This window comes from Electrophorus electricus, chromosome 16 (assembly GCF_013358815.1).
Source record: "Electrophorus electricus isolate fEleEle1 chromosome 16, fEleEle1.pri, whole genome shotgun sequence".
Taxonomy (NCBI): Eukaryota; Metazoa; Chordata; class Actinopteri; order Gymnotiformes; family Gymnotidae; genus Electrophorus; species Electrophorus electricus.
In genome coordinates, this window is record NC_049550.1 from 16,831,377 (window position 1) to 16,902,700 (window position 71,324).

Below are 71,324 nucleotides of genomic sequence, written 5' to 3' on the forward strand. Positions count from 1 at the left end.
CCATAGTGACACTCACTGCTAGCTCCGTTATCTTTTTGGGATAGGTTAGTCTTACCTGAGGTAGCACCATAGCTAAACAGTTCTCTGGCTTGATCAGATGTTCTTCCCTCTGATCCCAGTTCTTTTCTTTGTTGTTGGCTTATTATTATTATTTGATTTCCTTTATCTCTTCAGCCCCCTTTATTTTCTCCTTCAGTTGTCACTCATTAGGTATTCTGTATGCCTGAGCCAAGTCTGTAGTCTATAAGACCTGTTTCACAATGTCAATAATTTGCTTATTCATTAATCAATAAACTTCCCATTTATTCAACAAGCTGGTTGTCAAGGCAAATATATTTGAAAGAATGGTATTCAGTCACTGCATAAAATATGAACTAATTTAGGAATGAGACTCATCTAACATTAATAAACCTTTGGTATTCCACCGTCATTAGTTCACAAATGTTCCCTATATTTTAGGGTGGTGCCCCTTTTCAATAATTCATAAAATTGTGTTTTTGCTACACTCTGCTGTTAATAAACTAGCGCTTCTCTGACTATACTAACTCTGGTAACTGATTAAGTAACTGTAAATACACTGTATACAAACGAGTTATTCATTTACTTTTAATCATATACCACTAGTCTAAACCTTCAACAGTCTCTGATGCAAATGTTTTAACTATGATAATATGCAAATATTTACTTGAAAGCTTATTTCTTTATTGTTGCTACAGTAATTTTAATCAGTGTTGTGTTCTTGTAATTGACAAAAAACCTTTAATAGACCTTTATGAACAAGTTTGAGAAATAACCAATAAATCTATTCTAGATTGATATTTGAGGCTTTTGTTCTTTCTTCATTTTCTAATCATGTACATTCTTTACATTCTTTATCTGGTCACGAGGTGGTGATGTGCCAAACTCTTATTTGAGTTTCCTAAAACCATCCTAGTGGGCTGAGTTATTAGATAGTAGTTTGTTCACATTGTGAAAAGTTTTGCCAAAAATGAGAATAAAAAAAAAAACAGCATTATGAGTCCATGAGTCTATTACTTTTCTACCAGGCCTAATGCAGCCTGCCTGAAGTGCTCCAGCTGACTCCAATTGTGTCCCTGTCATGTAACTGTTATGATAACGCATTCATGTCTACCAATGACTATGTGTCATGTGTCTGCATAAATACTGTCATTCTGTGTTTTGCTATGTCTGTTATGAAAATCACACTTCTTTAGTCTGAGGTTTTCCCAGAGACCATTTATTAGCATTAATCTAGAGTAAGCCTAACCCGTGTTAGGTTTCAAATGTCATTTATTTCATTACCTGTTTGGTCCCCTGTTGTGGGAGTGTGATTTGATCACTATTATTAAAAAGAGAAACTCTGGGGTAGGAGGAGTTATGCTTTCACACAGGATGCACAGGCAAGTGTTGCAGACAAAAACTATTAAAAGTGTCCTGACAGACGTATTTACACACAACATTAATTTAATTATGTATGCATGGCAAGAACAGTTTATAAGTGAATGTCACGGGGCGCTCCCCCCCCACGAGTTACATGGTACGGCTTGCGGCGTGCAGGAGGGTTCACTCCTGTTTGTAGCCACACCCCCATGAAGGTACACACCTGTACAGGGTTAAGTGTTAGTGTGTGTCTGTCTATTAAACCCCCATCAGTGTGTGCCTCCCTGTCATTGTTTGTCTGTTAGCGTCTGAATGTAATATCAGTAATCAAGTGAGAAAGCAAGAAAATTTGGAGGTATTTAAAAAATAAATAAAAGTAAAATAAAAATAAAAAATACAATTTTTTTATTGAGCTATGGACAGGATAATCCATCAAATGGGTCTAATTCTATACCATTTATACATCATACATTTATTTCAGCAGTTATAATGTGTGTTGGATGTACATGAGACACAGAGTAAGACGTGTTTACTTAGAGTCTATGTCCACATTTATAAGTGAATTGATTATGTTTTTGTTCATTCTCAGGTTCTCCACCATTCTGGCTCACAAATTGCTGGACCTTTGAGGTCATGACCACCCACTAACAGTCCTGATAGACATCTCCACTTTACAGTACAACCACCTAAAGATCACAGCGCTACTTACACCACCCTAATTTTCCAGAAGAATCCAGATTCTCCCCAGTAATCCTCATATTCATAACTAAAACTGAACTCAATTTAAAGAACTAAAGCAAAAAAATAATGAAAGGTACATTAACAGAAAGGGGCAAATTGAAAAAACAGATATTGCACAGCATATAATATTAATGTTAGTCAATGTTAGTGATTCTAATTATATGTTGTTTTTACAGTTGCTGCCTGCTCTCAGCCTGTATTCCTTCTTTTTGTCACAAACACAGTCTGGCTATAAATAACTCATGTCACTCCACAGTAAACTGGAGCACTTTTGACTGCATACTGACTCCATGTCCTCTGTGCTGCTCAGAATTTCTACCCAGGCACCTGAGGGTAACAACGTGGACACATCCAAGCATCCTAATTCAGAAATATCTCCCAAACATTTAACCATACTACTGTAACTCTCACACATGCACTGAAATACAGATACAGGTACAATTTTACAGATTACTTCTAGGTCTATGTTATGCTACAGTTTTCGACTGTCGACTGTTCCCTCTAGTGGAAATTAATCTGAAATAGTATCACTTAATAGACCTGTATTATGGGTGTTTCCTCTTTTTTCAGACTCTGCCTTCATCAGTAAACAGTCAGGTACAAATAAAACAGTAAGTAAATTAAACTCGAGTGATGAAATAAACATTAATGTCTATAACAGTGCAGCTCCTACTGTTTAAAAAAAAGCAAAAATAAACAAACAAGAATACAATTGTTTTCTTCAAATCTGTCCACGTGTCAAACTACATTTGAAAAAGACAACAGTGTCCATTGGGAATTGTAACAAAATAAAGGACAAAATAATTCATGTAATATTCCTTAATAACAGACCCAGAGTCATGGTGCAGAACCAAGACTAACAGATCCAGACATGCCAATGCTGACACTCCTTTCATACCCCAATCAGAAAAACAGGCAGAAAACAGCAGAAACACATTAAAATGAGTCTGAGTTTGCAACTCTGTATTATATAGAACATTGACATCTATTATTGATCCTAAAAAATCTAATAATCTGTTGTTAAAATGAAGATATAATTATTCCTCTGTACTTAGCCAGCTTTCTTTGCAAAGAGTATGGCAGTATACAAATCACATATATTTAAGTACAGCACATATTGCAACATTTGAAAATTTAAATCAGGTCTGATCATGTTAGATAAAACATCTTAAAGTTTATCATGAGATCAGAAAATGTGTAATATAATGTCTGCAATGAATAGCACAGTTACAGTAAACTAACCAATTAACATGGCATTCCATGATCTCCATGTGTTCCTGCAACTGAGTAAAGCAAAACTGTCAAATAAAAGCATACAGTCACAGACAGTTATGTTTGTATGTAATTATATGTATGTAATTATAAGAGTATGGTATTGTTACAGTGTTATTTTATAGGGATCAGACAAGCTGGGATTGTTTTTAAATGACTGTACTGATTAACTGTCTTTCTTGTTTGTTTGTTTGTTTGTTTGTTTGTTTGTTTGTTTGTTTAGTCGACCGCAACGGGCTTTAAATATTATGCCTTGTTCCTCTCTGTAATTTGTGTAACTGTGAATCATACATATAGAGAGCGCTATTTAATTCATATTTAATTATGAATTTGGACATTTGGAAATTCACTGTAAAACTGTAAGAGTGGCCTGTAAAACTCAACGCTTCAGAGGAACGAGGAACCACAGAGGAAGTGAGACAGAAAAAGAACAAATAAACATGTACAGATGAATAATCGCAACAAAAACCTCAGAGAGTGCGGAAGACGAGCATCAGTGAAGCTGGTTTCATGATGAAGATCCTTCTCGTCACCACCCTCTGTCTGATTTCAGGTCAGATTATTCTGTCCTTGTGTAATGTCTGTAACAAAATATACCAGTTTAACACTATTAACACTATTAGATAAATAGATAAAGTTAGATTTTTGTATGTAACCTACTACAATCCTTTTTACATTACTGATATGGGTGACATGGTTCCTTTTGATTGGCAGGTGCAGTGGACTGCTTTCATGTTACTGGCCACTCAGGATGAAGTGTCGTTGTGTTTTTGAGTTATACGAGCCCAATATATATTTGCAAGTTGGCAGAATATGACCAATGCAAATATAAAATAGATTTTGACACCCAAAATGACACTGTTTATGAGAGGAAGTTATCACTGTATAAAAACAGGAAAGGATACTTCACACTGTTGATCAGAGAGCTGAATCTACAGGATGCTGGACAGTACCGATTTAGATATTCATACTGGTTGGATAAGGATATGAACTTGGAAGTTCTTACTGGTAAGAAATAGTAAATAAAATAGTGTATTGGGTCATCACATTCACTTGTAAAATGACCTGTTTTTTATGATTGATAGATACTTGTTGTGTGAAATCATGGACAATGACTGGCTTTCTGAAAGAGTCAGTATCCATCTACTGTGGCTACCCAGAGGAGTATAAAACCAAATGGAAATATTTGTATAAACTAAAAGGCCACTCAACTGATGAGGTGATTTATGTTCATGCTGGACAGTCATATGAAAATAATTCATTCTCCATTTATGATGACACACACTCAAATGTGTTCATTGTGAGCATCCATAATTTGGCTGAGGTAGATGGAGGAGTTTATTTATGTGGAGTGTACATCCACATCAGCTACATCTCCACACTCACAACTGTCCAGCTACATGTAACAGGTAAGTAGCACAAACCCCAGCACTTTTGAAACCTGTACATTCCATATTTATTATTTTTACTACAAAGATCTTAGTTGTTAATGTAGAATTACAAAATGAGCATTTTAATTGATAGATAAAGTGGGGTCAGCCAGAGTCACAGTCTGCCCAGGAGATCGTGCCATTATAAGATGCAAACAGTCTACAGATAGATCCAAATCCAAGTTCATCTGTAAGGAATCCCATGGGGAATGTGCAGAGAAAATGTTCACTAAGGTTCCAGATGAATGGCATAAAAACAGGGTTTTTTCTCTGTACGACGACACCAGTGGAGGATCCTTGATGGTTTTCATCAAAGACCCGTCAGAGAAGAATTACAGGTGTGGAGTGGATGAGTCTCAGTTTAATGATCAGTACACAGAAGTAAAAATAGAGGTAAAAGGAGGTAAGAAAAAGTCTCCCGGTGATTATAACTGTATCTAAACCTAAAGCTATAGTCAGTCCATCATTTGAATAAGATATTTTTATATTTGTATCCTATAGATTTCTTGTTGGGGGAAGATTACCTCAGATGCTGGTTATATCGGTGAGACTGTCAGCATAACCTGTGAGTTTCCGTCAGCATATGGAGCAACACCAAATCATGTGTGCAAAGAGGACGAGGATCACATCTGCCGAGATATCAGTGCATCCACAGCTGCAGGGAAACACTCCTTATCCGACCACAGCCAAGCAGGAGTCTTCAAAGTTGACATCAGGAATCTGAGCCTCAGTGACGCAGGAGTGTACTGGTGTGGAGCAGAGACTAGTGCAGGAGACATTCGTTACATTTCTCTATTCACAAAAGTGCAAATTAAAATTAGATGTAAGTAAATGCAGCTTTGATTTTTCCCCAAATATATGTGAATTCTTATAACAAAAAAAGAAAATGGACCCTCTCTCTCTCTCTTTCTCTCTCTCTCACTCTCTCTCTCTCTCTTTCCTTCCTGGTTCTAGCCAGCAAAATCATAGAGTATGAAGGTGATGTGGTTCAGATCAAATGTCCTTATGAGTCAAAGTATAAACAAAGCATAAAGCATTTCTGTAAGGAAGATGAATGCATTACAGAGCAGCAGAAATTTCAAACTCAGGCTATGCAAGGATCAATCAAGGATCAACCAAGACAGACCGGCTGTCTTTGGATGATGACATCATGGCCACTGCTTTTAGAATAATCATCAGTGGAGTAACTGCAGAGGATGCTGGGAAATACTGGTGTGGAGTGAACAGTGGTGGAGTGGTGATGTATTATCTCTCTACCGAAATGCAGATAATCCTAAAACAAGGTAGTAAAGATCTCTATATTCATATAATTTGATATAGTACATAATCTGTTTCCATGTTACATGTGATGTCAAAATTGCTTTCCAGTGCTTTTTGTGAGTGGAGTTGAGACTATTTTAACGTGCATTTTAACGTTAACGTGTATAAAATTGATCAGAGAGAATCTGCAAAACACCAAGAAACATTCTTCTGCATGGGGGAGCTCTCCAGCCGTGACAAAGATGGAGGCGAAGTGTCATCAGAGAAAACCAGAAATGGACGACTCTCTCTGACTGATTATGCATCTGCTGGAATCTTCACTGTGACCATCTCTGACCTGAGAGAGGAGGATTCTGGGATATACTGGTGTGTGGAGAAGAGCTATGGATCCTACATCTACACTAAAGTACATCTACAAGTTACAAAGAGTAGGAACCTTTTCACTTTTTGTTAAAGAATAATATTTGGCATGCTTGCTATTAAAAAAAAAAAAGTTAAAGAGAAAGTTTTCATTGAGGATAATCAGCTTGATTGTTACTCTCAATAACTTACCAGGAACTCTTACAACTTAGCATATGATACTTGAACAATTTGAACAACACTTGCTGTAATTGACTTTAAGTACTTTTGAACTCTAAGAAAGATATATAAAATATAGCAGATGCAAAGACCAAAGAAAATTAGAACAGAGGGGAGAAAATAAGTGTTCTCTGAATGCTGGTAACTATCTGAGTTTAAGAAAAGCAGAAGTGCAAATGACACAGCTGTGCACATCGGCACTGTGGGTCATGTGGTTGATGGTCAACATACCATTAAATCAGCCACTACAAGAAGAAAAAAAAAACAAAAACAAATATGTCAGCCATTTTCATAGCTTTAATTTAAATATAATGCAAATTGTGGTGTAGTAAAAATTCTGGGGCCCCACTGCAAAAGGCAGGGGAGAGGCCCTTTTAAAAAGTGTATTATATTTTTACATTTATGTTCCCCTTCTCGGCCCCCCTCCGTCAGCTTTAGAAGACCATACCAACCCCCCACCCACCCCACCGCCACCGCCCCCAGTGACTGTAAATATGAGTTCTGGGCCTGTTCTTTAAGTCTTAACTCGGTTTCTCTCAGCTGCAGTTTCCTCTGTCATCATCCCTGTGTGCATCTGTGTGATTCTGTTGCTGATTGGAGGATTGACACTGACACTGTACAAGCTGAGAAACTTCAAAAAACAAGGTACCCTTCAAACTCTACATATAATCTACACTATTGATAAAACTGGACAACTGGATGTTATGTAGTCTCCTTGTTGTTTAGCAAAATGAAAGTGGATAAGTATAAAATACTCCAAAAGGTTTATTTATGTATTTATTACTTATTTGTTTATTTATATGGGGCATGATTGTTTTTAGAGCAAGCCAGAAACAGCAAAGATCCATTTGAAGTCGCTTCTCACTGATGGATTATTGGTCTGGTTGTATCTTTTTCCTGTTGTAGTGTGGGTAACCATAGCAATGGCTAGCCTACCATATTCTATTAAACTCCAGTGACAATGAGAAGACGTGAAGTTAAATTAAGGTACCTAAGTTACCTAACATTTGTCTAGTTGAGGAAAACTGTTTGTGAACTGATAAAAAAAGGATCATTTAGACGTATCATGTGACTTTGTGTTCCATAGGCTCCACTTCTTCAGACAGCACAAAGAGGACAAACACGGATGAAGTGATTATGTGGGTATATTGTGTGCGTGTGTGTCTGCACAGTCACATGTATATGAGAGTGTTAGTTGTTCCCTTTCAGGTTCCCTCTTCTGCCTGTGACTATGGGGAGGTTAAACACCACACATACGTTCCTGCCACACACAGTGCTGTTTACATGAATGCCTCATTTCCTGCTAACATCCCTCATGAGGATGCAGGTAATTTACACAACACAGTAAGCAACATACGTAAGCCATATGCATTATAATGAGGTTTTTTATATCCTATAAATTCCTGTAGTTTGTAGTACTTTGTGACCCCATTTTGCCTAAACCACTGGGTGAATGCAACTTGTACATCAGCTATTGGCCTGTTAGCCCACAATGTGCAGAGCAAGTATGACGATTCATAATCAAGACATTCTAGCATTTGGTGTTGATGGTGGTGGGAGGTATTCTCACCTCCACACTGTCCATGAGATTTCAGTTAGCTGAGTTGAAATCTAGCATCTGGGAGGCCTACAGAAGCAGTCTAATTATTGTCTACTTGCTCAAAAATGAACCACTCATGCTCTCTGAAGGGGGCGCAATTTTGCTTGAACCCACATTCCTGTGAGGAGAGAAGGAGCTATTTCTATTTGTTTGTATTTTTATGTATTTTGGTTCAACCACCCAAAGACCAAGGCCCCACTTACACCACCGTGATTTTCCAGAGTAATCCAGATTCTCCCAGTAATCCAACAGTCACCTTCAGGGAGGAAGAATCTGCTACAGAATATGCCACTCTCAAACACCACACAAGGCTGGAATAACTTAATTTCTACTACTACTCTTCTGTGAATATGCCACTCTCAGACATCGCCCTCTGCTGGAATGACCTGCTGCTTGCTAAATTCACTGTACATACTTAACCTTTGTCTTTACTCCGTGGTTGGGACTTGGAGAAAATAGGTATTGAGGAGTGAGATGCTCTCACAGAATCTGAAATCCATAACATGATTGGTCACTGGCTTGTTATTATGATTGTCTGGAACTTGTAGTGTTTAACCTACTGATGCAGAACCAGATAGATGAAATTCTACATTCATGTTACAGGGTTTAATGCTTAATTTGGAATTTGTTTTTGCTCAGATACAGTTTTGTTTTTTTGGTTTTTTTTGCAGTAACTAGTCACATAAATGCTTGTAAGTGAACTATCAAGAGTGAATGGACCTCTGGCCTCTAGGGCCCACATGTACACATATAGGAAATGTTTAATGTAATTTAATAAACAGAAGAAATAAAATAATAAAATATAATATTTATAATCCTTGCCAAAACACAGATTTATCTCTTCCAATCTTGGCATAGTAAATATTAGCAGTTTGAAACTGCTGCTTTGTTAATATGTATATGCTGCATTTTATTACTTTTAGCTAGCTGACAACCATGGATAGCCTGACAGTCATATTACAAGTACAAGTAAGATCTAATTAAAATATATATAATTAAGATGTAATTAATGATTCATAAGTAAGATCTAATTAACAATTCATAAGTAAGGTCTAATTAACCATTCATAAGTAAGGTCTAATTAACTATTCATACGTAAAGTCTAATTAAACATTTATAAGTAAGGTCTAATTAACCATTCATAAATAAGGTCTAATTAACCATTCATTAGTAAGGTCTAATTAAACATTTATAAATAAGGTCTAATTAGCTGGATTAACATTAGTGTCACGGAACACTCGCCTCCCGCGAGGCACGTGGTTTGGCCAGCTACTTGCAGTAGGAGGACCCTCGTTTGTGGCCACGCCTGCACACACTTGTACCTCGTTTGTCTATGTGTATTTAAATCCACGTCAGGGTGTGCAGCGTCGTTGGTCGTTGTTAAAGTGGCGTATTAATGTTAAATGTTAGCGTCGTCGTTACTACAAGTATTCCTGTTTATCGTGTCTGTTTATTGTTAATCGTTTCATGTTTGTTTGTAATACGTGTGAGTGCCGTTGTGTTTATGTTTCAATTAAATGTTCGTCCTTGTCGAGGAAGTCTGTGCGTCCTGCCCCTCGCCCTTCGGCACTCGGGCCACCAAGCGTTACAATTAGGACCAAGCTAAGCTTCTTGTTAATTAGTAGCTCAAGTGCGGCCAGAAACAACCAACCACAGCAGAACAGTTCAGTATTAGCTACATTCTGGCATTATTATGTGACTCTAACTTACTGGACTGCATTGTTTATTCTGTTGTTGAATGTGCTGTTTGCATGTTGAATATACTATATTTAATTATTTTTGGCTCTCTGTGCTTTTAGCCCAAAGTATACTTGTCCTGCAGCTCACAAATTTAGCTAAAACATAAAATTCAGATTTGCATCTTCATAATTTAAAATGTAGTTCATCACTAAGCAGTTTGTAATCTAACAATCACATACATAGATACATACACACACAAACACATATGCATGCGTGCACGTACACACACACACACGTTGTAATTGTAATTGTAATTCCACGAATAAATAAGAAGCTCAAGGAGCGGAGACCTGAGAATAAACGCAAAGGTCTTTGTCACATAACTACACCAAAGAGAAGAAAGGTCGAGAGACCGTTGGAGAGACTTGGAAAGCGTCTCTTAAGCAGAAGCAAAGGCATGTGCCTTGGATGAATTTTAATTACAGAGGAGCTGCTCTGTGCCTCCCTCTGGTGGCTGAATGTTAGCTTATCAGTTAGCTAAATTTATATATCCTTAAAAATAATAAGTACGGTGCAAGACCGTTCTGTTTTATGAATGGCATAACACATCAGAGTTAATCAATTAATAGACTAAATACTCTTCATACTGTGATTACATGTTTTATAATTGTTTCATGGCAAGGTGATGGCTAGGTAGTATTGTAGTCTACTGTTATAATATTATTGTTCATAACATAAGCAATAGTTTCTTAATAAGGTAAATAGTACTTAGATCACAGCATTTTTCCACCTGAATTAGCTTTCATATAGAACACAACTGGTAATTGTTGCACACTAGACAAACCCTAGGCATGTGAGGAAGAGGAAGACAACGAGGAAGAGGAGAGACTGGGACCAGAGAGTGCCTGAAGGAAATTTACATGCAGCTTGCAGTGCATGTAGTGTACTTTGGGAGAAGATCATGTTTTAGTACATTTGCACACACAATACCTCTCCCCCCCCTCAACATCATCCGTATTATGAGGAGGTTCCAGACTACACACAGGCCACATCCACAACAGTTTATGCCACCGCCCAGAAACCCAAGGCTCCTCCCACCTCTCCTAATGCTGCTAACAGACCTGCAGAGCCTGCACTTGATTTCTACTCGTTAGTTCTACAGCCCCTGCCCATAACAGACATCCCTGCATTGTATGCCACAGTGCACCATGGAGTGTGAGACCTCCACCTGTCTGATAATCCTGACCTTTGATCTCTTTCTGTACTTCACATACCATGAATAAAGCCCTTTCAGAATGTGTGATAGGACTATTAGTTCGTGTTAGTATAAAAGTTATTTTGTGTTTAGATCATTCAGAGAAAGGAAAAGAATGAGAGATCAGAGCGAGGTATTTAGTTGTTTAAATTCAATTCATCTTTAGTGACATTATACCAATACAGGGTTGTACAGTATAATGAAACACTGTCAGACTACTGTCAGACTACTACAGACTACTTCTCTACTGCAGTTATTTTTAAAATGATTAAAAAAAATTAATAGAACAGTAGTCAAAGACAATAGTCAAAAACACAAAGACAGTGGGTGCATGGCTAATAAATACAAAATATGTGCATAACGTAGAGGTAGAACAAGACTGCAGACTATTACAATCTGGGATCTGATTTTCATGTGAATTGAAAAACAGTGTAGCATGTTTTGGTCTCACAATTGTAAATATCAGGTTTTGTCCCTTAGAGGGCGCTCATGCTCTTAAAACATTAGAGTTCAATGTGAAGTGTCTGCCAGGCGTTTAATTTTGCATGTTTATTCAGTGCAGTAAGCCCTGTTCTAAAGATAAATTACAAACAGTCTTTGATAATAAAAGTATTTCTCAGAATCCCTGAGCTGTGATCTGGTCTTGCAGTTATTCAAAAAGTGATGAGCTCAAATGATTTTGCATTTAAGAAACATAAAAGCTGACATGGTCTGATTAGTGTCCCAGTCTTAGCTGTATCTGAATGTGATGCATGGACACATGTAACTTTGCCACAGGCAGTGGTAGTAGGTTGCTGGTTCAAGCCCAATCACTGCCAAGTTGCCACTGTTAGGCCCCTGAGCAAGGCCCTTAAGCCTCAACTGGTTGAGTTGTACTCAGTCATAGCTGTAAGTTGCTTTGGATAAAAATGTCGGGTCAATGTTTACTAATTTTGGCCAACTTTCAAAGAGTCTTGTCCAGTCATCCAATTCAACAGCACTTGCTATTTTTGAGCCCAGCTTTGTTGAACCACACAAGAGAGAAGTGACCACAGACAGGAGGAAGTGGAGTTAGAGGAAGAGAGAGTGACAGAGTGGATGAACTACAGACAGGAAGAATTGTGGTTTGGGGGAGAGAGTATAACAGAGAGGACGAGAGAAGCACTACCACCTCTTAGAAAGTGAGGGGGAAAACTGAACAGAAGTCTTCGGTCCTTTCAGAGCACAAACTGATGAACGGAATAAATCCAATGACATAATTATGAAGCTCCTCCTCATCTTCAGTTTCTGGCTCTTCTCAGGTCAGAAGTTCAACTCTCCTCAAACGCTTTTACAGTATGTTTCCTTCATTGTGAGTGTGTGGCATGGTTCATAGGTCCAGCGCATAGTTTAATTTATTATGAGTGTGTGTGACATGGTTCATAGGTCCAGCACATAGTTTAATTTATTATGAGTGTGTGTGACATGGTTCATAGGCCCAGCACATAGTTTAATTTATTATGAGTGTGTGAGACATGGTTCATAGGTCCAGCACATAGTTTAATTTATTATGAGTGTGTGTGACATGGTTCATAGGTCCATCTCATAGTTCCAGTTTATTTTGTGCTTTAATTGTAAAAAGAATTGTCATGGATTATTTTTGGCAACCTAACTGTATTGTGAGTGATAGGAAGCCACAAATACAACTACAGCTACAGATCAGATTATTCTAAAAGAGGGAAGTTTAATTTATTATGAGTGTGTGACATGGTCATAGTTTCACCCTATTTAGAACTGCCCCTATTTATTTAATTTTTTGTTTTTTTAATGATCATAACATAATTGTTTTTGTGGATGATATGAAGCCCTTGCTTCAGATCACAAGACTCTAAAAGAGGAACTGCATTTTTATTGGCAGGTCGTGTACACTGTGCAGATGTGATTGGCTACACAGGAGGAAGTGTCATAATCAACTGGCATTATGATATCCTTAAGTACATGAATCACACAAAACAGTTTTGCAAGATAGCTCAAAGCAAATGCACAGATAAAATAATTCCCCAGATGGTGAACATGTGGGCTGATGAAATAAAATTCATAGCTGTGGATGATACTAAGACTGGATTCTACAGTGTGTTAATAAGAAACATAAGTAAGCAGGATGCTGGAACCTACAGGTTTGGAGTAGAAGGAGCCTCGAGTTCAGATGTGACACTCAGTGTGAAAGAAGGTGAGAGACTTTATACTGGATTTCCACTGACATCATTCACTGAATGTTCTGTGTCTGATTTCTCAGACCCTTCATAGCACATGTGGATTGTGATAAGGTCTGATCAGGAGAGTCCTGGAGTGGCAGAGTTCATGTTCTTACTGTCCAGAATTTTGTTCCAACTGTCTGGCTTTGCTCATTAGCACAAGCCAGTAAGTAGGCCTGATGAGCTCAGCTGGGGGACAATTTTGCTTTTGGTAGCTGATCTCTGAACATTAAAGGGCTTTCTCTGTCTAATTTCTTTAAAACAAATAAATTACTCACTGACTCGTTTTGTTTGCATGGCAGATCCTTGCTGTGGACAGTTACTCACACAAACAGCTCACCAAGGAAAGAACATTACGCTGAACTGTACACACCCAGAGAAGTATAAAAGTGATATCAAGTATGTGTTCAGAGTGGATAATCACAGCATCCGTGCAGTCATTCCTGCTGTCCAACAACCAGAAGGGAAACAGAAGTTTTCCCTTTTGGAACACACACAAGCAAACATGTTTAGTGTGGGAATCAGTGATGTGACAGTGGAGGATGGAGGACTTTACCTGTGTGGCGCTCAGAGACAAAGGGAATCTGTGACCCTATACTTTCCTGTCTTCAGTGAAATACAGCTCCACGTCACATGTGAGAACCTACTGCTTTTATGAAGTTACTAAAGTTGCATTTTCATCCCAACGTTTTGAATGACTTTGACCAGCATATAAGGTTGTAATGCCACCTGAAACCTCATTAATACATTGTATTTATTCATTTCATGATTTCTTCACTGATATTAATATCAAGCAACAGCAAGCTTCCCTGGTAAGAAAGTAATTTTTTTTCATATATAATGTGTTTGTGCTAAAGGTGTGATTTGGTTTGTCTGTAGGTTGTATATTCGGTCTGAATCTCACGTGTGTCACGTGTTTGTTGCAGTGTTTCCCACATCTCCAGGCAGCTCACCGCTCAGATTTTTCATCATCACTGTGTGCGTGTGTGTGACTCTGCTGCTGATCGGAGGATCTGTACTGATGGTCTACAAACTGAAATGCCATAAAACACGAGGTAACAGTCACTCACTCCTCTTTTTTTCCAAAGGAATAAAATAAAAACAACTTTGACCCTTTATAAAAATATCTTGTTTTAGGGTGGTGAAGGGGGCTTTTCCTCACTGTTATCTGGAAAATGTTCATGACATTTAACATATAACATCTACTTGCACATAGACTCACCATCCACTTTATAAACGTGTAAAACAATCTTTAGACCATTGCTGTCACATATAATTTGTCAGCCGTCCTCTACTGAGTTTCTCAACACACCTACGGCGCTTTCTCATAGTGTCCTGCAGGGGGCACTGCGCTGGTGGTATTAGCCACAGCCGTGTCACTGCAGGGTTAAGAGTGGTCCACGATCCAAAACATTTCCAGTCAACAGTGGTCCTCAGTTCAGAACTGGATCACTGAAGAAAAGCAGGTTTGTTAACAAAACTCCAGTGTTTAATTAACTCATTATGTATATTGGAGTCTAGCTGGACCTAAAGAAATATTGCATGAGTTAATTCAGCACTGGGATCAGATAGTCTCTTACTGTGGTCTTTAACTATACACCAACAGGGTTTATCATTAATATATGTTTCTATTTAAATAAAGAATAAATCTAGTGTAAGCTACCTAATCAAAATGGAATCTGTCACCAACTACTAGGAAAGATTTATTTTACAATCTATAATTCTAGGAATTTTTGTGGTAATTAGCTGGACCTCCACTGATCACATGACCTTTTGCACTCAACAGGTTCTACTTTCCCATCAAATAGAAGAAACACAGTAAACAATCATGAGGTCAGTCTGCATGTGTTCACATACGTATGTGTATGTGTGTATGTGCATGTGAGAGAGTCCCTCTTCCACCTCATTGTAATTCGGCAGCCTGTAAATCAGGGATGTTTTCCTCATTTTCCAGATCACTGCATTTCTCTGTACAGTCATCTGGAAACACTGTAGTGTACTTTGGGAGAAGATCATGTTTTGGTACATTTGCACACACAATACCTCTCCCCCCTCAGATTCAACATCGTCCGTATTATGAGGAGGTTCCAGACTACACACAGGCCACATCCACAACAGTTTATGCCACCGCCCAGAAACCCAAGGCTCCTCCCACCTCTCCTAATGCTGCTAACAGACCTGCAGAGCCTGCACTTGATTTCTACTCGTTAGTTCTACAGCCCCTGCCCACAACAGACGTCCCTGCAGTGTATGCCACAGTGCACCATGGAGTGTGAGACCTCCACCTGTCTGATAATCCTGACCTTTGATCTCTTTCTGTACTTCACATACCATGAATAAAGCCCTTTCAGAATGTGTGATAGGACTGTTAGTTTGTGTTTGTATAAAAGTTATTCAGAGTAAGGAAAAGAATGAGAGATCAGAGCGAGGTATTTAGTTATTTAAATTCAATTAATCTTTATTGACATTATACCAATACAGGGTTGTACAGTATAAAGAAACACTGTCAGACTACTGTCAGACTACTACAGACTACTTCTCTACTGCAGTTATTTTAAAAATTATTTTAAAAAAAACAATAGAACAATAGTCAAAGACAATAGTCAAAAACACAAAGGCAGTGGGTGCATGGCTAATAAATACAAAATATGTGCATAACGTAGAGGTAGAACTAGACTGCAGACTACGCTAGCAATAAATATGTATCCCCTGAGGAAGTACAGCGTAGTGTATTAGGTCAGATATGCAAATTATGGGAGTGTTGTAATGGCACAAATAAAGGAGAATCAGCTTCAACACAGCTGCTGTATACTGGAGTGGCATATATGTCTTTATTTGACACATGCAGAATGATCTAAAATCACTTCAACAACCATTCAGTGTTAAAGTGTAAGAAAGAACTGATCCTGCTATACAGTGACTAACCAGATGATGTGAAACATGTGCTGACTGCCTTCTCTTCCTCTGGGCCTAAACATCACGTGTACCAGTGCAACTATTACAATCTGGGATCTGATTTTCATGTGAATTGAAAAACAGTGTAGCATGTTTTGGTCTCACAGTTGTAAATATCAGGTTTTGTCCCTTAGAGGGCGCTCATGCTCTTAAAACATTAGAGTTCAATGTGAAGTGTCTGCCAGCCGTTTAATTTTGCATGTTTATTCAGTGCAGTAAGCCCTGTTCTAAAGATTAATTACAAACAGTCTTTGATAATAAAAGTATTTCTCAGAATCCCTGAGCTGTGATCTGGTCTTGCAGTTATTCAAAAAGTGCAACTATTACAATCTGGGATCTGATTTTCATGTGAATTGAAAAACATGAGAGGAAATATATAAACTGCATTCAGTTCAATTGAATTATTGTCAGGTTTTCATGATCTATAGCAATGATATTATTGTTGTCATGATTAGTTTCTCCCAGCTTCCATGGTCCATGGTTTCCCTGTCTTGTGTATTTTAGTTCCATTCCGTAGTTTAGTTTTCTCTGCCCCTCATTTGATTTTCCACACAATTTCCCTTGTTTCTAGTCTTGTTAAATTCATGTATTTAAACCCTGTCGTGTGCCCTGTGGCTGGGCTGTTCATTGTTTATTTGAATCTTTGCATTTGTGTTCATTGTGGTTGTTAGGTTCATTGTGTTTGATTAGCTTAATGTTTTTGAAAGCCCATATCTGTATACCAGTAAGTTTGTACTCCATGTAGCCTTCATGTTTCTTAGCCCCGAGTTTTCCCTAGTCTTTGTTCTAGCCTGCTTTCCTTGTTTGCCTTTGTGTGCTTTTGCTTTGTGTTTCCTAGCTTTTGTGTATCCTGGCCCTTGTCTTGTTTATCATGTATCCCCATGATCTCCGTGTTGGCTCTATGACCCTGCACTACTACAACAACTCTGATTTTGGATTTGCCCTTAAATCTCGCTCTTCTCTGCACATGCGTCCACCTCCTTACCGCTCAATGTTACAGTTGTAGCAGCAAAGGAAGTCCTCTGTATAAACATCAAACATTACTCAACAAGTGTGACAAAGGGTGGGGAATGAAAAGCAGAAAAGTAGCTGGTGGGGGTGTGTGTCTGACAGAGTGAAAGGAAATAACCATCAAATAGCTGATGCAAGATCATTTCAAAACTTGCTTAAACAAGAATGAGTGTTAAAGAAAACCTTAACTTTAGAATTCTACACATTCTCATCCTTTCGATTTTACCAGGTAAGAACTTTCCCAGCTGTCACTGCATGTCCCTGTATGTGAGCATGTCCCTGTATGTGAGCATGTCCCTGTATGTGTGCATGTCCCTGTATGTGAGCAAGTCCCTGTATGTGAGCATGTCCCTGTATGTGTGCATGTCCCTGTATGTGAGCATGTCCCTGTATGTGAGCATGTCCCTGTATGTGTGCATGTCCCTGTATGTGAGCATGTCCCTGTATGTGTGCATGTCCCTGTATGTGAGCATGTCCCTGTATGTGTGCATGTCCCTGTATGTGAGCATGTCCCTGTATGTGAGCATGTCCCTGTATGTGTGCATGTCCCTGTATGTGTGCATTTCCCTGTATGTGTGCATGTCCCTGTATGTGAGCATGTCCCTGTATGTGAGCATGTCCCTGTATGTGTGCATGTCCCTGTATGTGAGCATGTCCCTGTATGTGAGCATGTCCCTGTATGTGAGCATGTCCCTGTATGTGTGCATGTCCCTGTATGTGAGCATGTCCCTGTATGTGAGCATGTCCCTGTATGTGTCCCTGTGTCTTCCTCTTTCTCCTTTGAACCAACCATGTGACAAATGTTAACTTCTGTATAACTTTTAATTACTTTAAAACACATTACTTTAAAATCTACTGTAAATACAATGCTGAAATGCTATATTTTAAGCTTTTGTGATATCTCTCTCTCTCTCTCATTGATATATATATATATATATATATATATATATATATATATATATATATATATATATATATATATATATAATAAAACGCATCTCCTTTGTTCCTCTACATAGTGCTGAGTTATGAAATTGAACTAAATTACACAGCATATGAAGGAGGAGACGTTGAGTTCAGATGTCCATTTGAGTCTGAATATGAGCAGAACTCTAAGTACATTTGCAAGGGTGATTGTAAGTCCCCCTTTAAAGATGTCCAAAATAGCAGATTTTCAACACAGGACAAAAACACCTTCTTCATTGTCACCATCACTAATGTGAGCACAGAGGATGAAGGCATATACTGGTGTGTAGCAACCAGCAACTTGTCTTCCACTAATTACCAGGTGAAGATCCAGCTAGCCATAAAACCTGGTAAGCAAATATCTGCAACCTCTTTTGTAAAAGTATGTTTGACAAAGATGTGAAGACCAACTGCAGGTAAATTGTTAAACATACCCACTGTCATCCTTTAATCTGACCTGCTAATTTTGGTTCTAATTACAGAGTTGACTTGTCATTTAGGTGAAAACATATCTATTCGCTGCCACTATAACCAGGATCTCAGAGATTTTGTAAAATTCCTCTGCACTGGACAGCAAACAAAATGTGTACATGAAGGGGTCAGGGTTACATCAGAGAAGCCTAAACATGGCCGTCTGTCTCTGACTGATGATGTTTCTGCTGGAGTCTTCACTGTGACCATTGCTAGCCTGACAAAGGAAGATTCTGGGAAATATTGGTGTGGAGCTTCTACAACTAAGGACCATGTGTTCATTTCCTCTGTGGTTCTTGAAATTTTTCAAAGTAAGACTTGAGTATCACACACACTTGATACTTTATCATTTAGGTAGTACACCTTTCCTCTTTCCAAAGGAGAAGCTGGTGACGTCAGTAAACGTGTATAGTAATTTAATCGTCCTACATTTTGAATTGGCATGATCACGGCTCTATAAATATATTATGAGCATATGCAGGTCTGCATGTTGTCCAGTGGATGTGCTGCTATATCAAACTGAATGATAGGGATTCACTGTTCACATCCACATACAACAATCAGTCGGTATGTGGATTATTTCCTGGTACTAAGACAGGAGTATCATAGGACTCTGCTTTCCCTGATTTAACTCTACCTCTGTCATTCACAAGTGACTTTAAAATGCTACTGCTAACTTAAGTGTTCATGGTCTTGTCATCCTGCACCTTAGCAGTAGGATCACAGGTGTGTACAATCAAGGGCCCTCAGATCAGCTGATAAAATCATGCTGGTGGTGTCACATCCAACTAAAGAGCTTCAAGGCTGATTTATGCTTCCAGTCCCCCAAACTCTGCAATTCTCTCCCAGATGATCTGAGATTAAAACCTTTTTATTCTGTAAGGTCTTTAAATAAACTGCTCTAGTCTGTTCTGTTTCACTTCTGTTTTCAGTTCTATGTTTAAATTTTCATTTACTGTAAATTATTGTTCCGCTTTTAATGTACTTTAATATATGCTGTGTAAAATCTGTTGTTTCAGTTTGCCACTTTCTCTTAATGTATTTATTATTGTTTTATTTCTTTAAATTTAGTTCAATTGTAATCTTTCATTTAATGAATTTTCTTTTATTTCATTATGTAATTTAGTTTTGTTTTGAAATAGTTTTTGTGGTTAGATCTTCCTGCAGTTTTAGACTTCAGCATGTAATAAGATTAATTCTTCTATGTAATCTTAATCTGTTTTAAAAAGTGCTATACAAGTATGTCCAGTTTGTTATCCACTCAGCAGCCAATCCCCTACCTCGTCCTCTGTGTTAGAGTAGATTAACACTAAACCCTGCTGTTCAGTTGCCATCCTGGGCCAGATTTGCAGAGTACTGGTTCATGAGCTTTGCAAGAGGAAGAAGCAAAAAATAATGGCTGCACAGAAAAGACTGCTGCTGATGTGCTTGAGCACAATGTCAGCATCACTGTTCAATCAGAAGAGAGCTATGCAGGTAAAGCGTACCAGAAAGAAGGCTGCTACTTGTCATGAAGAAAGATGGAGAAGGCTACTCTTGCTGAATGCTGAATGCTGGAATTACACTCGGTGATGCAGGAAAAGTGGGACGCTGAGATGCTACACCCGGTACCCTTAGCATGCTGTGATTACGGGACACATGAACCTCAGTAGCACAATGCACAAATTGATGATTGTTTAGGCAGTACGTTTTGCCACTAGGAGAAACAAAATGTTGGTCTTAGCTTGTTGCTGGCCTATTAACCCAGCCTCTGATGACTGAACAGCCACAGAGCTGAACTGTGGATTAACCCATCCTCTGATGACTGAACAGCCATTGAGCTGTCAGAGACATCCAGTTAAATCAATAACCCAAGATCCAGTTCTTGATGACCCCACCCACCCAATCAGATGCACTGTTTCTTATTCATTTTACTTTTTCCAGTGTCTCTTCCCTCCATACATTGTCATTATCCACAACTACATTATCTACATTGCACCTTAAAATATCTTTGAGTAGTAATTATTCTTTATATAATGCTATATTATCACTTTTATAGCATGCAGTGATGTATTGCACTTTGTGTATTTCAGCATGCACATGAGTTGATGTCTGTATTTGGTTCATTTTGTGATATTTTTAGATTTGCCATTTGAATTCAGTGAAATAATGGAGGCAAGCAGAAATGGGGTAAAAACAGTTGGAGTAGCCCACATCCCCGATTCAGTGTCTACTTCTGTGATGACTTCATCATCATTGGAGCTACTGTCTTCGTCCCCGGTATCATGGCTATCAGGAGCAGGTAAAACTCTGAAGTGAAAACATCATTACTGTTTTGCCTGTACAATTTGAGGTGGCTTGCCCAGTGGGCATGTGTTTGGTTTCACACACGTAAAGTAGGCCTGTGATTGGCTCGATCTGTGTCTGCAGGTGTAGCCATGATCATCATCCCATCTGTGTTGGCGACTCTGCTGCTGGTGGGCATCATACTGCTTCTCAGAACAAGACTAAAGAAACATGGTGACTATGCTGCTCCTTGCTTACATACTCAGATGCACTTCTAGTTCACTGACACAGAATTTACCCTGTACAGCTGTGCACACACCCACTTTACTTTTCACTCAGAAATAACCAACATTTGCATAGTCAACAGCTCCCTCAAAATATGGCTTCACGTGTCTTGGGCATTATGTCTGCCTAACGTGATGCTGAAGAGATGTGTTTTCATTGCCCCCTGGTGATGTCACAGAGTAAATGGGTTTGAGTGATTTCTGCATTGTGCTGTTCTCCACAGATCATGGCTTCTCTCATATACAACAGGGAGATGATAATAGAGGGGTGAGTTACAATGTGTGGGTGTGTCTGTGGGTGTCTGAGACACCAACCTATTCAAACTTACAACCATTCTCAGTATAATATTCATACAGCAGCAGAGGAAGTCCCTTACGTAATGTACTAAAGTTAGATAATAATCATTACAGCCTTGTCATAATTCTTTTTCCCCCACTTTTGGTGAATGATTTGTATCAGTAAAATGTCACAGTTCATCTAATAATTCATTCAATAATTCACTCAATAATAATTCATAATTCATTGAATATTATCAGTATTATTGAACATATGTTTAAGCTTGGCTTATTTTATATATTATGAGGAGATTTAAAAAAAAAAAAAATATATATATATATATATATATATATATATATATATATATATATAATTATTATTATTTTTTTTTTGTCCTGATTTTGTTCCCTCAAATATCACTTTCCTCAGCTTGCTCAAACTACCGCTGATTATGAGGAGATTAAATATCAACCAGAAACACACAAAAGCTCCTCTGCTGGTGACACCACAGACAACTCAGGTTCTGCTGGAGACCCCACCGACAGCCTCAACTATGACAGAGTGACCTTCCTACTGAAGCCAGACAGCTCTGACCAGAATGCTTCATCAGCAGAGATTTGTGTTTACACCACCATCAGTCAGCCCAAGTCCTAACGAGCCGGAGAGTCACAGGCAGGTCAGACGAGCTGTGAGGTTGTGTTGATCAAAAGCATGCTTCTCGAATTTGTGCTTATCACAGTATATGGGAGGGGGAAAGAGGTCAAAAGAATTGATTAGTTTGAGATCTGTTCATATTTAGCTTTATGTGATAAAATGGGTATTTCCAGTTCTAAATTGTGACTGGCTGTGTCACTGAATCTTCCTATTTTGCCTTCATCTTTTGTTATTGTTGTATACAAGCAGTAAGCCACTCATGACTAAGAGAGAATACAGTGTGTTACAGCGATATTACCATGGTTACAGTAATTTGAGACACTGTAATGGGCAGCCAGTAGTGGATATTTTTTTTATTTTAGATTTAATCACTTCTGTTCTTTTGTCTTCAGTTTTTCTTGTGCAGACTAGAATCAATTAACTGTTACTACTTGCATACAAAACTACCTTAAGCAGTGTCACGGTACGGCCCCTCCTCCCAAACGTGTGGCCACGCCCTCCCTGTGTTCACACCTGCTCCTCATTGTGTATCGTTAGTATGCGTTTATATGTCTCGTGTTTGACTGTGTATGTTGTCGATGTTTGAACTCGGTTAGCCTACTAGCCACGCAGTCGTCTTTGTGTAGCAATAAACGTTTCGTTGTTTTACTCGACTAGTCCCCGCATCCTGCTCTGCCTCCTCATGTCACAAGCAGGTGTAACGGACCGAGTGCCACAGGGCAGTAGGACGCACAGCCTCCCATGACGGAGACAGACGTTTATTGAAAGATGCATACAACGGTGGGACGCACACATAACGTAAACGGCGAATACGGACATGAACATGGGCAATAATTGACGGTGACGCACACACCGACAGGGGTTTAAATACATAAACAGGACACTTAACTAGGTGCAGGTGTGTGCAAACATGGAGGCCTGATTACAATCAAGACAAAACAAACTCCCACTGCAGGTGGCGGGCCGTATCACATGACCGGGGAGAGGGGAGCGTTCCGTGACAGCGGGTTTTTCCAAGTTTTCATTATATTTTGTGTGAATAAATATTGTGGAGACTGAGAACAAGAGTAGGCCCTCTAGACTAGTGAGTGGTTGACTAAGACTAAGGTGATGTGATTGAGTCCCAGAGAAGGTAATAATTTTCATACTGATAAGTCTGAATAAGTGCAGGCCCAACAAGAATGTAAAATGTCGAATAAAAAGGTGACATTATGTAACGTTACGCTTACTGTTATGTGGAAATGTGCTGGCCTCGGTTAGCTTGTTGGCTAAATAAAATGTTAATGCTTCAACTAGTCAGTTCTGACTCAGTAGAGATGTTACTCAATTCCAGTTGTTAGTGCTCATAGTGTGTGCAGATGTCACTGAGAACTATAATAAAACTATGTAGTAAACCCTAAGAATACTTTTATGCTGTGTACTTAAGTGCCAATGTGTAAAAAGTAATGAATTAACCCTGCATTTGTAGTGTGTAAATATGATGAGAGTTATATATGTCAGGAACATCAGATATGTCTCAGTGGTTGATATGTTTGTGATGAAGCCTGTGCTAGCTTCTAATGTTGGAAGGTTGTATATCACTCATGATGAATAGAGTCTAAGAATTAGTTGTAGAAAAGTAAGGATACAGGGGGAAAAAATGCTCTGTTAACAAATAGTGTAAATTTGTTTTTGGTCGTTGTGATTTTATTACTCATGGCAGTTGAAATATAAAAATAAGAAAAAAAAAATAAAAAGCATCTCAGTCAACATTGCTTGGTATAAGGGACATATCATCACTGAACGTGCCCATAATTCTGAGGAAGGCTTCAGGTGAGGAAGACTCTCCAGGCAATAATGAGTCCATTGAATCAGCCAGGATTAACACACACACATACACACACACAACCTCCAGGGCTCACTTGTAATGGTCTTCCTTCTTGTTCTAGGTCCCACTATCACTTCATCCAGCCCCTGTTAACAGTCCACCACGCTGTAGCTGGACCTGTATGGAGTTCTCATAGCTGGCTGCCCTTGTCTGCTCTGTCATCAAGCTGGCACCTGCTTGGCTGCTGCCTGGCACTGTGCCAGCTCTCCTCCTCCTTTAGTCTTAGAGAAAGTGTCTCTATTTTCTTTGCCTTTATTAATACATGCCAGCTTGCAACCTCTCGCTACCCACACACATTCCAAACAGAATCTGCCTGCACAACACTGAGGTATTTGATAGGTTTAGGTTGGGGTTTTTTAATTATTAATTATTATTATAAATTTTTATTAACACAAATATATTTCTGTGGTGGGACTAAATCCTACATAGAGGGGTTCAGTGAATGTGGAGTAAAACGTGTGTATGTGGGTCAGCCTGTGTGTGTCAGCAGAGACGCTGTAGAAGGATAGAATGCTGGCAGGCCAATCCAGATACATGCCTACTCTGTCAGAATAAAAAGAAAGGGCAGGAATCATATTCAACTGAGCCTCCCAATAACAGAGACTTTCCCTACAGAGCACATACATACACTGTCGAAATCTCTCAGAGCTGGAACCATACGGTTGCATTTCTATAATGCGTGTCGCCTTTCGGATTCCCTCTGACAGACAAATGTAGTGATGTGCTGTGTTGGGGTCTAATGTGAGTTCGCAGACATCTAAAAACAGAGGAGAGGGTGAAACAGAGTGGGATACAACATGTACATACTATACCATCTTTAAGGAAATCTGTCCTAGTCATACAACTCAAGAAATAAAAGTTGGTTTAAAGTTTAGTTTAAAGTTTACTTTTTTTTAAGTTTTAAAAAACATTGTTACTAGTTTTTACCAGTGTTTATTAAAGTTTTAAACAAAAACAACCTACATTTTCTTGGTCCTGGTCTGATCCTACACTCTCCTCCCCCATCCGTTCTATGGGAAACACACAAATATGCATACACACACCTAACATAAACATTTTGCTTGGGTGCATCGACACAAGTGCAGTAATTATTGACCTTATGGAACTGGCAATGAACAGTTGTAAATGTGTTTCTACAGTTTAGGTCTAGGTTGACCACCTCTTAAAAAGTAATTAAAACCTACTTCGAGTTCTCCAGTTTACAGTATCTATCGTCCAGTGCAGCAGTAAGGAGTTTTTCTCCTGCATGCCCTGGGTGATTGTAGCTCAAATCCAGCTCCATCAGGTGTGAAGGATTTAAACCTACAGCTGAAGCCAGAGCACAACAGCCTTTCTCTGTGACCAAACATCCAGATAACCTTTAAAAAAAAACAACAACATTACTGATACTCTTGAATATTTATAGCTATTTAGATTCTATAATATAGCTTGGAGTATTAAAAGTTTTGAGTCACTGTGACTAGATCCTATCATGCTCTGCCAGGTCTGAGTTGAAACCACAGATGATGTGTCTTTCTCTTTGGCAAAACTCTCAAATGTAAGTGAAAAAGAAACCCATATACCTCAGTAAACTCTGACTACAGCGATCGTGACCAATTAAAGGGCACATGTTATGGAAAATTCACTTTTTCAGTGCTTGTGCACATACATTGGGTATATGGAGTGCCTAACAATCCAGAAACTGAAATAAGACAACCCGATCAGTTTCCTGTGTGACAGATGTGCACCGTATTTGTCTTGCAAGCATTGTGCCCTCTAGTATTATGTCAACTACGAGCTGCTCTGTTGTTGTTTCACAGAACAGCACAGAACACTATATCAGTCCATAGCTTCATAGGACAGAAGAGTTAAATGGATAAAGTTTATTTTGATTCCAATGTCCCAGCTACAGTCAGCAAAATCCCATAGCATGCATGTGTGCTCAACACTGTGTCTGATTGCTTTTATGATTGAGTCAGTACAAGGAGTATCAAAAAGACCTACTAAAAGATGGATCGATACTAACCACTCTGTGGCAAAGCTACAGACAAGGGAAATGTAAGCTTTGAAAAAATAATTATGCTAGGACAAGTGTTTCGTTAGCTGTTTATCAATACTTAATACTTTACTTGTGGCAGGATCTACAATAATGTTAAAGCTATTAGTTTGTTAGTTTAATGAACTAAGAGCAAACATAGCTGCACCACAATGTTTTATCTGGCAGCCATATTTATCACTCAACAGTTAGCAGAGTAGCACTAAGCCAAACTTACATCATTACACAACAAGGGGGGGGGGGGGGGGTTGCGGCTTTGGTGAGCAGTAAATACTTATCATTTAAAGGACCATGCAAAACCAGCTGTTCTAAGCAGGGCTGTGTTGATGAGAAAGGTGCTGTGATGCTTGATCCTTCAGGTATTTTGACCAAAGTATATCTCTTTGCTAGTTGGCTACACATTTTCAGTTTATATCAGACAATTTCATTGTACTAGTGTATTACCTGAGCTTGTATACACTGAAAGATGACAATAAAAATATATTCCAAACTTTTCTTTATATATGTCCTCTACTGACCACAGTACTTCCAGTTTACAGCTTGGATTTTCTAGTCCATCAGAGAGGAACTTCACTCCTGAATCTTGTAGATCATTGTTACTCATGTCCAGCTCTCTCAGGGGTACACCAAAGCTGAATACAGAAATCAGCATCTTACAGCTGTCTGTAGTTAGGGAACACCAGCCTAGACTGTACAACATTACATTTAAAAAATCAGTGTCATTATTCTACAGCTCAAACCAAGTAAATAAAAAATACAATATTATGTTATGGATTTTAAATTTTACATAATATAAGATCAGAATTCACCGTAATACATCAAGTTTACAGCTTGATTTTTTCAGGCCCTCAGAGACCAGTTTTATTCCTAAATCCTGCAAGTCATTATGGCTCAAGTCCAATTCTCTTAGAGTTGAAAGCTTGATGGCCAAGACACAGCTTTCTTTGCTGAAGTGGCAACTTGCCAAGCTTTAATAAAAATAGAACCCAAAAATCATCTTTACTCAGATAGCAAATCACAGACATAAATAACCTATCCTAAATAACCTTTCACCTAAAACTGTAAAAACATAAAGGGCCAAATTCATAAAATTTGAAGGTAATTGAACTACAGCATACAAAATGTGCAACATGATATTTAATTCCGATTCATTATCTTGGCAATAATTAGCACAGAATTGTCAGCTTACTACTGTGGTAAATTCACCTTGTGCCCATGGTGAAAGTCAATCAAAACTGACATGCAAATGAGTCCATACATATTAAAGACCCACACCAGGAGACAGATGACTCACAAATCCCAGTGGTAGGCTACGCTGAAATCTGCCACTTAAATCAAAAGATTATGCATTTGTAACTTTACCAGCCTGCATGACTGCATGACTTCAGCACTGAATTGTTCACTTCAGAACATCAGGGCAGAATCAGGGCAGAATAGCAAAATTGTATCTTTCCTCAGTCTATATCTGTATATAATTTCTTCCTCTGTAACATTTTTATTTGCTTTTCTTATAGAAAAGGTTCATGGCATTCTGAGATCCTACTATTACAGTTGCAAAGTTTTCCATGATGCTCAATCAAAAAGGACCAAAAATGTGCCAACTAGATGTGTGCAGAATTTTGTTGATAACTTGTTTGCGTGTGTTTTTATATTTTTCAAGTTTCAAGTTTGGTTTATTTGTCACATATATAGTCATACACAGTATAACTCACAGTGAAATGGTTTGAGAGTGCTCTGTCCAAACTGAGGAAAGCAAAACAGGTGTATAGGGAAATATATATATATATATATATATATATATATATATATATATATATATATATATATATATATATATATATATTAACAATGTATGTACAATGTATGTATAATATGTTTATATACACAATGTACAATGTATATATGGATATGTATATATGTATGTAACTCTGCCATTGCCGGCTCCCAAGTGCCGGAAGCGAAAGGAGGAGGGTTAGGTGCCAGGCCAGCAACCCGGCCCTGTAAAAACTTCTACCGCTACAGAAACAACAACGAATATTCTAAACGATCCCATCAGCAAAGAGGACCTGGCTCTAACTTGATGATGGTGCTGGAGCAAACCCGCGAGGGTGTCCAACACCCGATGCAGACCGGAACCTTCGATGCAAAAATGATTTCCAAATTAGGCACCTGGAATGTTAGAACTCTCTGCAAAGGTGGGAAGCTTGCCCAGCTTCTACACGAATTTGACAACTACAATCTTGACATATTGGGTGTCTCTGAAATGCATTGGACTGGATCGGGAAAGATCGAAGTGATGGGAAGTCAGTCCTGTATTCAGGACATGAGAAGCACCATATTCATGGTGTCGGATTGGTGCTTAGTAAAAAGGCATCATGTGCACTACTTGGATGGAAACCTGTCAACGATCGCATCATCACGGCACGATTTCAATCAAGACACGCTAAAACTTCCATCATCCAAGTATACGCTCCAACCGAAGACTCCGATGACGATCAGAAGGATACGTTCTACGGACTCTTACAATACACCATTGATGAAATCCCATCTCATGATGTTAAACTTCTCATTGGTGATTTTAATGCACAAATTATCGACGACCGTCGTGGCTTAGAAAACATCATTGGTCAACACAGTTCGGGGCGACAGACCAATGATAATGGTGAACGACTTCTATCCTTTAGCAATATGAACAATTTCTGCATTGGTAACACATACTTCCACAAAAATATCCATAAGAAAACCTGGCGATCGCCGGATGGAGCCACATACAATGAAATTGACTTTATCTTTATCTCTCGGCGATGGCGTTCAGCACTGTTGGACGTCAGAGCCTATCGCGGAGCGGACGTTGGATCGGACCTTTATCTCGTACGATCCTCAATTTGGTTACAGCTCAAACAGAGAGAACAAAAGCAATGACAACGTCCTTACGCTGTGGAGAAGCTGGAAGGACCTGCTGCGGTCCAACAATTCCAACTGGAGTTGAGAAATCGGTTCGAGCTACTCCAAGATGCGGGCGACATCGACAAATACTGGATGGCATTCAAACAAGCAGTCATAGAAACGGTAAAGGAAACCGTGGGTCGCCGATGCGGGACACAGAAAGAACATTGGATACGGGACCCAACTTGGAGCCTGATTGACGAAAGGATATTTGCAAAATGCCGACGCGAACAGGCAAAAGCTGACCCTGACAAGGAAACCACAGCAGAGCGATATCGGCAACTGGATAGGGCAGTCAAACGAAGCTGCAAATCTGACAAGAAGGCATGGTTGGAATGCAAAGGAACCGAAGCACATGAGGCGGCTAGCAAGAATGACAATAAGACCCTGTACTGCATTGTACAAGAGTTGACTGTGGCATGGAGCAACTCAAGTGCACCCATCAAAAACAAGGACGGGGTGTTTCTGCTCACCAGAGAAGAACAAGATGCGCGCTGGGTAGAACACTTCAAGGAAACCTTGAACCAGCCCACCCCTGCCAACACCTATGACTTTGGCACCACACCGCCACCTCCAGACCTGGTATTTAATCTTGATCTAATCACTATCGAGGAAACTAAGGTGGCTATTCGAACACTCAAAGCCAACAAAGCACCTCGTCTAGACGAGATAGCACCGGAAATGCTAAAGCACGGTGGAGACGCAATTGTAAACACCCTCACAGTGCTGCTCAACAAGTGCTGGCAAGATCAGAGCATCCCAAGTGACTGGAAGAAAGGAGTAATCGTTGAACTCCCCAAGAAATGCAATACCGCTGACTGCAACAATTGGCAGGGCATCCTCTCGGTTCCTGGAAAAGTCTTCTGCAGCATTCTATTACGGTGCCTACAACAAGCAGTGGATGAAATTCTCAGAGAAGAGCAAGCCGGATTCAGAGCGGGCCGTCCGTGCAGTGAGCAGATTTACACGCTTCGTAATATCATCGAACAGTGCATCGAATTCCAGCGCCCCTTGCTCATCAACTTTATCGACTTCAAAAAGGCTTTTGATAGCGTCCACAGGGGCTCCTTGTGGACAATTGTACAAGCCTACGGCATTCCACAGCGGTTTGTCAACGTCTTCCAGAACCTATATATCACCTCTAGCTGCTGCGTCAGGACAGACGATGGCTAGACAGATTTCTTCAACATCGAACCGGAGTCAAGCAAGGATGTATCCTGTCGCCAATTCTCTTTTTGCTCGCAGTCGACTACGTCATGAAAAAGGTGATGAGCCCAGTGACTGGAATTCCTTGGACAAATGGATCTCATCTCACTGATCTCGATTTCGCAGACGACATTGCCTTGCTAGCAAATATAAAACTGGCTCTACATTCCATGACAACATGCCTTGAGGGCGAAGCGGAAAATGTTGGCTTGCGCATTAACACCAAGGTCATGTGGGTGAATCGTCAAACCAAGGTGCAGATAACTATTGGGCAGCAAACGGTGGAGGACATCGAGTTCACATATCTCGGCAGCATAGTATCCAATAATGACGGTGGCTCAGAAGCGGACGTTCGATGTAGGATCGGAAAGGCGGTGGGTGTGTTCCAGCGTCTACGCCACATCTGGTCCTCAACAACAATTAATACAGGAATCAAAATGCATCTGTACTCCACGATCGTCATCCCAACCGCCATTTACGCCAGTGAAACCTGGAGGAACACAAAGAGGATCGCCCAGAAACTAAACGTTTTCCATCAACGGTGCATCCGCCGAATACTGGGTATCTCGTATAAGGACAGAATTACCAATGAGGAAGTTCTTCAATTGAGTGGATTGCGGAAGCTGGAAGAAATCGTCACCAAACGCAGAATGCGCCTCACTGGTCATCTCCTACATCTTCCAGACAAACGCATCTCAAAGGCAGCTGTACACTGGACACCGACAGGAGGAAAGCGAAAGCAAGGCCAACCCAAAACCACCTGGAGATCAACCTTCATCGCCGACCTAAAAACTATTGACATACGCTCGTTGGACAAAGCCAGCGACGCTGCAGCCAATAGGACCCGTTGGAGAGCGCTTGTTGCCCAATGCACCAAGGAGTGCGGGAGGAACTAAAGCTAAATATGTATGTACACAATATCCAGTTCCAGCTTACAATTGACATATTTACAGTTACATGGTGGTGGAGGTCCCCACAGTTTATCAGTTTCCCTGATTCAGCTCCCGAATGGCCTGTGGGAAGAGCCTACTCTTCAGTCTTTCTGTCTTGGTCTTCAGGGAGCGAAAGCGCTTCCCTGACCTCAACAGAGAGAAGAGCCTATTGTTGGGATGGGTGGGGTCCTTCACAGTCCTCCTGGCCTTAGTCTGGCACCGCTTGTAATAGATGGTCTGCAGGTAAGGAGGTTCCGTATGAGTGATGCACTCTGCTGAACGCACTATCCTTTGGAGTGCTTGTCTGTCCTGCTTGGTGCTGTTCCCCATGAGGATGCTCTCGATAGTGTAGAAGTTCCGCAGTACCTTGGAGGGCAGTCTGAAGTCTCTTAGGCGTCTGAGATGGTAAAGACGCTGACGAGCCTTCTTTGCCAGGGAGTTGGTATGGCGGGACCAGGACAGGTCCTGCGAGATGTGAACTCCAAGGTACCTGAAACTATCTACTCTCTCCACCGTGGTTCCACTGATCCTCACAGGTTGGTAGTGCCGCACCTGCTTCTTGCTGCAATCCACGATCAGCTCCTTTGTCTTACTGATGTTTAGGAGGAGATTATTTTCCTGGCACCAGTTTTCCAGGTGTTTAATCTCCTCCAGGTAGGTCCTCTCGTCGTTGTCCGAGATCAGACCCACGACAACGGTGTCGTCAGCAAACTTGACAATGATGTTAGAGCTGGAAGTGGCTGTGCAGTCGTAGGTGTACAGTGAGTAGAGCAGGGGGCTTAGGACACAACCCTGAGGACCTCCAGTGCTGAGGGTGAGGGTGGATGAGGCGCAGTTGCCCACCCGTACTGATTGTGGTCTGTCTGTTAGGAAGTTGGAGATCCAGTCGCACAGGGATGTATGCAGTCCTAGATCCCCCAACTTAGTAGTGAGTAGGGAGGGGATGATAGTGTTAAATGCTGAACTGTAGTCGACAAATAGCATTTTAACATAATTTCCCCTCCCTTCATCCAGGTGAGTCAGTGTAGTGTGGAGCAGATGTGCAATTGCATCATCAGTGGAGCGGTTGTGGCGGTGTGCAAACTGCAGTGGGTCCATGGAGGCTGGCAGCGAAGATGTGATGAAATCTCTGATTAGCTTTTCAAAGGACTTCATCACGACTGATGTGAGGGCAACAGGGCGGTAGTCATAGAGGCCAGAGGGTCGAGGTTTCTTCGGGACGGGGACGATGGTGGATCACTTGATGCTGGATGGGACGATACCGAGCGTCAGGGAAAGATTAAAGATGTCGGTGAATACCGGGGCTAGCTGGTCTACGCAGGCTTTGAGGACTCTCCCGCAGATATCGTCTGGTCCCGCCGCCTTCCTGGTATTCACTCTCCTCACATCACTCCCTGTGATGATGAGAGGGCGCTGTTCTATGGTGGGCTCTGCGCATGCGCCTTTGGCTGCGCCGATAGCACCATTAGCACTGCTAGCATTAGCGCTGTTAGCATTAGCATTAGCTCGAAGCGAGCGAAGAATGTGTTCAGCTCGTTGGCCAGAGACTCATCCGCACTCATCAGTCCAGAGGGTGGGCTCCTGCAGTCTGTGATCGTCCGTAGTCCCTGCCACAGGGATCTAGAGCCACTCTGCTGGAACTGTGACTCCAGTTTCCTCCTGTAGCGCCGCTTGGCCTCCCTCACCTCCCTGCGTACTCCGTATGCCGCAGACTTGTACTCATCCATGTTTCTGTTGACGATGCCTGCATCGTAGGCAGCAGTGCGAGAGTTCAGAGCCTCGTGGATGGTTTTGTTCACCCAGGGCTTCTAGTTGGGAAACTGAGTGCAGCATCCCGGTGTTGTGCCTGAAACTGTGTGAGAGCCTCATGAAGTTCCCACAGTGCAGTGTCCATGTTGGCCTGAGGTGGGATGTACACGGTGTTGATGATGACCGAAGTGAACTCCCGAGGAAGGTAGAAAGGATGAAACTTGAGGGCGAGCAGCTCCAGGTTGGGTGAGCAGGAGCGGGTGAGAGTAACAACATTGGCATTGTTGCACCAGCTGTTGTTTACCATCACACACACTCCACCGCCTCTCGACTTCCCCGAATCTGCCATCCTGTCCATACAGTGAACCGAGAAGAACTCGGCTGGCTGGATGGTGTGATTTGGTACCGCTGGGTTCAGCCATGACTCAGTGAAGCAGAGGAGGTTGCAGTCCCGAATGTCCCTCTGGAATTTCATCCTGGCCTGGAGGTCGTCGAGCTTGTTGTCCAGAGACTGGACATTGGCTAGCAGGATGTTTGATCAGCAAGAAATACAAGGACACATTTTTTTGGTACAACTGCCATGAAACTGAAACCTTCTGGAAGTGATCCATCAAGGAGGAACTACAGCTCATCCATGTTCTTGTTCAGGTAGCAGTAGAACACATGGAGAGCAACAAGGAACTCTTGAACACTCAAATGTATGAAGCAGTATACCTTCTCCTTATGAAGTACAGATTCCTGCTTGAAGATCTCTGTGCAAATACCACTGAACTCTGAATCTTTGATACCACAGTCATCTTAATAGAATATTATGTGCTTCTGTTTTAATTGTTCAAATGCCAGCTTGGCCAGTTTCAAGATCATCTCTCTGTTGGATTCCATCAGCTTTTTCATGTCTCGCTCATATTTCATGTCATACTTCTGGTTCTTTATATTCATCTGTATAAGAAGGAAATGGATGTACATTTCAGTCAGTGTGGTGGGAATGTCTTTTCCATGGTTTTCCACCAGCACTGCCTGCAGAACAGTAGCTGTGATCCAGCAGAAGACAGGTATGTGGCACATGATGTACAGGCTGCGAGAAGTCTTAATATGGTAGATGATTTTAGAAGCTTCATTCTTATCCAGTATCCTCTTTTTGAAGTATTCCTCCTTCTGTGCATCAGTGAAGCCTCGCACCTCTGTGAATAAGCTCACATGCTCTGAAGGAATGTGATGAGCTGAATGTGATGAAGTATGTTTCCTTTGACGAGATTTGTAATCAGGGCATCCACAGATGCTTTCTTTGTTACGCTGCACACTATTCTGCTGTTGAAATCCAATGGAAGTCGACTCTCATCAAGCCCATCAAAGATGAATGCAAGCTTGTAGTCTTCATAGATTTTTGTTTCCTTCAGTTTGTCCAGTTCAGGGTAGAATTCCAACAGTAATTCATGAAAACTGTACTCTCCATCTTTAACCAAGTTAATCTCTCGAAATGGAAGAAGAAACATGCAGTCTATATCCTGGTTTGCATCTCCCTCTGCCCAATCAAGAATGAATTTCTGAACAGAAACTGTTTTTCCAATGCCAGCAACTCCTTTGGTCAACACAAGCTTGTTCTTTTCATTTTTCCATGGCAAGTTGAAAATTTGATTACAGTTGATTGGAGTGTCCTGAGATTTTTTCATATTAAAAACTTTGTCAATCTTCAAAATTTCGTGTTCATTATTGGACTTCTTTGAGTTCTCCTTCTGTGATGAATACCTCCGTATAAACTTTCTTAAGATATATTTTATTTTTTACATCCTTTTTTCCCTCAAATAGGCACTCGATTTTCTTCTTCATGATGGCTTTGTGACTCTCCAAAATGTTCTTTAGAACACACTCTTCTGTTTGTTTATAGAAAAGTTAAAATAAACGTTTAATTGTGTATTTCTTGTGACATATATATAGAAAATTCACAAAATGTGAAAAGTTACAAAACCATATCAAAGAGTCTTAATAAGAAATTAATTTAGTCTTGATATATTATGTTGGAACATGCTAATTAGCAAAAACTGGCATTGCCTATATCTGGCTCAGTTCTAATAACAAAATCTTAGTTCAGTCTAAGATGATCTGAATACTAAAGAACAGTGTTTAGACTGGAGAACAAACATGAGTGAATGACAATAATTTAAATGCACTCAAATAGTGCCTTATATCACAGATGGTATCTCCCTTTTATATTGTGATTTGACATGAAATGACCCCTTATGCCTTTCCAAATTATAATTCACTCATAGGCACTAATATTCAGTAATCTGGATAGCACTGTAAAAGGTATCGTCTCCAGACAAACACTAAATTAGCAAAGAAGCAAAAACAACTAATTTACATAATACACAATTTTGTTACAAATGTTCTGCCTCATGCCTTGGTTTGCTAATTATTCTTAAATCAGATCTAATCTGGTATAACATTCCTAAAAGAAACTGTAACTCCAAAGAGTCACATAGATCAGCACTTTTTTTTTTTGTGAAACTGGGTTCAGTGTACATTAGGCTTTATGTTTTATCTGAATTAAAGCCTTAAATGCTCAAGATCCACAGATGGGGCCAGATCCATGCCTCAGTCTTGTAACTACATACCTTTGTTACTGAATAACTTACAGTAGTTTCTGAATAAGAGGTCTTGAGATTGCCAACTAAATAATAAGGTTAAGAATGTAAGGAATTACATTATTCAGATTATTACCTAAGTGGGCTTTTTGTTCTTCAGTTGACTCTGTAAAAAAATGTAAAAAACAAAAAACAATATTGCAATTAACTAAATACAAAGTACAAATTATTTTTAATTAATGTACAATTGACTTCTACAATGCTACAACACCACATTGACTTCTACCATTTTGTGATTTAAACATGTAGCTTGGTACATTCTATTATCTTTTTTTATTATAAATAATTCTCCTAACTATTGCTTAAATTCATTATAGCATACCATTGCCAACACCCTTAGTATTGAAGGTGAAGAAAGATGAGCCATAGAAGTTGTTGCTATTGAACACCGGAGCAGCCACGGTGCTGCCATACACAGCACTCACAACGACAGAGCATTCAGTAGGGAAAGTGAGAGGAGTTAACTGATTCGGAGCTATCTGCTCTGCATCAGACTCTGGCAAAGCTGTCTGCGGTGGTTCGGGAACCACAGCATTCAGTGCTACAAAACAGAGACAAAGAGAGACGTGCTGTGGGTGAAGGAGTTACTACTATGCAGAGGCAAAGTAGTTTCTACATTTAGCTATGACCAACTGAACACCCGTTGGCAAGCTTTTAATGTCAGAAAACCATTTTATTTGCAGCTGCCATGCAAACTAAGATATAAATCATTCAAAAATGAGAAAAATTAGGGCCAATAGGAAAATGCGTTAAACAATACATTTTTTTTAATATTGCCATCTGATGCATTGTATCATAGTGCTTTGTGTGGTGAATGTTTAACGCTTTACTGACTTAACAGGATTAAAGAGATTCAATAATCTGGTGACTCCATTCAGCACATTGCTGCTTTTTTTATTTGAAAAGCCAGTCATGCCCAATTTATGCCAGGTCACATTATAATCCAATGTCAGGAGGGTCAGTCTAACAAAAGCAGTTAAGTAATAAACAATAACAACAATAACAACTCCTCTTGAATTTATTTCTCATTCATCTAAAACATATATTCTGAATGCATAACCTGACACATAATTTTTTTTCTTAACAGATGTATTTTTATTGTCAAATTCTTAGCTCTCTAAAGAATGCTGGCCCTGAGTTTATTGATCTATTTTGCCCTCTATTGGAATAGCAGAGATCTTTCAATTCACTTACGGTACACCAGATGATATTAAGTTGAAACATTAAAGATCAAATTTCAAAATTTCACAGCCTTAGTTATAATTGTTCTCTTTGGTAGTCTATGGGTGCTCATCGTAGCGAAGTAATGAACAAAGACTCAATTAATCACACTGAAATGGCAAAAATTCTAATATATATTAACATATATTACCCAATAAATCCAGTTCTGCCTTACCTGCACTGTTCTGGGTGATTACGGGCAGGTTTGGGCACTTCCACCACCAGACCCAGGTAGTCAGAATGATCATCAGTGCAGCCAACAGTAGTTCAGTTACAGACACCATTTTCATTCACTGAAGAAAGTGATAACAATGGTTTTGCTAAAAGGTGACTGAAAAAATGTTTGGGTTTTTTTGGGGGGGGTTGGACATCATAGCAGATTTTAATGACATATTTTTGCCTCACCACTTTTGGAGGTGTTGTGTCACTGCTGTGTTCAGGTGAAAATTCAAGTCCATGCACTATCTTAATGCAATATCCTGGGAGCAAACATTAATGTTTCACTTTGTGTAATTTTTTGTATAACTCTTCTGAGTTCATTGTTAGTATAGTGTAGTTTGTAACCCTATAGTGCTTGAATCAAACTATACTGTTTAGTCCTATTCCAACATGTTCTGACTTAAGTAATTTAACGTAATATACTAGGATAATTAACTGTATATATGTCGCACTAGATTGTATCAAGGTTCTTACATATATGGCATCTGGCCCTTATCCAGAGCATATATTTATTAGTATGACAGTGTGCATGATCTCTGAACCATGATATTACAGCACCATGCTCTACCAGGAGTTACGTGAGCTACCCATTCTACTTCTACTAGTGGTAGATAATAACACAGCACTAGCTCTAATAGTAGCCTGTAGTATAATATGTGGTATAGGAATGCAGCACGTTTGACATGTTTGTTTGGTTACACACACAGAGAGAGAGAGAGAGAGAGAGAGAGAGAGAGAGAGAGAGAGAGAGAGAGAGAGAGAGAGAGAGAGAGAGAGACTAACAAACATGAACTTAGGTCCACTACATGCTGAACTGAATTAACTATATGAGGACTGTTTCTGTGAACCATGAGCCGTTTCGAAAATATAGAGTCTAGTGAACTATAGCACGACCCTGCCTGCATTTTCTCTCCCTGCGAATGCTAGTGAGTACAGTCCTTATTTTAAAAGCACAGTCATATACACACAAGCCTGAAAATTGTTTATATTTACTACATACCTTCGTGTAAGAAATGTTTCAATTGCGGTTACACTTTTACTTTTAATTACTCAACACTGAACTTGATCGATTGTAGAAACGATTGCGGTGAGGAACTCATAAGTGTCCTTAACGGATGTTTAAGTTAAAAATTGCTCTGCATCTAAAGCCATTAAAGGAGAGTGCTCTAGGTGCAGTGTTTGTCTTCGCTCAAAACACTCGTCCCGAGTTCATACCCAGCACCAAATACAATGAAAAGCATTTGCATACGATGACGCAGCGCTGCAAGAAATCTTCATACGGGGTCTCTACTTTACAGTTGTGCTGCAACAAAAGAAGATGAGCTGAAATATATAAGACAGTCGTATATATAATACAAATTTATATTTTATATATTTTAACTAATCAACATATCCTTGTAGTACAACGGAGTAGTCTCATATAGGTCACGCCTTTCTGCGCGTGCGACACTCTTTTCAGCCAATGGTGGAGAGGCAGGTGGTTCGACTCTTACAAACCAACAAGTGCGACAAGCCATCCAGCCAACCTCGTGCACCATTGTTGGATTGAATAACTAGATGTAGAGGTCTGACCTCACACCTTTGCCTTTGTGTAGATGGAATTTGTCTTTCTTCACGTTCTAAAACTCATGGGTTCTGCTCAGTGTCTTGCCCCCATACCTTTTCAAACTGCTTGTCAGTCTTCTGTATAACTTGTGCTCCTACAAACTTCTACATATCGTCATTTTAATATCTCCTGTGTCCCATATTTGTCCAACATAGTCACATTAGAACAGAATAAAATTAATTGCAACTCTTGGTCCATTTTCCCAATATCACTAGTTTCACCAAGAAAATACACCAAAAATGTACGAGGAATTTTATGACCCAGCCCTACGATGACGTAGGCTGCTGTTGTTGGTTGACCACGCTTTCAGCGGTCGCTCTGAAACAGTGGCCAGTGGGAAGACTCATCACTGCAATTTACCAATCGCGCTGCAACTACATTTCAGAAACGCGATGGAAATTCATGAAGGCTATACAAATTCGGAAAACACTTTATTAAAAACGGTAACATTTGCGCTACATTTCGGAAATGCGGTGCAAATTCAGAACACACATACAACTTCAGAAACGCTGCAGTCACACCAACGGAAGTGTTCGTTTCCGAACGACACGGAAAGAGAATGGAGGTGAAGGTAATTTATATTCAGTTGCAGCGCTTTTTTTTTTCGTTTGCAGCGCGATGGGCTTTCACGGCCACCGTGCTCTGAGGCAGGAAGTTGATAAAGTCCGATCTGGTGTGCAGTCGAGACACGAGAAGCTATTGCAGCTCGCGAAGCATTAGCAAAATGAAACACCCTTTCACTTAGATCCAGTTTTTCACAATGTTTTTGTTCGGTGAGTACCAAGAAACAGATAAAATGTGTGGTTGAATGCGTGACAAGCTTTAGTTCTTAGTAACTATTTCCACGAGTAAAATTTCGTTTACAGCCTTCCGGAAGCAGCAAAAATATACTAAATATACAGCAAGATATACATATTCAAATTTACATTGGTGACAGGATGGGCAGAAAGACAGTAGATTCCAGTCTTTCACGGTTGCTTTTTACAACATAAATGACAGTTTAGCATAAATGGAAAGGTGATCAGTGGTCGAGGTTGCATTTACGTACCCAGCAGTTTAGAATAGTTTGCAGTATAAATCAGGTACGTTCTGTGTTTACAGGAGGCAGTATGAGCAGCAAACGGGCATCGATATAGTATGAATAGATAAATAACTCTCTTTAAAGTGAGGGTGCGATTACACTGTACTGCATTTGTTGTACACCGAGAGCCTGGATAGTAGTTACGTAATGTGCATAAGGTGCAGAGTGTTGTATTAAACGTGCAAGGTGATGGTCTGGGGTGGGGTGATCAATGTGGTGTTAATGAGGCCACAGCATTTGGAAAGACACTGTTTCTCAGTCAGTTGGTCCGTGTACGGATAGCTTTGTACTGCTTCCCAGAAGGCAGCACATTGAACAGGGTGTGTTGTCTCTACTGATGCAGCCATCCTTCTTCTATAGTCGGCTTGCATAGACACTGTCGAGGTTGGGAAGGTCAGTCCCAATGATCTTTGTCTTTCCTTAGTGTGTGAGAATGCCTCTGAATTTTCATTGGCTTGTCTGGCGATTGTTCTATCCGTTTTATTCTGGAGATGGAGATCAAAGCAGACCATAACCTCTCAGAACAGTAAAGGTAAATGAGGGATTTTTGTTTTATTGCAAGTGCAAATGTTGTCACTGAGAACAATTTATATTTCAATCTACAGAATTGGCCAGAGATTCCATTTCAAGTGATGTACATTTATTTCTCTCCTGTAGATGATTGTGTGTTTGAGGCTGACAGGAAATTGAAACTTGTGACAGAAAACCAGCAGCAGTATGTGGTTCCTGTTTCAGTGCCTCCTACTCTACCTACCGAATGCTCTGTCACTGTGAGTGCTAACAACAGCAGCACTGTAGCTATGCCAACACTCTGTAAAAACAACATCTTTGGTTCAGTAATCATCAATGCCAACACTTCTGGCACTTCCTGCAGTGGTATGTTAACATAATCAGTAAACAAATTATTTTATTATCTCTGACTCAAGGGGGGAGATGTTTTGATTTTTTTATTTAGTAGGGCTTCTGTTGAGCAGATGCACTGCTTGTTGACTCTCATGTTAATGCATTCTGTTAACACAGTGGTAGGACACAAATGTGTTTTGTTGTTTTAATAGAAAAAGTCAATGCCCAGTTTGCATGAGTCATTCACTTTCTCTCAAATTTCTCAGTAAATGCAGGAGGAGAAGCAGCAGACACAATCTCAGGTACCACATAGTTCTTGTGTTGACTAATATTGAACGCATATGAGTCTGACACATTCCATCGTGATTCATCCACATATCACTTATATGAAATGTCCTTATTTATGCAGTTGTTGCAGTACTGTCAGTAGAAAGGAAGTATAGCACACTGCAGTGACCACACATGGAAATAAAAGAAAAAAGAGAAGTGTTGGTTACTTTAGAAATGTATTGTCCCAAATAAATAGTGTCAGTCCATTTCCTATTAATTAAAACTCTAAAATGGTTTTAGATGTTAGGTGTTTGTCTGTTCTTGGTGGTGGTACTATTAATCAGTATTATTTAGTAGTATGTACTATTTTTAGTTTTACTGGTATCATTGATGATAACATGAACTATAATTTAAATTTAAAGAGCCTCCACTCAAATGTGAGTTTGTACAGATATGCTGGAATGACAGTTTGTTGTGAGGTTTATTTCCTCTTTGACAACTAATGCAGGCTTTGGTTTTGTTACCTAGAATATCAAACTGTGGATTTACAGATTTATTTTTTCTGCAACATAAGCAGAAAATGTAATTACTAATATTTATTCAAATTGATTTTTCTTTTGTGCTAAACAGATGATGCAGTTCTACAGAAACACCTGCAAAGTCACAAAGCCACCATAAAGAAGAAAATTGAGTGCATATTTGAGGGCAAAAAGGATGTAAAAAATAAAATACATCTTAAGAAAGTTTATACGCAGGTCTTCATCACAGAAGGAGAACTCAAAGAGGTCAATAATGAACATGAAATTCTGAAGATTGACAAAGCTTTTAATATGAAAAAATCTCAGGACACTCCAATCAACTGTAATCAAATTTTCAACTTGCCATGGAAAAATGAAAAGAACAAGCTTGTGTTGACCAAAGGAGTTGCTGGCATTGGAAAAACAGTTTCTGTTCAGAAATTCATTCTTGATTGGGCAGAGGGAGATGCAAACCAGGATATAGACTGCATGTTTCTTCTTCCATTTCGAGAGATTAACTTGGTTAAAGATGGAGAGTACAGTTTTCATGAATTGCTGTTGGAATTCTACCCTGAACTGGACAAACTGAAGGAAACAAAAATCTATGAAGACTACAAGCTTGCATTCATCTTTGATGGGCTTGATGAGAGTCGACTTCCATTGGATTTCAACAGCAAAATAGTGTGCAGCGTAACAAAGAAAGCATCTGTGGATGCCCTGATTACAAATCTCGTCAAAGGAAACATACTTCCTTCTACCCAGATCTGGATAACCTCCCGACCAGCAGCAGCTCATCACATTCCTTCAGAGCATGTGAGCTTATTCACAGAGGTGCGAGGCTTCACTGATGCACAGAAGGAGGAATACTTCAAAAAGAGGATACTGGATGAGAATAAAGCTTCTAAAATCATCTACCATATTAAGACTTCTCGCAGCCTGTACATCATGTGTCACATACCTGTCTTCTGCTGGATCACAGCTACTGTTCTGCAGGCAATGCTGGTGGAAAACCATGGAGAAGACATTCCCACCACACTGACTGAAATGTACATCCATTTCCTTCTTATACAGATGAACATAAAGAACCAGAAGTATGACATGAAATATGAGCGAGACATGAAAAAGCTGATGGAATCCAACAGAGAGATGATCTTGAAACTGGCCAAGCTGGCATTTGAACAACTGAAAAAGAAGAATATAATGTTCTATGAAAATGACCTGAGAGAGTCTGGCATTGATGTCACTGAAGACTCTGAGTTCAGTGGTATTTGCACCGAGATCTTCAAGCAAGAATCTGTACTTCATGAGGAGAAGGTTTACTGTTTCATACATTTGAGTGTTCAAGAGTTCCTCGCTGCCCTCCATGTGTTCTGTTGCTACCTGAACAAAAACTTTGATGAGCTGCAGTTTTTCTTTGACGACTACCCTCCTCGTCCTGCTAGTGTTAAGTTGGATCTCTTACTGAAGAAGGCCGTTGACAGAGCCAAGCAGAATGAGAGAGGTCATTTAGATCTTTTCTTGCGTTTCCTGCTGGGCATCTCTCTGGAGTCCAGCCAGAAATTCCTGAATGGCCTGCTGCCACACACAGAAAAAACCAAAAAGAGCATTGATAAAGTAATCCAGCACATCAGGCAGATGCAGAACAAAACTGTCCCAGTACTGTCCCCTGAGACATCCATCAATAACTTCTTCTGCCTGCTCGAACTCAAAGAGAGATCCCATTATAATCAAATAAAGAAATATCTGAACATGGAGGCATTTCCAGAGAGAGAACTCTCCTCATCAAACTGCTCAGCTCTGGCCTACATGCTATTGATGTCTGAAGAGGTGTTGGATGAGTTTGACCCAAAGAAATACAACACATCAAGTGCAGCATGCAGAAGACTGGTGCCAGTTGTGAGGTGTTGCAGAAAAGCTCTGTGAGTGTTCAGTATGCAAAGATGTTTTGTTTGCCAATATGCAAAGATGTTTAACTGTCTATCCATAATAAACTTATGCTTTTTTTTTTCTTCAACTGTTGTCTCTCTAATGAGAGCCTTTAATTCTGTGACCTGAACACTTGCCCTATGGTTACAGGTTTGCTGGCTGTGAACTGACTGAAAGCTGCTGTGAAGTTGTATCTGTAGCTCTGCAGGCAGATAATTCCCCCCTCAGAGAGCTGGACCTGAGTGATAATTACAGTATTGGAGGAGGAGTAAAACAGCTTTCTGATGGACTGAAGAGCTCACACTGTAAACTGGAGATTCTGAGGTCAGAGTTGTTTGCTGGACTAAATTTTAAACTGAATCAAATGCAACACTTCCATTTACATTCCCACTAATTCTTATCACTGTTTTTAGGTTAGCTCAATGCCATTTTACCCAAAACAGCTGTACAGAATTGGTTTCTGCACTCGGTTCCATTTCATCCTTCCTGAAAGAACTGGATCTCAGCGGCAATGATCTGGAAGATTCAGGACTGAAGCAACTCTTAGCTGGATTTCAGAATTCATATTGTAAATTGAACACTTTGAGGCAAGTATTCATGACTAACCACACCTCTGGTTTAAGCACTCACTGATAAACTTATCTACCCATCTATATAACAAATCAATGTGATTGTGATGTGGCTTGCTTATCATTGCTTATTATTATGGTGATACATTATGCACTATAAAATGTATTTGACATACCTGGGATGTAAGGTTGTCAATTTCAAACTACACTCTTGAGTGCAGTGTCAGAAAAGTGTATATTAAATCAGTTGTTGCTTGAAATGAATTATTAGTATAACACACAGTGCAGCAACAATTAACTGCAGGATTCCCTTTTATTATTAATAATGATTGTTATTATATCCTGTGTACCAGTCATTCATGACATCATGTATAGTTGGAATGCACTTGAAATGTCTTGGAAAGCTGAAAGCAATACATATGATACAATGGTTCCACTTTGAAGTTAGATTTGTAAATACAGAGTATTCCAGCTATTTTACAAAATTATTTACTTGTAAATGAAATTACTGTGGTTAAATGAAATTTTAGGCACATTTCTTGATTTATAGAAAAAAAGTCCTAGTTAGAGGTGCATCTTGTACAGTGCTTGACTTTTTTTTTTTTTTTTTAACACAGTGTATTTGAACAACTGCATTTGGGGTAAAGGGGAAATTAGGTAAATTTAATATTTTGCACAGAACTGAGTCTAAAGATGAATATGAAAACACTGACTCATTTTCACTTAGATTTCATGATCAGCCTTCTTTGTTCTGGTGCGACCAGATAGGATTTCTGAGACTGAATGTGCTATGTTGCTAACTTAGGCTGGGCTGGTGTAACCTCACAGAGAAGAGCTCTGCATTACTTTCCTCCATTCTCCACTGTGGTTCTGATCATCCTCTAAGAGTGCTGGACCTCAGCAACAATGATCTACAAGACACAGGAGTAAAGATGCTCTCTGCTGGACTGGAGAATCCCAACTGTAGGCTGGAGATACTGGGGTCAGTGCTGAGGAATGATTATGCTTTATAAAGGTTTTTTTTACACTTTCAGTCTGCACATAGAGCAGGGTTTATCAATCCAGTCTCCAGGGCCCTCCATGTTTTTACTTTAACTTGGCCCCCAACAAGCTTCTGAGTCAAGCCATTAAGAGCAGTGCATTTGAGTGGAGTGGAGCAGCAGTTGTTTACTCAAAGATTGATCATCTCTTCGCTCCCATTGTGCCCTACTCTCAACTCTTTTCACCCACTCTGTGCACCACTATAGTTGAGGTCAGTATAGCTATTTAAATGTGTCATATGTAATAGTGAAACGGTAACTTCTTTCTAAATCAAGTAATTTGTAACTGTTTTATTGATCAAGTAGCAGAATACTGGTAGCTGCATCTTGTCAGTTGGTTGGTTTTAACAACTACTATCATAAGTCACCAAATGACTATCAGCAGGATGGTTAAAAAGGACTACAATGCAATTGCATTATGAGTGCTTTTTGGGTATGATGCACTCATGGGTTGAAGTACTATTGGAGTATTTGACGTCCTAAAAAGCTGCTCCTCGCTACTGACAAAATGATACCTCTCTGCTCACAAATTCCACTCCCACTTCGCCCCATACACCCATCCTGAGTAAGAACTCCATTTCAGGGGTACTGGGAGCTGGTTCATAGTGTGGTGGACCCTGCGGACCAGGCTGACAAACCCTGAGAAGATGACCTGACAGCTAGAAGTGCTGAAGCAGAAGCTACAGTTAATTGTATATGCATTATCGTGACATTATATCATTATAATATATAGTATATATTTTCTATATTTTATCACTATAGTAAGTCATGTACTTAAAGCAAACTATAACTTGGAGGAAACCACAAAGAATGACTTTAAAAAACATGCCCACAGTTAGTTATGCACATGATTATAACCCGTTAACTAAGGTATGCATTGTTTCTTTCTACCACTATAAGTATTTATTTTAAAGCATGAGTTAAACATATTCATGGTTAATTAATTCATACCCTTTTAATGTCTGTTTATAGGTTGTCTGGTTGCTCAATCACAGAGGAAGGCTGTTCTTCTCTGGCTTCAGCCCTGACCTCAAACCCTTCACATCTGAAAGAACTGGATCTGACCTACAACCACCCAGGAGAGTCAGGAGTGAAGCTGCTGTCTGCTAGACTGCAGGATCAACAATGCAAACTGTTACTCAAGTTAGTGGCACAAATATAATATATTTGGTGTCTATATTTCGCTTTTGGTCGTCTTGAGATTACTCAGCTCAAAGTGGTTTAAGGTTTCAGCATGCTGTTTCTATTACCAGGTAATTGACAGGTGTAGGTTTTCTTTCCTTTTTAGCTACACTAGCCTTATAGCTAATATACAAATCTAAAGAAGAAAATAAGTGGACACTAATTATGTCTTGACTGTTCCACTCTGTTTGGGGTAAGGGGACAGTGCTGAGCAGTTTTTGTAATGATAAGAAGTTTTGTGTGCATTTTTACCATCACATGCTTTCATTCTTTGTTGCTACAGGACTGACCCAAAGGGTGAAAAGTTTATTAAAGCAGGACTCAAAAAGTGTACGTTTATCCTTAAACATGTACTCCTGCTCACCTTGTGTGTCTCGCCAGACTTTTGTTCTAATGAAACTGTTTCTGTCCTGTAGATGCTCGTGTGCTCACGTTCGACCCAAACACGGCACACCAAAATCTCTACCTGTCCGATGCCAACAGAAAGGTGACTAACATGAATAAGAACCAGCAGCATCCATATCATCCAGACAGATTTGAAATGTTTTCACATGTGCTGTGTAAAGACAGTCAGTCAGATCGCTGTTACTGGGAGGTTGATTTTAAAGATGCAGATTGTATAATAGGAGTCACTTACGAAGAAATCCAAAGGAAAGAATTTGAAATTTCTTTGTGTGATCCCAAAGCTCAGTTTGATTCAAATCCAGTGTCGTGGTGTCTTAGGTGCATTTCTACTGGCTATGAGGTCTGTCATGATTCAGTGTACATAAAAATACATGCTCCTGATTCAAAGTCAAGTAGAATAGGAGTGTATCTGGACTGGCCAGCTGGCAAACTGTCATTTTACAGCATCTCCTCTGACACACAGATACTGAATCATATACACACCTTCCAGGCTGCTTTTCAGAAGCCTCTGTATCCTGCGTTCACTGTGCATACAGGCTCTGTCTCTTTGTGCCAGATGAACTAATTTGCCTGAAATACTTGAGCCACTGGTCATAAGACATTGTGTTCTCCAGTGTAGTCTAAACTATAGACTATATTCTGCACTGTATTCTACACTGTAGTTCTGTCGTTTGTGTAGGTCTGTTGTTTATGTTGTCGGTTTTTGCCTCTGTTAGCGTGAGTGTTTAAACGTCAAATAAACGTGTGTTGGTCTGTCACGCTACTCATCCCCGCATCCTCCTTAAAGCCTCCGCGTTACAATTCTTCATTGTCTTTATTCTACATTTACATTTATGGCACTTGGCAGACACTCTTATCCAGAACGACTTACAAAAGTGCTTTGTCATTTACTCACAGAATGTATCTAGCCAGTACAGTCGGTTAGAGTTCAAGATACCATTGAACCAGAATACATGCTGAATGCTGACACCTAGAAGTGCAAAATACATAAGCTCTATCTCCAACAATGATAAGTGTAACAATACCCTACTATAAGTACTAGAGTTTGTTACTCAACATGGGTGCAGGCTCAATGGTCATTTAACTATTTCAAAAATAAATGGGTCTCTAGTCTGCATTTGAAGCCAGCAAGGGTCTCTGCTGGCCAGAGAGCCAGAGATGCTCATCCTCTGTGAGAATTGAAGCAATATGTTTCAAGCCTCGCTGTAAAGGTTAAAAGGTTTGAAGTACTCGAGGTGCAATTTGGAGTTTGACCATTGACCTCATGTATGGAAGGGCTGGTCCATTTTCGGCTTTATAGGCAAGCATCAAGGTTTTAAATCTGGTGCAGGAGCTACTGAAAGCCAATGAAGGGAGCACAGCAGTGGAGTGACATGAACTTCACAAGATTGAAGACCAGTCATGCTGCTGCGTTCTGGACAAGTTGTAAAGGTCTGATGACTCTTAGAGGAAGACCAGCAAATAGTGAGTTGTAGTAGTCTATTTTTGAGATTACAAGAGAGTGTGCAAGCACCTGGGCAGCTTCCTGTGATAAAGGGTCGAATCCTTCATATGTTACAAAGGAGAAATCTGCAAGACTGGGTCAGATTTGAAACATGAGTTGAGACTCAACACTTTAATTCAAACTCTTCGAGAAAATCAGATATTGCTTTTAAAAAGTGTACCATACTGAACACTTGTTTGTTCACAAAAATGTTCATTCTTCTTTGGACTTAATAGAAGAACTTTGGTATTCCTAGCACCATACTCAACCTCCTGTACAGGAGAGAAACCATTCCCATTTATACACCACATGCAATGCTTCAAAACTAAAATTCCATGCCATATATATCAAATATATTTTGTACTAAAATTATATTTCCTTAACTTGCATAATACTTTATATTTTAATATTTATATAGAATAAAATTGTGTCAAATACAAAGTGTGAAGTACATGAAAGCTGGAATAAATAAGTCTTACTGTATATAAAAGGGACCATAATCATGTAGAAATAATATAGGTCATAAACTAATTTTGAACCATGATGGTTCAAAATGAGTTTATTGATGGTTATTAATTGGAGCAGAAGCATCTTTTACTCTTCTTAATAATTGCATTAACCAAAAGGGTAACATCCATGTGAATCTCAGATCATCCATTTTAATCTTAGACCTAGCTGCATTGTCTTGCCCATCAGTCAGCATGACATTCATTTAGTTTTATAAGCTGTGTTATATAAGTGGCTAAAATCTAACCAACAGGATGTCTTTTTGTGGTGGAAATTTGAATAAACAGCAAGTCAGACGTGATTAAAAGAGTAATTTAATAAAGAAAATAGGACACACAAAACACAGCTGTGTGAGAGCTAATGCTCGAAAGTGAAAGCTCTAAAGGGGTAGACTGACTCGACTCCTTATATCTAGACTTCAAGCCCCTCCCCGGGGAGGGGGTGCTCTGTGATCTTATTTACGCATTCCCTACTCCATTTGGTGATGAACATTCCTGCATATGCCAGGACGCTTCAAAGGACAGACACCATTTGCAAGAAAACAAAAGCCTAATCCCTCTTTACGACCTGTGCAGGTCACAACACATGCAGGTCATAAAGCAACATTCCAACAGTCATTTGTTCACACAATATACAGAGACAGAGTATGCAGACTAAACCATTCATATAGGATTACATGATGGAAAGGATTAACATGATTATATATGAATCATTACATATGAATCACATGATAATACATGATCGAATAATATTTTCGATCACACTTATTCACTCTGAAATGATCATCCAGCCTACATAAAGATATGAAACAACTACACTTACATTCTACAGGTCACTAGGTCAAGACTGGTCTTTTTACTTTTAACTGCTTGTTCATGTTTGTTTGTTTTTTTAGGTTTTTATGACCTAATTAATAACAATTACTAATCAAATCATTTATAGAGTGGTAAGATGATATACTTTTTAATATCCAACATACATTATTTTTACAGTCCTTTTTTTGCATATATGTGATGTTTGGGAGTGGTGTGTTCTGTAGCAGGTTTCTCCTTTCTAAAGGTGACTAGCATCTCTGGAAGAATCTCCATTTTCTTCTGAAAAATAACAGTGAAGTCTTAACAGTAGTGTAAGTGGAGTCTCAGCAGTAGAGTGGGGTCTCAGCCTCTGAGCATCCCTGACATAGACACCTTTCTCAGAAATACTGGATTACGCGTCATTGGTTATAACCATAATGTCAGAACCGAGATGGATGTCTGCTGTCATTATTCCCATAAACACATTGCTGACTGGTATACCTGAGTGTGCGACAGAATAAGAATAGGTCTATTATAATGGGACTATTATAATCGGTCTATATTAATGGCTCTATTTCTGCCTCTTACCGTGTGCAGAGAACCAACAGTTTCTAATCTTGCTATGCATGCCCATGGTCAAAATAGAAAAAAGCTAGCCTAGACTGTATTTTACTCAGCAGCATTAATAAAAACCTCAAGAAAGGTCTATGTTAGATTTAGTTAGTTCTTTTTGTCATTATTTTAATTTTTAAAGGAAAACAATGACATTCAGGAAAAATACAGTCACCATTACAGAGTTGTTAACAGATATTTTATTATATTATATATTTATTATATTTTCCATGGGCTACTATAAAATGTACCAGTGCTGAGTGTAAGGTGCTGTATTTTTGCTTATAGAAGAAGTGTTTCTGTGCCCAGTAGGGCTGTAGTTACGTGGTGTCATGATTACACATTGAGCGTACAGTATTAAGTCAGACCTATTTACATGTACAGAGCACAATAAGAATGCATATGTGTTTCAGCAGTCTTAATACACAGTTGTCCTTGTTTGAAATACTCAGTTTGTAGCCTGCCACTTCCAGCAAAATATACGCGTATGTGGGAAAATGTGCACATAGAAAAGTGTTTACCCTTGTTAACTTGTAGACGAACTCCAGTGTAAATGGAGGATTCGAAGCTCTCTTCACACCTGTGAATCCCGGAAGCCTTGTCACTTAGATCAGAGATGCTGAGTGGGAACGCTCCAACAGCCTCCCGGTAACGTGGATTACAAAAATGATCAACGCAAAGACTTTGATCTAGGTCTTTAACTTTTTGTTTTAACTTTAAATGTCTGTCTGTATACTTCACCAACCTCATGCGGCTTAATACTCATGTTACATCTAGCTTGTAACAATAGCCAAATGAAAATACATTCCAGTGATTTAGAGTTAAAGAGCCCAGAAACTCCATCTTCATACAGGCTACCTGCGGCGCTGATATCAACATGTAAAAATAAACTGTAAATCGTCTCAAGCGACCGTGAAAATCCGTTAGCACATCTACGTTAGAAGACGGGTATCAGTAACATGTTGAAGTAAGGGTCTTGAGTACGACACGAATATTTCATATGACATTGTCAAAGTGGAACCGCCCACAGTGCAAGAAAGAGCTCTGTGTCTGGATGTCAGAAAACCATTCGCTTAGATGATTTGATTGACATATAATGTAGCCAATGCGGTTATGGCATTTGTGTAACGTTACGACGCCATAGATTGATGCATTAAGGCCGAAAGTAGAACGTTTTCATATGAAATATTTAAATAAAATACGGAAATAGCGAGAACTACATCACGCGGTTAGGAAACTAGCCAGCTGAGCACAATATTATGTACAATGTTCGGTTTTATACCATAGGATGGTTTGATTCGTACATGTACATTTTGTATGGAGGTGTGCAGACACGAAGTTAGCTAGCTGTTAAAGTAATTCTAGATGCTCCATTATTAGTATATCTCTATGTGAGCATGAACAATTGTTTTTATTTGTTTTTGTTTTTTTAATTAATATCTTGAGATATTTGACTCGGTCCGGTTTTTACCGCAGATGGTTAATTAGCCAGCAAGCAACAGCAGTACGTGAGGGTATTTGGTACGATAGTCAGTTGACAAAACTGTTCGTCGGTATCACCCTTTCAGTATAGTGCATCGAGCATTTTTTCCCAGGCTGTCAAGTTGAAAACGTGACAATTCTCGGAGAATGGACTTCCATATATGTCGCGATTTTGAGGCAGTGAACGTAAAGACAGTCGGAACCGATTTATCCAATGATGACACTATAAATCGCGGACATGTGCAAAGTAACTTGACAAACGAGGAGCATTTCGACACGAAATTTAACTTCAAGGAGGAAGGAGAATTCCAAAAAGAGGTTTGAAACTACTTTTTTAGTTTTATACCGTGCGTGCAGTATAAATAGGTTTGCGCTTTGGCAAAACAAACTAAAAAACTTTTACCTTGGCACACCAGCATACTGAATTGGAAGTGGAACAAAAACTGCCAAGTTGAAGTTCCCCTCATTTTAGTTTGGCTGGAATCACTAACACGCACTACTTGCTCATGTGAGACACTCCGCAAACTCATTTGAGGTCTTGTTGTCTGGAGTTCTGTAAAGCTACTTTGTGGCAGTGTCTGTAGTAAAAAGGTCAGTGTAGTTACATGTAATAGCTAGAGTACATGGGCAGCCCAGAGTTGAAAAAAATGTAATGGCTAGAATTGGTTTTACACTGCATTGTACTGCTTCTGTTGTCTCCCCACATGAGCACCAAAAGCCTGAAAATCAAAATTGATCATAAACACATTCAAAATGTTGAAAATGTTGTCAGGTCACTGGTATATGTTTTATAAGCAGCAATAATACGTTAATAGGCTTAGCAGGAAGAAAAAACCCTATTCAGCTATGGTCTGAAATTAATTAATTAATCAATTAAATAAATTTTAATTAGCTACTGTAGATCATTTCAATAAATGATTGTCCTGTTTGCTATGAGCTACCACAACTGCAAGTGTTTGGTGACTAGAACAGTCAGCATTCAGGAGTCTGCCTATGTTCAGTTATAAAAGGTATCTGTAAGACATAGCTTGCTGTATACACTCATTCCCTCAAGATTGTTAATTAAATTAAGCACAGTTTATAACTGTTTTGCATCGTCATTTGGTACAGTGACTCTACATAGTTACATAGTCATTTAGCAGTCCCATACACTGTCATTAAAATACTGAAGGCAATAGTTATGTCATTTGTAAATAAAATAATAATAATAATAATAATAAATTCACTTGCTTCATTTAGATTTAAGGAAATTAGGCAATTAGCTGATGCTTTTATCCAAAGCGAATTACCACAGAGTTAACACTACCTATGATGCAGATGCAAACGCCGTGACACTACGTCTCACCTCTTAACAGACTACAAGTTTGTCTTGCTTTGGATTGTTTGGTATAAGATAGCTGTTGTGTGAGGAAAGACCAAAGTTCAGGCACAGGATTTACCCATAGCTAAGTCAATGATACATTATTGCAACATCAAGAACATGAGAACCATTCACCTACAGCAGAATTATAATGGACTCGTCTCAAATACAATAGATCAGTTTTCAGTACATGAAACACAAGCTTGTCACATAGTGCCAGGTACAGATGTGAATAAGGGAACCCTCTAGTAAGTTAACAGATTTTTAAGCATAAATAACCCTTAAGGAAGTTCAGTGTGTAAAACAGCCCTTCAGACAGTCCAAAGCATATGATCTAATCTGTGATGCACATCAGAGTGGAAACTCTGAATTAGGGATGCTATCACACCTGGCTTGGCCAGTTACCTTTTTACTGTCCTGGTTCATTATGTTGCATGACCCAACCTTTTTTGAGTTATAGGGAACAGATGGCTTCTGCTGTAGATTGTTATGGTAGCATTGGGAGTTCATGGGTGCCTCAAGCTTGGTAGTATTGGGCATTCGTGGACACCTCAGGCCTTTTACTACTGGGCGTCCGTGGGTGCATCAGTAATTCTTAGATGTCCGTGCCCATGCGCAGCTCAAGGTCTTTATACCCCCTTACTAATGCTTTAGCACTGGGATCTGGTGGCGGTGGTGGTGGAGATAGAGGTGGTGGTGGTGGAGGTATACACTGGTATCAGGTGGTGTGGGTGGTGGTTTGTGGTATACACAGGGATTGCGTGGAGGTGGTGATGGTATACACTGTGTATAAACTGTTCTCACTAAACGTAATTCTCTGTACATGCATTCTGACATTTTGTCTCATCTGCCTACAGAACATTGCTTCTGTAGAATAAACACCCTGTAATGTGAAACACCCAGGTGGTCTCTTCCCAAAATGTATTTTTTCCTTTCATGGGAGAAGTTTCCTCTCATGAATACCAATCTTGTTTAGGTTTTTGGTGTTTTAACAGCTGTTACCAAACACAAGAACTCTTTGTTTCTGTCCTAAGGATCTGTTATGACCTGTTGGAGGAATCCACGCAGTAGGATCTTTGTTGGACTCCTGAGGAGAGGAGTGACAAAAACTTATGTTTTTTTGTAAAGCATCTGCCTGACTGTTGTCTGATGGAAGTCCACCCTTAGAAATCCTTTTTTGATCCTTTTTTATTAGATGCTTTTTATGGAATCTCCTTTTAAATTTTTTCATGCGCACACATTGCACAGAATTGTACAGATCTCTTAATAAAAATAAAAACATTTTGTATGGAATACATGCACATTTAGGAGCCATTCATATGGACATGCATATAGAACATTTAAAAAGGGTTCAATATTTGTAACATGGGAAGAGATCGAAGAGGACTTTAGAAGAAATGTTTTATGATGTGTATAATGGCTTTTAAATACTTAGCCTCTATCAGCCAATAGGAAGAAATTAACCTCTGAGCTGTTCTACATTGGAGTGGGTTTCCTGCAGAGGTCAATGCAGATGGATGCTGTAGAATCCTCTGATAAGTGTCAAAGTTTATAATGTGATGACTGGTGTTGGGTCTACCATAGGAAAGACACTGAACAGCTCAGTAGGAGATTAGTACAGAGGCGACCACTGCAATAAAATAACCAGCAAAAAAATCACTGTGGACAGATGAGTGAAAAGATGTTTCCTCAAAAGTTCAGCACATAAAATTCTGCATACAAACAAATTTTACAGCAGAAAACTGTGGTGTCTGTCTTTCATTTAAAACTCGAGAGACTGAGTTTTGCAGCATAACCCAGAACATAAAATAAATGCCAAGAAGAGGTCCAAGAAGAACTTCCCCACAGATAAAATCAGGTTCCAGTTTGAGTGGTGTTTTGCAAATTCCATGCACTTATGATCATGCTTTGAATGAAAGATTCTTCCTGTCCTTCAGAATAGTGTTTTTGCATCAAATTAACTTCCATCACCTCCTTCTCCTTCAACCCCTAAACCTTGTATCTTCTTTGACTACAGTAGTTCTCTTAGTGTTCTTTTTTTAATGTTTAACTTTTTTTCACTATATTTCTTCTATATTTCACTATATTTCAGCCTTAAATGATTTTCCTCAACCTCAATTCTAGTCTAGAAAAATATTGTCTGTGCCTCTTTGATGAGCATTTTTTTCCCCTTGTTTTATAACAGGAATTGGAGGATATAATGCCCTTGTCTCTTCTTCCTAAAGTGGAATCGATCCACACAACTGGACAGGATCAGGGACACTGTGGTGGAGAACATCATGTGCTCCAGGAGGGTGTGAACAGTTTGTTGGTAATCATCAAAACAGAACCAGATCCAGAAGAAATCAGCCCTTCTGTACACAGCAGTGGAAAACGGCACACCCTGCAAGATTCAGCAGACATGTCCAATCCGATAGCTTCTTGCAGAGCTCCATCTGTCCCTAAAGAGATGTGGGATTATGAATCTAAAGGGGAGAGCCAGCGTACACTTGAGGATTGGAGCAGTTCATTGGTTGTAGTTAAGATGGAACCAGATGAAGGGGAGGCGATTTCCAGTGGGGAGCACTCTACTGAACTTGAGCTGGGGGAGAAGTCTTCTCTACCGCCTCTCTGGAAGGCTGAACCAGATGATCCGAACATGCCTTACCCTGCATTTGACAGAGGCGATCCACAGCCTCGGTTATGCATGAGTTCTGTGCAGCGTGCAGATCGCAGCGACTCACCGGAGGAAAATGAGGATTTGATTAGTTCCAGTAAGTGAACTGCATTAAAGACCAACAATGAATGATTATCTTGGAGCTCTGCTAATTTTATATTCCCGGATGTTTTCTTTTTACATTATACTAAATGGATAATGGAACAAATAAATAATAAATGATGGCATTAATAAGCAATGTAACCAGCCTTTGTAGTTAGTAATGGTGATTTCTAACCTTTGCCATTCCAGGTCAGTCTAGACGGCTGTCCTCAGCCATTAGCCCTGGAAAAGAACTCAACGGACTGAAGTCTTATTCTTGCACTGAGTGTGGAAATACGTTCTCCAAATCCTCATCCTTCTACAGACACATGAGAATCCACACTGGTGAGAGGCCATACCAGTGCACTCAGTGCAACAAGACTTTCATTCAGTCAACTTCATTTAAAGTCCATCAGCGAATACATACTGGAGAGAAGCCGTACCAGTGCTCTGACTGTGGTAAGACTTTTAGGCGTTTGGATAACCTTCAGATTCACCAGAGAACACATACTGGTGAGAAGCCTTACAAATGCTCCCACTGTCCTAAGACCTTTACTCGGTTAGATGTCCTCCAGATCCACCAAAGAATCCACACAGGGGAGAAACCTTATCAATGTACTCACTGCTGTAAGACCTTTACACGGTTGAGTGTCTTTCAAGTCCACCAGAGAATACACACAGGAGAGAGGCCTTACCAGTGTTCAACCTGTGGGAAACATTTCGTCGATGCCTCGAATCTCAAAAACCATGAGAGGACACACACACTAGAGAGGCCTTACCAATGCTCACAGTGTGAGAGAACTTTTATTCAGCTGGCTCACCTTACGAGCCACCAGAGAAAACACACAGGAGAGAAACCTTACCACTGTTCCATCTGTGGAAAGAGCTACACCGCATCCTCTACCCTTCTGTACCATAAGAGAAAACACACACCCACATAAACTCATTTTATTAAACAAACCAAAAGAAGGTTCTTCTCAGAGTCAGAGTACTCTGGTGGTACAAGAAGTACAATAAGGTGGGGCAACACTTAAATGATTTAGTACTTAAATCTACCTGAATGTCATTTTTGTTATGTGTGAGATATCCAGAGCAGGTACGGCGAAACAGCAGAAGGCAACAGCAGTTATTAACTTGTGAATGAAAAGTTTGATTGTTTGAAATTTCCACCATTAAAAGAAGCACTGAAGGCCGTCAGCACAAATGAACAAATCTAGTCATTACACTTTGATCATTTATGTGAGAATTTTAGTTCTGATCTTTGAACAGAAGCTGCTTTGAGATGGCTTATCATCGTTTTCCATTGTGTTCAAATTGCTAATATCTAACTTGTAACTTATGTACAGTTTCCAGCAATAATCATATGATAAATAAACATTGAAACTGTTGTAGTTCTTTTAAATATGATATCCATATAAAAATGCTGAAAGGTTTGTGTAATATCTTGGGCTACTAACAGTATTCTCAGAGCATCTCCTGGTAACCAACCTGACCACTTCTCTCAGGGCACAGTTGATTCACGCACTGTTTGTTCTGCTAAGGGGGAAAAATACTAGATTACATATTTAATAGTCCTGTTTGCTGGTTACATTTTTAAACAAACTTTTACCTGCATTTTTTTAATCCAAGGGGTGAAATTTGTGCAGTACCCAACTACATGCATCAGAAAGTATCTTTATGTTTTTATTTAGTGTTTCATAATGAAACGTATTACATCTCTCACCTAATGTAAAAGCAGCTTGTTTTTCATTTGTTGCAGTCTTTGCACAAGAAATAAAAATATATTATTACATGTAACCATCTAAAAGGTGTTCACTGTGAAATTAGAGCAGTATAGTTTGCTGATTACTACAGCAAATTATTACTGCTCTGTTAATTGTCAAGTATTTGGTTGTTCTGAGGTTGGAAATTCTCAAATATATTATTAATGTCATTCTGAACCTTATATTTTACTCTTTGTGTGATTTCATGTTAATAGATTTTTTTTAATGTTTTTTTGTTTTTTCCCTTTTTTGTGTGCATTTACTGCCAACACCATCCATGCAGTAGTAGTTTAAGCCTGACATTTTTAGTTGTGTTTTGGGGTTTTCTGGGGGGGGGGGGTTGCATCGTGACTAAAAGGGAGGAGGACGGCTGTTGTCTGGCTGCCTGGAATGGGAACCCTGTCTCCCGTCAAGTGACCCAGCAAATGTCCATCCCTCGCTTGCTTTCAGCTTTACAGCAGATGTTGTGGTTGCATCACATTTGTAAAATCACAGAAGGTTGATCGTACCTTTTAAATATTAGGTTTGGGTTTCACATAAAAGCAAAAAAAAAAAAGATTCTAGTATATGCTGCCTTCAATTTGAAAATGTATGCAGAATTTAAGCTCTAGAGTTGTACAGAGCTGTCAGTCTGTAAAGAGCTGCGGTGTCCCGAATAAATGCAGCCCTGCAGAGTTTAGTTCCAACAATATTCTAATACATTTAAGCCAATTTAAAAAGGTGCAACTTTCTCACATCAAAGAATTGTGCTTCCATTGGGAGCAGAGACATGATTGTGCTTTGTTGATGATGGTTTTTGAGTTATCTTTCACCTCCAGGTCAGTAATAACACCCTCAGGAAGGACTTCTCTGAATATCCCTTGCCAGTAATACCCTTAGCATGGACTTCTAGGAATATCCCTTACTGCTCAAAGCTGCTACGTTGTTTTCCACAGATAAAACACCCAGATATAAAATACTCAACAATAGGAATGTGTGGGTTAGTAAAATCAACACAAAGATTTCTCACTTTAGGTTTACAGACAGATTTTACTGCAGTTGTTTTTCTTAGTAAGGAGAAGCTAAATTTGAGGAAAACTTATCAAATATGCTACACACTTTAAATGTGCATAAAATATATAAACATACCTCAGGCAGGATAGATTCACATTGCTCCAATAGTATTTAATTACATAATCATTGTGTAAGTAATGAAAGAAAATGTTATTTATTTTAGCGGTAGGTGGTTCAGTTGGCACAGCAACTGCAAAAGAACAGTCATTGTTCCGCTTCAACAGAGGCCAGGGAACAATAAAAGCATGGTCACCCTACAGCTCCAACCAGGAAAAGGGAGCAGCCAAAAGCATGGTCAGCCTACAGCTCCAACCAGGACTGGGGAACAGCCAAGAGAAAGGTCAGCCTACAGCTCCAACCAGGACAAGGGAGCAGCCAAAAGCATGGTCAGCCTACAGCTCCAACCAGGACAAGGGAGCAGCCAAAAGCATGGTCAGCCTACAGCTCCAACCAGGACTGGGGAACAGCGAAGAGAAAGGTCAGCCTACAGCTCCAACCAGGACTAGGGAACAGCCAAAAGCTGTCACTCTTAAGCTTCAACCAGGACTAAGGAACAACCAAACGCACAGTCACTCTTAAGCTTCAATCAAGACTGGGGAAGTGCCAAGAGTAAATTATCTGTTGACCTCAACAACGTGGAGGCAGGGAAAAGGTGTAGTAAATCTACTATGTATGGAGCTAGTCAATAACTTTAAAAACAAGTAGTATAACCTTAAACTGAACCCTGTACTGAACCAGTGAATAAGCCAATGAAGGGATGCTAAAATTGTGAGCAATCTTATGGCTACATTCTGAACTAAGTGCAAACAAGTTGATGTTTTATTTAAACCCAAATACAACAGGTTGCAGAAATCCAGCCATGATGAGGTAAATGCATGGGTAACCTTTTCCAGGTCTTGACATAAGAAATAATTCCAGCTATTGTTTTGAGTTGATAAAAGCTATTCTTAAATGTGAAGTTAATTTGATCATCAAACCTGAGGTTAGGATAAAAAATAACACCAAGGTTTTTAACACAGAGTTTTACAAATTGTGAGAAGGTACAATTAGAATTGTTATCATTGTTCCCTACTCAGAACCTATGGATTAAAGATGAATACTTAAACACAGCACCAGGTAAAAGTGCAGATAATTTTACCACTGTACTGGTTATATGAAACACTGTTTAAAGTTTACTGTTATCTTAAAGTAGAATTCTTTAAGTCTTTAAGCCAGGGCAAAGCAGTGGTAGCTCAGTGGCTAAGATACTTGACTTGTAATTGGACAGTTGCTGGTTCAAGCACCACCACCAAATTGCTACTGTTGGGCCCCTGAGCAAGGCCCTTAACCTTCGATTGCTCAAGTTTTAGTCAGTCATAACTGTAAGTCGTTTTGGATAAAAGCATCAGCTAAATGCCTTAATTGTAAATACAGACAAATCCTTGTGCACATTTCTCTAAATGACTGGTGCTGACATGTTCACAGTAATGATGAGTGAGCAGGATGGTACCATATGCATAGCACGACTCATGTGTCTACAGTGCTCGGCACTCCTGCAAATTCTTTCCTTTTCCCAAAACGTAGTCTTCTCTTTACTTTGGTTTATGTTAATATTTGTTTCTACTGTCTATAAAATGCAATGCTGAATTATATAGCCATTGTATTTCAATTATAGTCATTTTGTGATCTGATCTGGTGTGATCTGGTCAGGTCTTTTGTTTTTGGTGCAGATGAAAGGTATGCATATAGTCACATATACATAGAATCAACATTCTGCACTCACATTGATAACATTCTCTTTAATATACAGAGAGGAGAATGTTTTACAACTATATCAAAGCTGATGTCACTGCAGCAATGCTCCCAAGACGTGAAGGCAACGCACAAGAGGATGAACTTCAGCCTCAGGTCCTGGTTCATCTGTGTTCCAGGAGTCACACAGCACAATGTCAGCATATATGCAACATAGGATGCCCAGGAGCCCTGTTGTCTTGGCCAAACCTACCTGTAGGCCAGTGAAGGCAGACCACACCAACCTTGACACAAGTCAGGAATGAGATGAGGACATTGCCACAGCAACAACAACCTGTGGGAAACACCCTGTATTCTCTGGCTTCAAAAGGAGTCTATGAGGAGTGTGCTCTAGAGTAGGACTAAAGCTTCTTTGTGTTTTCTCATGTTTGACTGAATGATAGTCTTTTCACACCAAGAACAGCGGTACGGTCTTTCATCTGTACGTGTTCTCTGGTGGTTTCTGAGGTTTGATAACTTTAAAAACCAGCTGGAACTGTTTTCCACAGCTGGAGCACAGATAAGGCTTCTCATTAGTATGTATTCTCTGGTGGTTCTGTGATTATTCTGATGGGCATCTAACCACATAAAACTCTTGCCCCTGTAACATTTTAGCAGGGATCAGGTGAGAGGCAGAATGCAAATGCAGGAGTTTCTTTAATAAGTGACAAAACACGGGAGGCCACCATATGGAGACACGGGGAAAACACTGAGGCAAATTAAAACAAATGATAAAACCAGGATAATGATGGCAATAACGATAACAACTAGAAACATAATCAAACATACCGAAATAACTGACAACATAGGAAACAAAACACAGGGCTTAAATAGGCAATTAAGGACACAAGGTGAACATATGAACAGAGAAAACCAAAACGAGGACTGGATTTCAGGAACGGCCTTGGGACAGAAAAAACGAAACCAAGGAACAGAACAACCAGGAAGCAAAGGAAAACAGACACAACAGGGAAACTGTGGAAACTGGGATGCCAGGAGGGTGGCCAATTGTGACAGCCACACTGGGGACAGAGGTACAGCTTTTCTCCAGTCTGTATTCTCTGATGGATCTGAAGCACATCTATACTTGTAAAAGTCTTGCCACAGTGTAAGCATTTGTAAGGTTTTTCTCGGGTATGTGTTTTATGATGAATTTTACATGATTTCATCCAAGTGAAAGTTTTATTACACTGGGAGCACTGGAAGAACCTCTCACAATTGTGTATTTGTATGTATCTGTGTTCCTAATGAAAGAAACATAAGCCATATAAAGGCATGGCTGTATCAGTTTACCATACGACAGACTGTATACAAATGGAAGTTCATTGCGGTTGCTATTCGTCCTATGAGAGCGCACGCTGCAATAAATTAACGAAAAGAGCCTTTCTCCAGAAAACCGTTGAACAAAATATATATTATGTTCCTAACTATAAAAATACCACTGAACATGTATGGTGTTTAGTGAAAGACTGTACGAGAGGAAACACTAGGGCTCTGAAACATGCACTGTGTATAGGAATAGTTCAAAGTTCAAAGAGGTTTTGTTGTCATTTCAGCTATATACACGTACACAACAAAAATGAGACAATGTTCCTCCAGGACCATGGTGCAACATAAAAACAACAGTACAACAGACAACATGCTACACAAGTGCAAACAATCCAAAATAGTGCAAAATGTCATTAAATAAACAATAATAAATACAGGACAGGACAAATACAAAATGAGTAGACAGTGCAATTATTTAGTACAGTACACAGTACTGGGCATATGTAGAGCGAGTTGTGCATAGCAATCAGTGACATGCTACCCTGAACATAGCAGTCACCGGTAGCAGCCAGAACAGTTCAGAGTACAGTGCTGGTTTAGTACAGTACTCTAGCAGCAAGTAGGATAATGTGCAAGACTGCAACAGGAGTGCATAGTTTATTTGTGTGAGGTTTGACTTCAGCACTAGTCCGATGCAAAACAATGTGTGAGTGTGTGTATAGTGTGATGGAAAATGTTACGAAACTATGTATTATGTGATTCATATAAAATCACACTGATCCTTTTGTTCTTAAATTAAAATTGCTGTTTGCACATTTGTATCTGCCTGTTGCTGATTAAGTTGAACATGTATCAGGAACTGTTAACATCAAGGTCAACTTGACACACAACCCACACTGTTTGGAGTCAGTTTGAGTTGGTTTGGGGAAAAAACCAAGCCGAGAGCTGATTGGCTTATAGCCACAGCAACAAAGGGAAGAAGAGCTGCTTAAGAAAAGATGATTGGTTAAAGACAGCACAGGAGTAGTATAACTAACCACCCTTTTGTATACTCGGGGCTCCCTACCTGAGGAGAGCCAAACATTTATTTTATTCTTTTTTCTTATTAAATTACTCTCTTAATCACGTCTGACTTGCTGTTTGTTCAAAATTCCACAACAATAGATATGTATGTATGTACGTATGTGTGTGTGTGTGTGTGTGTGTGTGTGTGTGTGAGAGAGAGACTGTCTATAAGCATGTATAAAAGTGCTCATTTTGGAATCTGAATTGGAATTGGAGTTAGCCAGAGTTTATGAGTCTAATGGCTTCTGGGAAGAAGCTGTTGCACAGTCTGGAGGTGCGGGACTGGATGCTGCGGTACCTTCTTCCAGATGGCAAAAGGGTGAACAGTTCATGTGAGGGGTGTGTGGGGTCTTTCACAATGTTGGTGGCTTTACGGATGCAGCGTGTTATGTAGATGTTTGTGATGGAGGGAAGAGAGACCCCAATGATCTTCTCAGCTGTTCTCACTATTCTTTGGAGGGTCTTGCGGTCAAAGGCAGTGCAGCTCAGGATGCTCTCTGCAGTACCTCTGTAGAAGATAGTGAGGATGGGTGATGGGAGATGGGCTTCCCTCAGCTTCCGAAGGAAGTAAAGACGTTGCTGGGCTCTCTTGGTGATGGAACTGGTGTTCAGGGTCCAGGTGAGGTTCTCCGCTATGTGAACACCAAGGAACTTGATGTTCTTGACGATCTCCACTGAGGAGCCATTGATGGCAAGCGGGGAGTGATCTCCTGAAGTCAACAACCATTTCTTTTGTCTTGTCAACATTCAGATACAGGTTGTTGACCTTACACCAGCTCACCAGTTGTTGCACCTCCTCTCTGTATGTTGACTCGTTATCTTTGTTGATGAGACCCACCACGGTCATGTCATCAGCGAACTTGATGATGTGATTCGAACTGTGCATCACTGCACAGTCATGAGTCAGCAGTGTGAACAGCAGAGGGCTGAGTACGCTGCCCTGGGCAGCACCAGTACTCAGTTCAAGTTCAAGTTCAAGTTCAGTTTATTCGTCACATACATAGTCATACACAGTATAACGCGCCGTGAAATGGTGGAGAGTGCTCTGTCCAAACTGAGGAAGAGAAACAGGGGTGCATAGAGAAAAAAATATATATGCAGATAAATATATATATTCTATGTATGTACAAAAATATATTAACAACGTATGTAAAATATATGTATATTATGATTATATACACAATGTACAATGTATATGGTTGGGTATATATGTACACAATCTATAGAATGTACAGATCCATTTTGTATAATAACATATCTATTTGTTGTGTAACAGGGTAATTGAGTATAAATCTATATATACAGATGTACAGATATACAGTCATGTTACATGGTGGTGGTGGTCCCCACAGTTTATCAGTTTCCCTGATTCAGGGCCCGAATGGCCTGTGGGAAGAAGCTCCTCTTCAGCCTCTCTGTCTTGGTCTTCAGGGAGCGGAAGCGCCTCCCTGACCTCAACAGAGAGAAGAGTCTATTGTTGGGATGGGTGGGGTCCTTCACAATTTTCCTGGCCTTGGTCTGGCACCGCTTGTAGTAGATGGTCTGCAGGTCAGGAAGTTCTGTGTGAGTGATGCGCTCTGCTGAATGCACTACCCTTTGGAGTGCTTGTCTGTCCTGCTTGGTGCTATTCCCAAACCAGACTGTGATGTTCCCCGTGAGGATGCTCTCGATAGTGCAGGTGTAGAAGTTCCGCAGTACTTTGGAGGGCAGTCTGAAGTCCCTTAGGCGTCTGAGGTGGTAAAGACACTGACGAGCCTTCTTTGCCAGGGAGTTGGTATGGCGGGACCAGGACAGGTCCTGCGAGATGTGAACTCCAAGGTACCTGAAACTATCTACTCTCTCCACCGTGGTTCCACTGATCCTCACAGGTTGGTAGTGCCGCACCTGCTTCTTGCTGCAATCCACGATCAGCTCCTTTGTCTTACTGATGTTTAGGAGGAGATTATTTTCCTGGCACCAGTTTTCCAGGTGTTTAATCTCCTCCAGGTAGGCCCTCTCGTCGTTGTCCGAGATCAGACCCACGACAACGGTGTCGTCAGCAAACTTGACAATGATGTTAGAGCTGGAAGTGGCTGTGCAGTCGTAGGTGTACAGTGAGTAGAGCAGGGGGCTTAGGACACAATCCTGAGGACCTCCAGTGCTGAGGGTGAGGGTGGATGAGGCGCAGTTGCCCACCCGTACTGATTGTGGTCTGTCTGTTAGGAAGTTGGAGATCCAGTCGCACAGGGATGTATGCAGTCCTAGATCCCCCAACTTAGTAGTGAGTAGGGAGGGGATGATAGTGTTAAATGCTGAACTGTAGTCGACAAATAGCATTTTAACATAATTTCCCCTCCCTTCGTCCAGGTGAGTCAGTGTAGTGTGGAGCAGATGTGCAATTGCATCGTCAGTGGAGCAGTTGTGGCGGTATGCAAATTGCAGTGGGTCCATGGAGGCTGGCAGTGAAGATGTCACTCTCCGTGATGATGAGAGGGCGCTGTTCTATGGTGGGCCCCGCGCATGTGACATCGGCTGTGCCGATAGTGCCATTAGCACTAGCGCCGTTAGCATTGGCGCTGTTAGCACTAGCGCCGTTAGCATTGGCGCTGTTAGCATTTGTGCTGCTAGCATTAGCGCTGCTAGATGTAGCCTCGAAGCTTCCCGTTTCAGCCGTTGTTTATATTTTGGTAGGAGGAAGATGGCGGCGTGGTCTGACTTACCAAACGGTGGATGAGCTAGTGGCTTGTAACTGTCCTTGTATGGGGTGTAGCAGTGGTCTAGTGTCCTATTTCCCCTGGTGGGGAAGGTTACGTGCTGGTAAAGGTTGGGCACCGCACGCTTGAGGTTAGCGCTGTTGAAATCCCCAACCACAATAAGTGCAGCGTCCCGGTGCTGTGCCTGAAACTGTGTGAGAGCCTCATGAAGTTCACACAGTGCAGTGTCCATGTTAGCCTGAGGTGGGATGTACATGGTGTTGATGATGACCGAAGTGAACTCCTGGGGAAGGTAGAAAGGACGAAGCTTGAGGGCGAGCAGCTCCAGGTTGGGTGAGCAGGAGCAGGCGAGAGTAACAACATTGGCATTGTTGCACCAGCTGTTGTTAACCATCACACACACTCCGCCGCCTCTCGACTTCCCCGAATCTGCCGTCCTGTCCATGCGGTGAACCGAGAAGAACTCGGCCGGCTGGATAGCGTGGTTTGGTACCGCTGGGTTCAGCCACGACTCGGTGAAGCAGAGGAGATTGCAGTCCCGAATGTCCCTCTGGAACTTTATCCTGGCCCGGAGGTCATCGAGCTTGTTATCCAGAGACTGGACGTTGTCTAGCAGGATGCTAGGTAAGGGAGCTCGGTGTGCCCGAGCCCTCAGCCTGTTCCTGACGCCGGCTCGCTTCCCTCGAGGCCTTTACCTCGCGCCGCGTCTTTTGTTTTCCCTCAGGATCTCCGTCGGCCATCTTGGGTCCGGGGTTACAGACGGCTTGAGGTGAGTGCTATGTAGATTAAGAGAAATAAGGGCGTCTCTGCTGTACGAGATACGTGCCGTGGTGTGTAGAGAAGGGCTGCGGAGAAATCAGGGGTAGCGGGAAGAGCGAAAAGAGCGAAAAAGATAGTGAAAAGAGCGAAAAAAGTGCCAGGTGTGGACGGAGCAGTCGTGACGGCAGCCGACCTCACCGGCGCCATCCAACACTCAGCATGGTGGTGTTGGAAGTGCTGCTCCCAATCCGGACAAACTGAGGTCTACCAGTCAAGAAATCCAGGATCCAGTTGCAGAGGGAGGTGTTCAAGCCCAGTAAGCTCAACTTTCCAATCAGATGCTGAGGAACAATGGTGTTGAATGCTGAACTGAAGTCTATGAACAGCATTCTTACGTAGGTGCCCTTTTTATCCAGATGTGTGAGTGCCAGATGAAGTGTGGTAGAGATGGCATCATCTGTAGCGCGGTTGGGGCGGTACGCGAACTGCAAGGGGTCCAGAGAAGGGGGAAGCTGGGTCTTGATGTGTCTAATGATGAGTCTCTCGAAGCACTTCATGATGATGGATGTGAGTGCGATGGGACGGTAGTCATTGAGACACGACACCGTGGGCTTCTTAGACACGGGGACGATGGTGGTGGTCTTGAAGCATGTTTGGACCACGGCGCAGCTCAGAAAGATATTGAAGATGTCTGTCAGGACATCTGCAAGCTGGTCAGCACATTCTCTGAGCGCACGACCCGGGATGTTGTCTGGTCCAGCAGCTTTCCGGGGGTTAACTCCACACAGACTACGCCTGACATCAGCCCCCGTCAGGCACAGCACCTGGTCATTTTGCGGAGGGATGGACTTTTCTGCTGCAACGTTGTTCTGTGTTTCAAACCGTGCATAGAGGTCAATCAGTGCATCTGGGAGGATGGCATCACTGTCACAGGAAGGTGGTGTTTTCCTGTAGTTAGTAATGGCCCGAATGCCCTTCCACATGCGCCGTGTGTCACCAGTGTCTTTGAACTGTCCATGGATCCTCTGTGCATGTGCACGCTTTGCTTCCCTGATTGCACGTGACAGTTTGGCTCTTGTTTTCCTGAGAGCCTCTCTGTCACCTGATCTGAAGGCTGAGTCACGGGAACTCAGTAGCATGCGCACCTCAGCAGTCATCCATGGCTTCTGGTTGGGGCGTGTGGTGATGGTCTTGGAGACAGTAACATCATCAATGCACTTGCTGATGTAGCCAGTTGCTGATGCTGTATACTCTTCCAGGTTAACAGTGCCACCGTCAGTAGCAGCCTCCTTGAACGTGATCCAAGTCGTCTGCTCAAAACAGTCCTGAAGAGCAGAGATGGCTCCTGCTGGCCAGGTTCTCACCTGCTTCAGAAGCGGTTTCGAGCGTCTGACGATCGGTCTATATGCAGGAATCAACATTACAGACATGTGATCAGAGTATCCGAGGTGGGGGCGGGGCTCCGCCCGGTACGCATCGGAAATGTACTGGCAGTACTGACTTGAGATTTGCGTGGTTGAAGGCTCCGGCGACAATAAACAGTCCGTCTGGATGAACGTTCTGCAGTTCACTGATGGCTCCATACAGCTCCTGGAGAGCCTCTCGTGTGTTCGCGCTGGGTGGAATGTACCGCACGATTATAAACACGGAGCTGAATTCCCGCGGTAAATAAAAAGGTCTGCATCCGACAATAGCAAGTGGTGAGCAGTACTTAACGACAAGCACAGAGTTTTTACACCAATATATATACCAGTGCAATGAGACGGATATTCATAAACCAACCGTATCTGTCAAGTACAAACCTCTATTTTGGAATTGGTTCTCCTCGTCGGTCTTTAGTTTTGCTTTCACTGATACCTGGTTTCCGACATGGGTGATTTCTGTTTGCGCTTCTTAGTTTTTTTTATTTATTTATTTATTTATTGGGGGCGGGGCTTGTTTGTTTGTTTGTTTGTTTTTGCGTTTTCGGAATGTTCTGACGTTTTGTAGGTCCCTGAATCGCATGTCAGATAAAACTCGATAAAACCTACCCGCTCTGTCCTCTGCTCTTACGTTGCTATCTTGAAAGAATGCTGTCATATTGAATGCTTCACTAATGCTTCACTGCGCAGTCCACACTAGCTGGATAATGTGCAGTTAGCCTTAGTAACGAGTAAACGTTTGGCTAAGTGACGTTTCGACAACTGTGGCTCATAATTCAGCGAGGTTTGTAAATTAATCTATAAATGATAATGAAAAAGGGACAAAGTAGGACAAATTAATAGAGGTATGCCAGGCTAACATCCAGCCTGCGGCCTGCGGTTTCACCTGTAGTTGCATTTTGCAATCAATATAATAACCCTCGCAAGGGGGCGGGGCGGGGCAGCAATGTATGTATGCACCTGCTTTGTTGGCTTCATCCACTACACGCCGTTTACATTAATTATTATTATTACTTTTTTTCTTACCTGGAGGTGTCGGTATTCGGTTCTCTGCTTGTTAAAATCGCCATTTCCACACAGAAGAAGTAGAACAAACAAACCGCCTGTTCTGCTTATCCTCAGAAAATGTCATTTACCGAATTCAGAATCTTTAATGTTATTTGGAAACGTTGACAAACGTGAATTGGACAACTATAAAGCGAATTATTAATAACATTGTGTATTGTTTGTTCCAGAGACTTCTTCAGTCTCCGCGCTTGCGCATTCCGTGTGCACTATGTGTCGTTAACAGTTAATGTTCAAGCCCGGAGTTTTAAAAAATAATCCCTAGTGATTTATTTCTACTTTTATCCTGCCTGCTATACGCTGCACACCGAGAATGTTAAACGTTAGCACCGATGTTGACAGGGAATTGAGAGTAACGTTGCATCGCACAAATGAATCTGACAACAGTTGCACGAAATCGGTCGGGACCCATCTGACTATGCTGAATATTGGAATTCTTGAAGGTCTGCAAACAGAAAACACGCATCTGAGGAAGTTGATAACGTCACTGGAGGCTAAATTAAAATGGAAGGAAGAGGAAGAATTGCGCAAAGAGGTTCGTTTATGAAATAGTCCGTTGAGTTCTCGACACGAACCAACGCACGACACAGTTTATGGCTTCCGGGTTTTAAACGTCCGCGTTCGGATCATGAAGGGATTACTTAGCCGAGTGGGATCTCGTGAACTGTGCATCGGACGAGTGCCTGAAACTAAGTTAAACTCATGAGAACCTCGGTCATTATTAGACTTGAATGTAGAGTTTGTTTTCCCATTATTGTTTCTTTGCGCTTTCTTTTTATAAAGGCAACAAACTTCAATGTTTGAGTGGATGTAAGACAAGCCAGTGTCTTCGGTGAGGCATTTTTAAAAGGTTAGGTTCCGTAAAGTTCCCTATGTGCAGAGTCCATTGCTTTCCATGCTGTGACGGTCCTGAACCAGCCATCTGGCTGGTTATAAAGCCGTCAGCATGGGATTCGGGTGCGTTGGAGCGGGAAAACATGGAACTCCGCTGAGAAGTGGTAACTGCAGCTCCCATTCACATAGAAGGAAGACTCAGCACAGCAATTCAATACTATTACTGTTGAAAAGTAGAAACATTTCTATCTTTGATGCCAAGATATTGCACCAGAAGCTTTTTTTTTTATATTGCGTAAGCAAAATGGCGTGGAACGCTTTTTTTTGAGAATTAATTACTCTCTTAATTGCTTTTGCAAAAGTACATTTCATTGCACTTCACAAACTGGCTATACTTGGAGACTGATTGTTCCCATCTGTGATGCGGTGTGGCTGCTCCCTTGTGGCTGGTGCAGTTGCGGGTTTAAGATGTCACTGCTGAAACAGGCGAATAGCAGAGTGCAATCATGCAGATGCACAGAGGCAGTTAATTAATTCAGAGGGACCCCGGAGGTTGGTGTGTCTTGTGTGTGCAGCCCTTGGGTTGGAATTTAATTGAAAAAGACAAAAAAAAAAAGTTGAAGCCTAATATTTAGTTTGCTTCAACCTTTTGCAAAAGGAATACAATTCATTAAATTACAAGAGACAATAGCTCAGCCTCAATATATATTGCGCTGTGTCAGTTTTTGATTTTTGATCAGTCATCGACAACTGATATCAATGTCTGAACCTTTGTTGGTTTTGTGCTTTATAGGTGGAATTTGATGACTTTCAGTATGAAGACAGTGGAGAGCAGCTTACAGTGCAGGAGCTAGAGGATGAACCCAGTCTCTTGGCCATTTTGAAAGCAGAGCCAAATCCTAAAGAAATGTCTCTCTGTACACACACGGAGGTCAGTGTGATCTGCAGCAAGCTGATGACAAGCCCAGTCTGCCCCCTGCAGGCCACCCTGTAGAAACACAGGATGCTGTGTGTCAAAGTGACTGCCAGAGCATTTCTCAGAAAATGGGGGATGTCCCTGGGCTCACATCTGCTTGTAAAACTGAACCAGACCCCCTGCAACTCGTGTACCCTGTATACAAGGATGAAGACCAGCAGACACCACTGGATCTGTGTGCAGTGAAGCTAGAGAACACCAGGAGAGTACTGGAGCCCAGAACCAGTGATGAGAAAGTAGTTACTTCAGGTGAGTGATGTGCTTTTATTCTGTTTTTTCATTTAAAAGTAAGTAATGCGTTATTAATTGTGGTAAAATGGTAATTACAGGTGATTGGTTGGCCTCAGTTGTTGGCAAAAGTCTCTTCACAGCATTTCCAGTGGACAACCATATGAACCTATGCAGTGGACTAAAGCTTTACTCACAGTGCAGAATTACCTTCCCTAAACAAGCTTACCTTAAAAGATACGCAAGGACATGCAGCGAAGAGAGGCGTTTCCGGTGTTACTATTGTGGCAAGAGCTTTGCGCTCTTGAGGGACTTTAAGACTCATTTCCGCACCCACGTGGAAGGGAAGTGCTACCAGTGTCCTCACTGTAACTGTGGCTTCCGCTGCTCAACGAGTCTTGCGATCCACCAGCAGATCCACACTGGTGAGAAGCGCTACCACTGCAGCCGGTGCGATCAGAGCTTTGGCCATTCTGGAAACCTGAAGAAACACCGGCAGGTGCACACCGGTGAGAAGCCCCATCTGTGCACTGTCTGTCGGAAAATGTTCTCACAGCTGTCCGTGCTGAAGATCAACCAGCGCATGCACACGGGTGAGAAGCCATACCAGTGCACGCAATGCGGCAAGACGTGCACGTGTCTGGAAAACCTCAAAATCCACCAGCGCATGCACTCAGGTGAGAAACCCTACCAGTGTCCCACCTGTGGCATACAGTTCTCCTACTCCTCCATCTTGAAGAACCACCAGAGGACCCATACCAAAGAGAAGCCTTACCACTGCCCTCAGTGCGATGACAAGACCTTCACACACTCAGCCAGCCTTACCAACCACCAGAGGATCCACATGGGGGAGCGGCCCTACTGGTGCTCCTAGTACGAGAAAACGTTTGTGCGGCCCAGTGA

At 40.6% G+C, this 71,324-nt stretch overlaps 5 protein-coding genes and 1 pseudogene across 9 annotated transcripts in view; 5 read left to right on the plus strand and 1 right to left on the minus strand.

Annotated features, from left to right (window-relative positions):
• Positions 1-3,857: 3,857 nt before the first annotated feature.
• LOC113591738 lies at positions 3,858-5,553 on the plus strand. The gene is made up of 5 exons (XM_027032358.2): positions 3,858-3,946; positions 4,108-4,401; positions 4,479-4,802; positions 4,918-5,226; positions 5,325-5,553. The coding sequence occupies exons 2-5, from the start codon at positions 4,380-4,382 to the stop codon at positions 5,369-5,371; spliced, it is 702 nt and encodes a 233-aa protein (XP_026888159.2). The 5' UTR covers positions 3,858-3,946; positions 4,108-4,379; the 3' UTR covers positions 5,372-5,553.
• Positions 5,554-5,798: 245 nt separating this feature from the next.
• Positions 5,799-23,885, plus strand: LOC113591735. The gene is made up of 19 exons (XM_035534727.1): positions 5,799-6,511; positions 7,203-7,307; positions 7,750-7,989; positions 8,449-8,579; positions 11,291-11,330; positions 12,379-12,477; positions 13,074-13,385; positions 13,713-14,045; positions 14,205-14,222; positions 14,337-14,465; positions 15,197-15,243; positions 15,468-15,680; positions 17,056-17,089; positions 18,396-18,692; positions 18,825-19,124; positions 20,936-21,094; positions 21,223-21,312; positions 21,587-21,630; positions 22,069-23,885. Exons 1-19 carry the CDS (start codon positions 6,298-6,300, stop codon positions 22,291-22,293), a joined length of 3,030 nt encoding a protein of 1,009 aa, XP_035390620.1. The 5' UTR covers positions 5,799-6,297; the 3' UTR covers positions 22,294-23,885.
• Positions 23,886-24,534: 649 nt separating this feature from the next.
• On the minus strand, positions 24,535-37,175 carry LOC113591734 (annotated as a pseudogene).
• Positions 37,176-39,038: 1,863 nt separating this feature from the next.
• LOC113591736 (NACHT, LRR and PYD domains-containing protein 12-like) lies at positions 39,039-47,313 on the plus strand. 5 transcript variants are annotated; one of them, XM_035535155.1, is made up of 11 exons: positions 39,369-39,489; positions 40,222-40,329; positions 40,455-40,673; positions 40,907-40,942; positions 41,541-43,347; positions 43,505-43,678; positions 43,768-43,941; positions 44,729-44,905; positions 45,936-46,106; positions 46,429-46,475; positions 46,562-47,313. In XM_035535155.1, exons 1-11 carry the CDS (start codon positions 39,477-39,479, stop codon positions 47,113-47,115), a joined length of 3,480 nt encoding a protein of 1,159 aa, XP_035391048.1. In that variant the 5' UTR covers positions 39,369-39,476; the 3' UTR covers positions 47,116-47,313. The 5 variants fall into 5 exon arrangements, with proteins under 5 accessions (XP_035391049.1, XP_035391048.1, XP_035391050.1 ...); XM_035535156.1 differs by lacking the exons at positions 39,369-39,489; positions 40,222-40,329 and adding an exon at positions 39,039-39,281; XM_035535157.1 differs by lacking the exon at positions 40,222-40,329.
• Positions 47,314-51,111: 3,798 nt separating this feature from the next.
• Positions 51,112-57,435, plus strand: LOC113591733 (zinc finger protein 184-like). Its single transcript, XM_027032356.2, has 3 exons — positions 51,112-51,746; positions 54,974-55,541; positions 55,736-57,435. The coding sequence occupies exons 1-3, from the start codon at positions 51,576-51,578 to the stop codon at positions 56,464-56,466; spliced, it is 1,470 nt and encodes a 489-aa protein (XP_026888157.2). The 5' UTR covers positions 51,112-51,575; the 3' UTR covers positions 56,467-57,435.
• An 11,505-nt stretch (positions 57,436-68,940) lies between these two features.
• LOC113582847 (zinc finger protein 239-like) overlaps positions 68,941-71,324 on the plus strand; it is a 3,236-nt gene continuing 852 nt past the window's right edge. Inside the window, exons 1-3 of the mRNA XM_035535189.1 lie at positions 68,941-69,381; positions 70,011-70,442; positions 70,523-71,324. The exon at positions 70,523-71,324 is cut by the window's right edge and continues 852 nt beyond it. Of these exons, the coding sequence (XP_035391082.1) occupies positions 70,262-70,442; positions 70,523-71,295 (954 nt within the window). The 5' untranslated portion in view covers positions 68,941-69,381; positions 70,011-70,261 and the 3' untranslated portion in view covers positions 71,296-71,324. The remainder of the gene's footprint in view (positions 69,382-70,010; positions 70,443-70,522) is intronic.

Excerpts from the sequence above, each read along its gene's own strand:
- LOC113591738 (XM_027032358.2), top strand. The coding sequence starts at position 4,380 with ATGAACTTGGAAGTTCTTACTG. Across the intron at positions 4,803-4,917 it reads TGTCCAGCTACATGTAACAG|ATAAAGTGGGGTCAGCCAGA; the intron begins GTAAGTAGCACA and ends TTTAATTGATAG. Across the intron at positions 5,227-5,324 it reads AAAAATAGAGGTAAAAGGAG|ATTTCTTGTTGGGGGAAGAT; the intron begins GTAAGAAAAAGT and ends TGTATCCTATAG.
- LOC113591735 (XM_035534727.1), top strand. The coding sequence starts at position 6,298 with ATGGGGGAGCTCTCCAGCCGTGACAAAGATGGAGGCGAAGTGTCATCA. Across the intron at positions 7,990-8,448 it reads CATCCCTCATGAGGATGCAG|ACCAAGGCCCCACTTACACC; the intron begins GTAATTTACACA and ends AACCACCCAAAG. Across the intron at positions 14,466-15,196 it reads GAAATGCCATAAAACACGAG|GTTCTACTTTCCCATCAAAT; the intron begins GTAACAGTCACT and ends TGCACTCAACAG.
- LOC113591736 (XM_035535155.1), top strand. Across the intron at positions 43,679-43,767 it reads TGTAAACTGGAGATTCTGAG|GTTAGCTCAATGCCATTTTA; the intron begins GTCAGAGTTGTT and ends CACTGTTTTTAG. Across the intron at positions 44,906-45,935 it reads TGTAGGCTGGAGATACTGGG|GTTGTCTGGTTGCTCAATCA; the intron begins GTCAGTGCTGAG and ends GTCTGTTTATAG.
- LOC113591733 (XM_027032356.2), top strand. The coding sequence starts at position 51,576 with ATGGACTTCCATATATGTCGCGATTTTGAGGCAGTGAACGTAAAGACA. Across the intron at positions 51,747-54,973 it reads AAGGAGAATTCCAAAAAGAG|GAATTGGAGGATATAATGCC; the intron begins GTTTGAAACTAC and ends GTTTTATAACAG. Across the intron at positions 55,542-55,735 it reads TGAGGATTTGATTAGTTCCA|GTCAGTCTAGACGGCTGTCC; the intron begins GTAAGTGAACTG and ends TTGCCATTCCAG.